Below are 71,934 nucleotides of genomic sequence, written 5' to 3' on the forward strand. Positions count from 1 at the left end.
GTGGTAAATTTGTGTGAGCCCGGTGATGCCACTACATTCCCACCCCAAAATGTGTGAAAAAAGTGATTTTTTGAGCAAAAAATGAGGTTTGCAGGGGATTCTGGGTAAGGAAACGTTGGGGGATCCACGCAAGCCATACCTCCCTGGAAGCCGCCGGGTGTCTAGTTTTCAAAAATGCCTGGGTTTGGTAGGTTTCCCTAGATGGCTGCCGCGCACCGGGCCAAAAACCAAAGTGACCCCCCTTGCAAAACCAGGTGGTTTGGCGATAGGCCATTTTGATGTCGCCTCACTACGTTTGGGGCCCTTGCTTGCCGCGGGTACTTGGGCCTCCCACACAAGTGAAGCACCATTTTTACCGGGAGACCTGGGGGAACGCTGGGTGGTGGTAAATTTGTGTGAGCCCGGTGATGCCACTACTTTCCCACCCCAAAATGTGTAAAAAAAGTGATTTTTTGAGCAAAAAATGAGGTTTGCAGGGGATTCTGGGTAAGGAAACGTTGGGGGATCCACGCAAGCCATACCTCCCTGGAAGCCGCCGGGTGTCTAGTTTTCAAAAATGCCCGGGTTTGGTAGGTTTCCCTAGATGGCCGCCGCGCACCAGGCCAAAAACCAAAGTGACCCCCCTTGAAAAACCAGGTGGTTTGGCGATAGGCCATCTTGATGTCGCCTCACTACGTTTGTTGTCCTTGCCTGCCGCGGGTACTTGGGCCTCCCACACAAGTGAGGCACCATTTTTACCGGGAGACCTGAGGGAACGCTGGGTGGTGGTAAATTTGTGTGAGCCCGGTGATGCCACTACTTTCCCACCCCAAAATGTGTGAAAAAAGTGATTTTTTGGGCAAAAATTTAGGTTTGCAGGGGATTCTGGGTAAGGAAACGTTGGGGGATCCACGCAAGCCATACCTCCCTGGAAGCCGCCGGGTGTCTAGTTTTCAGAAATGCGTGGGTTTGAAAGGTTTCCCATAGATGGCCGCCGAGCCCTGGGCAAAAAAACAAAGTAACCCCCCTTGCAAAACCAGATTAACTATTGTTACTACAGCGTGAGAATTTAGGAATAATACTGCAAAGAAAATGTGGCAGACAGTTTGAGGTTTACAGGACAATGGGGATAAAAAATATTTTTCAAATCACTAGAGAGACATCACCATGAACTCCCAAGGGTTTTCGACAATATCTACAGTTGGTGGATTATTCTTACATGGAAAGTGTACCTTGGCAGAGAAACTAAAGACAAAGATTCCTGCACAACCATCTATTCCTCAAACACACACACATACTGGTTGGATTTGGCACGAGGGCGAGTCATGGTTCAGTGTATTAAATTTTATTAACAAGAGATTTCACAAAAATGAAATGCACTGTCAATAATTAAATTCACAAAAAACCAAACCAATGACTTGCAGCTCTTGAGCTGTAAAGCCACGTCAAGGCACCAACCACTTTACAGGCCATTCACACACCTTTCATACGTGATACAAACAAGACCATTCGCACCACCAGGTACAAAAGCAACACAGTACAAAAATCACCAAAAAGGGACAAGGTACACCCTGCTTCAGAAAGACAAATATTACTGCACAGCCATCTAACCCGCAAGCACACACACATACTGGTTGGATTTGGCACGAGGGTGAGTGATGGTTCAGTAGATAAAATTGTATTACCAAGTGATTTCACAAAACATGAAATGCACTGGTAATAATTGAAAGGGCAAGAAACTGAACCATTGACTCACAGCTCGTGAGCTGTAAAGCCACGACAAGGCACCAACCTCTTTACAGGCCATTCATACACCTTTCATACGTGTGAGACATACAAAACCATTCACACCGCCAGCCGCGGGCCCATCACATAACAAAACTCACACCAGCACACAGCGCCATTCAAGGGCCCATCACTTTCACACGCCCACAATCCAGACACAGCAACTACACAGGCTGAAGGATTGCGTGGAGTGGCACTCAGCTAGCAGTGTGTGTAGTGACCAGCAGAAAGTCACTACTCACACACAGCCAGCCAAGCACCAGTCGACACACACCGCTAGCCAAACGCCAGTCCACGCACACCGCTAGCCAAGCGCCAGTCCAGGCACACCGCCATCCAATCGCCAGTCCAGGCACACCGGCAGCCAATCGCCAATCCACCTACACCGCCAGCCAAGCTCCAGTCCACGGACACCACCAGACAAGCACCAGTCCGCACTCACCACCAGTCCACGCACACCGCCAGCCAAGTACCAGTCCACGCACACCGCCAGCCAAGCACCATTCCACGCACACCGCCAGCCAAGCTCCAGTCCACACACACCACCAGACAAGCTCCAGTCCACGGACACCACCAGCCAAGCTCCAGTCCACGGACACCACCAGCCAAACACCAGTCCGCACACACCACCAGTCCACACACACCGCCAGCCAAGTACCAGTCCACGCACACCACCAGCCAAGCACCATTCCACGCACACCGCCAGCCAAGCACCATTCCACGCACACCACCAGCCACGCACCAGTCCACGCACACCGCCAGTCCATGCACACCGCCAGTCCACACACACCGTCAGCCAAGCACCATTCCACGCACACCACCAACCAAGTGCCAGTCCACACACACCAACAGCCAAGCGCAAGCCTACACACACCGCCATCACATTTTGGATTTTTTTAGAAAAAAATAAAAACACAAACAAATTGCAAATAGATACAAATCTTCTAACAGAAAATCAGCAACTAAATACATTGCACTAACACCAACCTTGAAACAGAATCATATTTTCCAAAGAATACAGACCAGGCAGTTCACTTTACCACTCATGAATCTTCCCAGAAATTTTTACGCGTGTGGTACGCTCGGAAACAAGCAGAGAGACACAGTGCAGGATGAGAGGGACAATCGGGGCAGTACATACGACTCTCCTTCCGCAAACCTCTTCGCCAACAGACTCTACATCTCCTACTGGGAAAATCTTTTGCGGGTGTGGGAGGAATGTGATCTGGAAAGTGGCGTTCTTTCAATCTAGCAACATCCTCCACCAGTCCAACTCTAGGAACACTTGCCTGTTCCACTACAACAAGGCTGCCTATTACAGACTCCTGAAACTTAGCAAAAGTCATCTTTGACTCAGGGCAAGAATCCTGGAACACAACAAAAGCATTAAACATTGCCAAGTGGAAAAGATGGATAGCCAACTTCTTGTACCAAATGTAAGCCTTACGAAGAGCAGTGTAAGGTTCCAACCTCTGATCTACTCTGTCAACACCACCCATGTGCCTATTATAGTCTAAAATGCATACAGGTTTGCGCGCTTCAGCGACCTGACCCCAAACAGTCACAGGTGCAGTGCTTTCATCATGGATGGAAGTCAGCATGTAGACGTCTCTCCTGTCTGTAAACTTCACAGCAAGAAGCTCCTAGCAACGCAACGCACTGCACTGTCCCCGCACAAGCTTCTGACAAACAAGTTCTTTCGGAAAACCTTTACGGTTACAGCGGATTGTGCCACAAGCAAAAGTGTCCACTTTGGCCAATTCCCTGAACAACCGCACACCAGTGTAGAAGTTATCTACATATAAATGGTGGCCTTTGTTAAAAAATCCTCTACCAAGTTCCCAAACAATTTTCTCAGTCACTCCAAAAGTGGACGGACAACCAGGGAGGTTAAACCTAGATTCCTTACCGGTGTACACCCTGAAATTAGAGACATATCCAGTCCTACTGTCACACAGCATATACAGCTTTATTCCATAGCGTGCCCTCTTACTAGGAATGTATTGCCTAAAAACCAAGCGGCCCTTGAACAACACCAAAGACTCATCCACTGCAATTTCTCTTCCAGGGGCATAAATCTCAGAAAATCGATCAACAAAGTGATCAAGGGGGAGGAGGAGCCAAGATGGCGACCGGGACGGCAGCGTAGACTCCCGGCTCCGTGAACCTCCGCATCCCGCACGGATATCCTGCACGAGATCCTCAACCTGTGCTACGCGGTCGAGTTTCTGAAGGAGAGTGGCACCCGACTGTGTGACTCCGAGGTCTCTGTCTGCGGTACCGCCGGAGAAATGTGCATCTGAACTTTGCGGCCTGTGCGGCCCCGGAGCCGGGACCTCGAGTGGACGCCGTGGCCGGGTGGCAGGTCAACAACAGCGGTCTGTTGTGACTGGGTGGAGTCGGTCCGCCGGAGCGGTGCCAAACTCGGCCTACATTTCGTCGTGGTCGTTTCTATTGTCAAGCGTAGCGGACCGGGTGCATGCCCGGGGGTGCAGTTCTCAGATCCTCCGGTGGCTGCCCCTGCCTTTGATAGTGAGCTGCCCGGCCGCCGCCCGTATCCTGCCCGGATCATTGAGGGCCGCCCCCGGATTTTTACGGGAGCTGGTCCGTAGTGGGGACGACTGTTGCCCGTGACCACGCAGCGGATAACTTTTTGCCTGCCCCCGGAACCCGGTCACCAGCGACGTGGACATCGAGACGCTTGTCCCGGGGTCCCGGCCCCGGTGAGGGTCGGGCATACTTGGCGGCCATCTTGCTGCGATGAAGCCTACCATCCTGTCCGCTGGGTCGCAGCGGGCTTGTGAGAGTGCGACTTTTGGGAGTGTGGCGGCGCGATCCCAGAGAGCTGTGCTGGGGTACGGCGACCTCCTCGAGGCCCTTGGTGCTCTTCACTCCTCCTTGATCCATGGTGTCGGGGTCTTGGGGAGTAAGCTCAACGGTGTGGCGTCGGCGTTGGGGCAATGGCGACCCGCCTGTCCGCACGTACACAGGGACTACTCCCACTGCGCACAGGAGGACACTTTGGTGGCCACCCCTGAGGTTAGTGCACAGCTGGACACTCCGGCCAGTATGCTACAGTGTGTTCGTCCAGTTGAGGGCCTGATCTGTCCCGGAGGCATTGGCCCTGAGTGGGATGTGGTAGCCTCGTCCCGTACGTGCCCTCCTGCGACCCAAGGACAACTCCAGCAACTATTGTCTGCTTTGGCTGCTTCTGCCTTCCTGGACCTTGAGTGCAGTGCATATCCTGGGGCAGCACTGGGAAGCCTGTTTCTCCACGCTGCGGATTGTGTTGATGCTCAGAGACTTCCATCCCACCTGTATGCGTCGCTTCTCGGACGTTTTTGGACAATCCTCTACCTTGGAACATCAGATATGGTGCTGGGTCGCGGGGTAGGCATGGGCAGAATTCCAAAGAGTGGTCAGGGATAAGGCTGATCCTTCAGGGGTGGTCATCTAGTGGACGGGCGGGCTCAGGGGTAGCGTGCTCTCCTGGCATAGCTAACAGCATAATAGGTGCATAATGCTCCCCATCTTTCTTTGAGAAGATCGATTTTGTGCTGTTTATTGTTCACCTTGGGGGAAACTTACCGTGCGGGAGGGAGAAGCCGGGGGTATGTTTTGAAGGCCCTCCTCCAGTTTATTAATACTCTCTCTACCCCCCCGTCTGGTGGGGTTCTTTTCCTACTTCTTTTTCCCTATTCTCCTATATTTCGGGTCTGGTTCCAGGGCGACAGGCACACTGCTGGGGGGGGGGCCGTACTCATCTGCAGAGGTGCAGGGTGGGGGGTTGGGGGAGGGGATTCTTTAGTCTTTTCTCTCTTTTTCCATGGCCTCTTTTTCCTTCTCTGTTTCTTTTTGTTTTTCTTTTTTTCTGGGATCAGCGTGATACACTTCCTTTGCTATGACTCGCTGCCGCTCCATGTGTACCACAATTTCCGGGGTGCTCTCCGGGAGTTCTGGCGGGGGACTGCAGGCGCCACTGCTTGCGATATTCTTCCCCATCCTGATATTCTTGTGTTTGCGCCACTGACCTAACAGATTGCTGTAAATCGTTCCTGTCTATTACTCTGCATATCTGTAATTGCTGTCTGAAAATTGTCTGGCACCTGATCCTCCTGCCTTGTTGTATTATAAAATGAAAACCTTTTTCTCTTGGTGCCCTACCTACGCTGTTCACAGTATTAGCATTACGATTCTCCTCCCCGAAGTGCTGCCTGTTTTTACATTTGCCTGTTTTTGCTCTGATTGCTTAGCGGCCGGCCCCGGGGGGTTGTAGGCCCATACCTGCTCTTGATTGAACTGTCAATAAAGGTTTTCAAAAAAAACAAAAAAAAAAAAAAAAAAAACAAAGTGATCAAGGACAGGCCTAATCTTAAAAAGACGGTCACAATCAGGGTGATCTCGTGGCAACGCTAAACCATTATCAACAAAGTGCATCATCCGAAGCAGAAGCAAATACCTGTCACGACTCATGACTGCCGGAAAAATAGATGTTGCCATCAAGGGACTGCTAGACCAATATGAAGCCAATGATGGCTTCCTTAGCAAGCCCATCAAAAAAGTTAAACCCAAGAACTTCTTCATCTCTTCAACATTTGTGGGAGTCCACCGGGTAGCTCTAGAGTGTGGCTTAAGACTGGCACTGTTGTCCCTCAAAAACTGTTCGGCATACAAATTAGTCTGCTCAACAATCTCTGCCAAAAACACATCGTCCATAAACAACTGAAAAAAATTTACAGGCAAAAAGTTCTCAGTATTCACTCTAGACCCTGGAACACCAGTAAACTCTGGAAATTCCGGCTGCACCATGCCAGGGGCAACCCAGAGGTCATCACTATCAACGGGAAGCCTTGCAGCCCCAGCCTGCAGCCCAGATGCCTCTTGCCGCACTACACCAACGGGAAGCCTTGCAGCCCCAGCCTGCAGCCCAGATGCCTCTTGCCGCACTACACCAACGGGAAGCCTTGCAGCCCCAGCCTGCAGCCCAGATGTCTCTTGCCGCACTACACCAACGGGAAGCCTTGCAGCCGCAGGCTGCAGCCCAGATGCCTCTTGCCGCACTATCGGCACATCAGTCTCCTCCTCTAACACAGGCACTTCATCCGCACTAAGAGTATCTTCATCATCCGATGACCCCATACGGAGAGAAAACTCACTGCCAGAATCGTCCCCTGCCCCCTCTCCCTCAGAAGCAGAGTCAGTCTCTGACCCAATATCAGAGGAAGACTCAAACAGCAAACCAACAACCTGCTGAGCAGTCATCCTGCGGCTAGCCATTATACTTACTAAGATAGAAGACTGCACAAACAAGTCAACAACAACCAACAATGTGCAAACCAAGTAAGTAAAGAAATGTGTACCTTTTATCACAAAGATCAATGTACTCAAAAACTATACAATCCAATTACAAGAGACAGCTGCACTCACCAGAAACAAACTCTGCAGTGACACAGCAAAGACCAACGATATCAAACTAGAAAGAAGAAAAAAAAACAAAATTACTCACAAGACAACAAAATACACATCGAGCACCAATGCAAACAGTTTTTGACACTCACAAACCCAACATACTGCTATTATTACACCATTTGCAAAAAAAAACAGGCAGAGAAATCAAACACATTTGCATTGTACAAAAAAACAGTCTCTTACCAAACTACACAAACAGCAGAACCACCAGTACCAAAAGGTCAACGTGAAAAGAAGAAAAGCCTTCACCTAGAACAAAAAAGTAAACAAAAAAAAACATTACAATTGGAAATCACAAAAAATATAACAATAAACATTATAACATGCCATGTCACTACCCAAATGGTCAATCGGGTTGTGTGCCAGGTGGGGCAGAAAACAGCAGGAAAAAAAGGCTACTCAGTCCCAGGGCGGGTGAGCCAAATACATATAACAAATTGCACCCTGGAAGCGAGGGGTCACTTCTATTTCTAATTGAACTAATTCCCTGGTGTCTAGTGGGCTTTTCTGCCCCCAATGGGAGCAGAAACGGCAAAAAAATAAAACCGATCTGCCCCCAGAGGGGGCAGAAAAGTCTTCAAAAAATGTAGGGGCCCAAGGAAGCGACCCTTGCCCAAGGGGCCGCTTCCTACAATAATATTTATATCCCTGGTGTCTAGTGGGCTTTTCTGCCCCCCCCCCTAGGAGCAGAAACGGACAGAAAGAACACCAATCTGCCCCCAGGGGGGGGCAGAAAAGTCTTCAAAATAATTAGGCCGCAAAGGAAGCGACCCTTGCCCAAGGGGTCGCTTCCTACATAAAGAAAAAGACATCCCTGGTGTCTAGTGGGCTTTTCTGCCCCCCCAGGGGGCAGAAACGGGCAGAAAGACGACCGATCTGCCCCCAGGGGGGGCAGAAAAGTCTTCTAATTATTTTGCCACCCAAGGAAGTGACCCTTGCCCAAGGGGTCACTTCCTACATAACATAAAAGACATCCCTGGTGTCTAGTGGGCTTTTCTGCCCCCCCTGAGGGCAGAAACGGGCAGAAAGAAGACCGATCTGCCCCCAGGGGGGGGCAGAAAAGACTTCGAAAAATGTTGCCCCCCAGGAAGCGGCCCTTGCCTAAGGGGTCGCTTCCCAAATTCAAATAAAAAAATCCCTGGTGTCTAGTGGGCTTTTCTGCCCCCCCTGGGGGCAGAAACGCACAGAAAGCGGACCGATCTGCCCCCAGGGGGGGCAGAAAAGACTTCAAAAAATTTTGCCCCCCAGGAAGCGACCCTTGCCTAAGGGGTCGCTTCCCAAATTCAAATAAACAAATCCCTGGTGTCTAGTGGGCTTTTCTGCCCCCCCTGGGGGCAGAAACGCGCAGAAAGCGGACTGATCTGCCCCCAGGGGGGGCAGAAAAGACTTCGAGAAATTTTGCCCCCCAGGAAGCGACCCTTGCCTAAGGGGTCGCTTCCCAAATCCAAATACACAAATCCCTGGTGTCTAGTGGGGCATCCCTACTCCACGATCGCGACGCTGTGCGCGATCGTGGAGCAGGAATGCCCTGTATTGAGACATCGGGGGAGAGGAAATACTCTTTCCTCTCCCCCGATGCCTCAATACAAAAGAAATCACCCCCGCGGCCCCCACCGGACAACGGAACCTACCTCTTGCTGCCTTGGATGCGCTGGAAGAAATGGATTCCAGCGCGTCCAACGCTTCCTGATGACGCCGGCGCGCGCTGTGCGCGCTGACGTCATCAGAAAGCGTGGGGGGGCTCGGGGGGGGTCGGGGGTGGCAGCGGAAGCTCTTCCGCTGCCACCCCCGTAAAGGGGGGCAAGATCGAGGCACAAGGGGGGGAGCGCCAGCGCTTCCCCCAGGGGCTGTCCTCATGACGGAACGGTTCCGTCATGAGCACAGCCCAACCGATGCTCATGACGGAACCGTTCCGTCATGAGCATCGAAGGGGTTAATTAGTAACCTGATCCACAACAAAGGAGGAATGCAGCTGCCAGCCTGCGCACCGCTGCTCGCTCCTGAGAGCAAAACGCCATGGGAATGAACCTTTGGAGAAGAGGTGGGACATGCACCCGCCTTTGGCTATTTGCGTGCTTTCATTATTGAAAGACACACGCAAAGGCCAATCCAATCTGTGGGAGGAGTCCGACAAACACGGAAAAGTTTGGAATGCTCACAAGAAGGCTCCCATAATGCAGCACATGCGCGCTGCGCTAGACTCGACCTAAAAGGGGCTCAAGAGACCTAGCCATATGTGACCTGTTGTCTGACGAACACCGAATGGATAGGATAACCTGCAGCAGTTTTGTTTTGAAAATTGCAGACACTATCCCTCCTAATGTTAGAGATCTTCCCAGATGAGCGCTTTACGTGTCCCTCAAACTCTTGAGTCTCTGTGGTGGGGAGAATTAATGTTTTTAGAGGGCTATCCCCATTGAAGTCAATGACGATTAAAACATTTCTGGGGCTGGGTAAGGCTTTCAATGTGGTACAGCACTTTGTAAAATCGGCTTTCACACTGTTTACATTGAAATGGTTTATTTCATTAACAACCACACCTGTAAGATGGAAGGGAGCTACATCTTCAAATCTCAACGACCAACTTTTTAATACCAAAGTTGATCCCACCACCTTTTAGAATCCCTCGCCCCCAAGTTTCCAGAATACAGTGTAAATGTGGCAAGCATATAACATACATGAATACTAAACTGGAAGCACTACCCCCCACACACGTTTTTCTTAAAAAATATATATATAACTGTGGACGGTTCGGACAGACGACTCAGGACACGGCGTCTAGTTAGAGAGGGTTTTATTTGCGGAAGTATGATTTTGTGCTGTTTATCCAGGTTCTGGTGTCTCTTCCCCAAGGGGTCGGCTTTCCAGTTCGTCTAGGCGGGGCGTGGCCAAAGGACGGGTCCCGGTGGTGAACGTCAGAGGACTCCCGATGTCGACCTCACCGATAGAGGGGAGACAAAACCAACAAAGACTCTGGTCAGTATGGTGGTTAAGTTAAAGGACAAAACGGGGCCCAGGACGTGAAGGGTACACTCCGGTGCTCTCGTGTCAATCTCCTACACTCAGTACGACCGGGGTGCTCAGGAAAGGTAGTGCAAGTGAGGGGGGGGGGGGTAGAAAGGACCAAGTGCTTAAGTATTTACAGGTGCGGCGGCGAGAGGCATTTAGGTTCTTTTTCAGCCTTCTCCCTCCTCCCGACCCAGCCCGTAAAACGTTCACGCACCTGGGTCAGCCACGCTCCTCCGTGGGCGCGGCTCGGCGAAACGTGGGTGCGGAGTCCTCCCTTCTCCGACTTCTCCTTCGACGTAGGCTCTCGTATCTCCGACGTCCCTGTCGCTGTAGCTTCTCTCGTCTCCGACCTCTCCGTTGTTGCAGTCTCTCTCGGCTCCGTTCTCCTTCGCTCTCCTGCTTCCGCTCCGGTGTAGCCACACACTACGGGTCCGTCTGGCTCCGATCTTATTGGAGGTTCGTCGACTACGTCACAGTTGTGGGCGTGCGCACCAGGGAGCTGATCCCAGTTAAAGGGGAAGACCTCTGAGGATGTTTCTTCCACGGCTGTCACTCTCCAGTCGTCTTCCTGTGAATCATAAACAACACTGTCCGTGACCTCCGACACCACCCACCAGTCCGCCCCATGCAATCCGGTGTCCCGGCTCGCCTCGTGACAATAACCCAAATAAATTAAAAAACTCACATGTATTAAAATGGATGCAGGAAGCTGGATCTGAGGGGGTCTTCTCCAGGTTGTATGGCAGGTAGGGTCCCTTCTCATTGGACCTGTCCGCCACCTGTCTGGACCTTTTCAACTGGAGACCGGATTCCATGTCAATGGATACCTTACTTCAAGATTGGACACAGGAAAGGGGCTATGCGTTTCTACTGTTTTCAATGATTACCAGGGTCTCAGCTCAAGTGAGTACCTGTGTATTGATTGATTGATTTATCGTTAACCGTTTGATTATTTAAAATCATTACAGTAAAAAAGCTAAAATTGATGCCCACCCACGCCGCCCCGCTCCCCAACCGTCCCGTCAGCTTTAAAATCTCGTTTCCAATAGTCAATCTTGTGTTGCAAAGTCCATATTGCCTTTGATCCGGGGGATTTAATTCATATTGAAGCAATGTTCAAATCAAAACTCATGGAGTGGCGGGCTAACTCTTCTTTGCCCATGGATGTTGTGCCGGCACCTTATTGGCCCATTAATCAGTCTCTGAAATTCAAGAGATTGTGGAAAGTCATTTATACACTTGCATCTAAGGCCTGTCTGATCTGCTGAACACATTTTTCCGCTCTTGCGAGGTAGTGGGTTTTGTTTCCGAAAGGCACCAATCTGATGCCTCCTTGCACGTTCTGATGCCGAGGTCTCTTAAAATGGGGCATAGCAGCATTTGTCGTCCGCTGGTCAATTTGGGGCAGCAACATAATAGATGGATTCCCTTTGGTAGTTGCATAGACGACAAGAAACGGCTCTGTCTGCTTGCGCCCATGCTGGATTAAAGTTTGCAGTTCTAAGGGCCGTTAGCCTCATAAAGAGGTTTTTCCTGGGAGCCTGGGCCCCTAGTGCTTCCCGTAGGTATTGTTGAGCTTTCCCCATGGTATAAGATTCGTCCAGCGCCATCGTGAGGGTGTTTTGGCAAAGTGCTGTGAGATCCTTTTATTTTATTTAATGCGATTTTATATAGCGTGAACATTACCCGAAGGTGTCAGAGCGCTTTACAAAAGAACCAGTTGCATTACATAAGGATTTTGGATTACATGAGTTACATAAGAGATACAAACAGAAAAAAAAATGTTGCAAATATACAAGTAGAGTGAAAGGAGGGAAAAATTGCAAATGTACAAGTTGTAAAGTCACTCAAGGAAGAGATACAAACAGATAAACTTTGAAATCACATAGGAGTGGTAGTAAGTACAAAGGTCTAATACATATACTAGTGGTTAGAGTTATACATACATATATACAAATAGCAAATTCACTCAGGATTAAATTTTAACAGCGATTAGGCATAGACTATTACATATTTACCGAGCAGGAAATTCTTGCCAGGTGTTCAGGTGGTGTTGCACTTTTCATGCGAAATAGAGTGGACTTGCCGTTTGATATTTGACCAGGTCGTATGCGGGATGTCTGGTAGAGACAGACTGTTGGATCCGATGTTTAAGGTCCCGTTTGCTTTGTCCAACTTGATATGCCAGGGGGAGTCCTCTTCTCTGAATATTGTTACCAAAAGATGTTTGAGAGAGTTATACAGGGTTTAAGGACTCTGATATAATACTTAATTAGGTCGCCCTGGAGGGCCAGTTCAGGTCTACAGAGCCCTAATTCCAAACGTAACCTGATGTTCCTTGCATGCCTGGGTACTTGCAACACAATCTTGTGGGCTTTGACCTGAGCTGCTGCTATAAGTTTTTCTAAGGCTCCCGAAAATGCCAAATGGCCGTAATTAATGCCCAGGATTAATTTTGCCTTAAGGACCCTCAACATGTGGTCCGCTGTTGGGCTGGACAAGTGTTGGCTTAAGCGTCTCATTGTTAAAATTACACTGTTGGTTTTGGCAGTTAAGTGTTTTATATGAGTTGCCAGTGTTGCCCTCTTGTGTAGCCAAACACCAAGATAATTATAGGCTGTGGTGGTCCCTATTTGGTGATCTCCGAAATTCCAGACTGCTTTTTTTGTGGGGATAACTGCCAAATATCATTATCTTTGTTTTACTCTGGTGGACTGTCAAGTGATTTTCCTTATTATACTTCCCCCAACTCTTTTAATGCTTTTTGGAGGCCCACCCTTGTGTGATCCATCATTACAGTATCGTCTGCGTACTGAAGAGTTGCCAATCTCACCATGCCCAGTCTCGGTGGAACTAGATTTGCCTCTTTCAGAGCTCCCCCCAAGTCTGCTGTATAGAGGTTAAATAAAAAGTGAGTACCAATGGGCAGGTATATGCTACAGCACGTTCAGGAAGAATGACGACAAAGGTGCTGGACTAAGTTAAACAAGCAATGTTCTTCCTAGGTATTTTGGTTCACAATAAGAACAAAGAATAATAATATAACTAATAATAACTTATTCCAGCACCTTTGTCATCGCTCTTCCTTAACGTGTTGTGGCATATGCCTGCCCACAGGTACTCATTTGAGGTGGTCCTGGTCACTCTTTTCTTGAGCTCGCAAGTTTGGTCCTCAGTTGTGATGGAACGTTCTTGGGATTCTCCAATCCTTCTTCCCCGGTTTCAATTGCTTCTTCTTGACCCGAATCACATGCCTCGCCGGTTGGTGACGGACAGCTCCCTACGCCTGTTGGCATGGTGGATTGCAGGCAACAATGACACATCCCGGTCTTTTTGAGACAAATTGAGAACCTCTTGTCCAAAGTCTGGGCAGACAACACAGGTTTTATCTATCTAAAGCCAGTCAAGTCAATCTGGGTCTTACCATACCTACCTGGAATAATGTCTAGTTCCAGTAGTTTTTCTCATCCACAAAAACTATTCTCCTCATTCTATTGCCAATAAAGGTGCTCCTGAAAATGTTGGTAGTGTCCCGACTTTCCACCCCACCTCATTGTCACCCACAGGCAAAACAACCTTTACATATTTGTCTTTCACCTCACTGGCTTGCAAAACAATTTATTTCATACCTTCCATCACTTCATCCACTTCTATGCACAATCACATAATGGCTGTTTACCACACTTCCTGTACATTTGTTAGCTAAGCATGTTGCACTATTTAGTATGTATCGGTGCGTGAGCAGAGACGGTTGGATCTTGTAATGGGACGGTTCAGTGTTGGCTAATCCCGTCTTGTTTGGCAAAAAATTACTTTTGATTAACTTACCAAGTGGATTCTTTTCATATCCCAAACTTTAACACCTGTTATTCCTAACCATGATTTTACCACTATTCTCACCCACATTAATCTTCTGTTGTGTGCTTTTTTTAAAAAATACATCTAAAACCCTTTGTCCTGGTAGTTTCACCTATATTGCTGAATGCGCTCCCCATTGCTTTGATCCAACCTATAGTATGTTCTGTCTCAAGTATTGCAGTAGCTTCTTTTAAGTTGGGATTCGTTGCCAAATGTATCTCTTGCACCATTTTGGATTGTTGGTGCATAGTACCAATTGGTTTCTCATTAACAAGTTTTTAAATGTACATGTGTGGGAGATGTCCCTTAGGCTTGCAGCGTAATTACCTGCTATTAAAGTATTTTCTTGTACTCAAGTAGAATTTATGCCATTCAAGCAGCAAACTGCTGCGCAGTCCGTAGCACAGAGGTCTTCAAACATTTTGATGCCGAGACCCCCGTCAAACATTTTTCAGCGTAAGGACTCTCTCCTGACAAAAACTTCTAGAAATTGGTCCTCTTCTTCATTGCCAACTATCAACAACCATAACCGCCCCCAATTCCCACATCAAATCCTTTTTACATTGAGGAAATAAATTAAACAGTGTTTAGAAAACCAAATGTCAATGGGCGTGGTCAAAGGTGTGGCTAAAACAAAAGGCCTCATTTATGAGGCATTGGCGTAGGGCAGCGCTGCATGCCTTCTTGCTGTGTTGCCCTACGCCAGGGGTACTCACAAACTTTCTCTTTGGGGGCCAAATTTACAGTGTGGTTTGTGGCCGAGGGCCACACCTTGGGGGCGGGGTTAGAGCAGCAAAAAAAAACTGACCATGAGGTGGAAAACAGGTCCCTGCAGCGGACGCCTTCGTCCACTGAGCCACCGGACCCGGCATACGCATATCTCTCTCTATCTCCCTCCCTCCCTCCTCCCTCTCCCTCTCTCTGTCTCCCTCCCTCTCTCCCGCTCCCTCCCTCCCCCTCTTCCCCTCTCTCCCCGTCTCCCTCCCTCTCTGTCTCCCTCCCTCTCTACCTCCCTCCCTTCTTCTCCCAATCTCCCTCCCTCTCCCCGTCCCCGTCTCCCTCTCCGTCTCCCTCTTTGCCTCTCTGTCTGTCTCTGCCTCTCTGTCTGTCTCTGCCTCTATCTGTCTGTCCCAGTCTCTGCCTTTCTGTCTATGTTAGTCTCTTTCTCTCCCTACTGCCCTCTGTCACCCTGTCCCCTTACCCGACTCTCACACTCTGCTGTTCTCTTATCATTCTTTGTCACCTCCCCCCTGCAGGTTTTTGCTCTGCCCCAGGTTTAACATGGTTTTACAAATCTGGGGCAGTGTCAAAATCCATGGGTGTTTTGCGTGGGAACACCCACTGCAATGCCTATGGAACGTCTACTTGACATAGTGTAAGACAACGCAACAACTTGCGCTGCGGTGTCTTACTCCATATCTATGAGGCCATGCAAAGCCACGCAGGGTGACTTTGCATAGCCTCATAGATATGATTGAGACGCTTGTGCTGCCAAAGCTTCAGAAAATGTGACGCTCCGGCAGCGCAAGCCTCTCATAAATCATCCCCAAAATATTTTGTTAGTTTTTTAGGTCTTTCACCATCAAGTAGCTACTATAAAATAACGCGTAGCTTACATAAACAAGCATTTACAATGCAATGGTCTCGGCATTGGTAAAGTTAGAGCTATTGGCATTGCTCATAGCATTATTATTATTATTTTTAAACATTTAACCCCTTCGATGCTCATGACGGAGCGGTTCCGTCATGAGCATCGGTTGGGCTTTGCTCATGACGGAACCGCTCCGTCATGAGCACAGCCCCTGGGGGAAGCGCTGGCGCTCCCCCCCTGGGGCATCGATCGTGCCCCCACAGAGCGGGATGGCAGCGGAAGAATTTCCGCTGCCACCCCGAGCCCCCCCACGCTTCCCCATGACGTCAGCGCGCACAGCGCGCGCCGACGTCATCAGGAAGCGCTGGGACGCCTGGAAGCCATTTGCTTCCAGGCGTCCAGGCAAGGAGCAGGTACGTTTTGTGCTCCGCTGGGGCCGCGGGGGGGATTTTCTAAGTATTGAGGCATCGGGGGAGAGGAAAGAGTATTTCCTCTCCCCTGATGTCTCAATACAGGGCATTCCTGCAGCACGATCGCGCACAGCGTCGCGATCGTGCTGCAGGAATGCCACCACTAGGCACCAGGGATGCTTTGATGATGAAAAGGAAGCGACCCCTTGGGCAAGGGTCGCTTCCTGGGTCCCCATAATTCTTGCAAGACTTTTCTGCCCCCTCTGGGGGCAGATCGGTTTATTTTTTCGCCGTTTCTGCTCCCAGAGGGGGCAGAAAAGCCCACTAGACACCAGGGATATTATTATTATTGTAGGAAGCGACCCCTTGGGGAAGGGTCGCTTCCTTGGGCCCCTAAATTTATTTGAAGACTTTTCTGCCCCCTCTGGGGGCAGATCGGTTTAATTTTTTCGCTGTTTCTGCTCCCAGGGGGTGCAGAAAAGCCCACTAGACACCAGGGATCTAATTATTATTGTAGGAAGTGACCCCTTGGGCAAGGGTCGCTTCCTAGGCCCCCTAATTTTTTTGAAGACTTTTCTGCCCCCTCTGGGGGCAGATCGGTTTTATTTTTTCGCCGTTTCTGCTCCCAGGGGGGGCAGAAAAGCCCACTAGACACCAGGGATCTGATTATTATTGTAGGAAGCGACCTCTTGGGCAAGGGTCGCTTCCTGGGCCCCCAATTTTTTTTGAAGACTTTTCTGCCCCCTGTGGGGGCAGATCGGTTTAATTTTTTTGCCGTTTCCGCTCCCAGGGGGGGCAGAAAAGCCCACTAGACACCAGGGATCTGTTTGTTATTGTAGGAAGCGACCCCTTGGGCAAGGGTCGCTTCCTGTGCCCCCAATTTTTTTTGAAGACTTTTCTGCCCCCTCTGGGGGCAGATCGGTTTAATTTTTTTGCCGTTTCTGCTCCCAGGGGGGGCAGAAAAGCCCACTAGACACCAGGGATTTAGTTTAAATAAAAATAGAAGTGACCCCTCGCTTCCAGGGTGCAATTTTTTATAATATGTATTTGGCTCACCCGCCCCGGGACTGAGTAGCCTTTTTTATCCTGCTGTTTTCTGCCCCACCTGGCACACAACCCGATTGACCATTTGGGTAGTGACATAGCATGTTATAATGTTTATTGTTATATTTTTTGTGAATTGCAATTGTAATGTTTTTTTTTTTTTACTTTTTTGTTCTAGGTGAAGGCTTTTGCTCTTTTCAGTTTGCCGTTTTGTTCTGCTGTTTGATTTGTTTGGTAAGAGACTTTTTTTTGTACAATGTAAATGTGTTTGATTTCTCTGCCTGTTTTTTTTTGCAAATGGTGTAATAATAGCAGTATGTTAGGTTTTTGAGTGTCAAAAACTTTTTGCATTGGTGCTCGATGTGTATTTTGTTGTCTTGTGAGTAATTTTTTTTTTTTTCTTCTTTCTAGTTGCATATCGTTGGATTTTGCTGTGTCACTGCAGAGTTGGTTTCTGGTGAGTGCAGCTGTCTCTTGTAATTGAATTGTATAGTTTTTGAGTACATTGATCTTTGTGATAAAGGTACACATTTCTTTACTTACTTGGTTTGCACATTGTTGGTTGTTGTTGACTTGTTTGTGCAGTCTTCTATCTTAGTAAGTATAATGGCTAGCCGCAGGATTACTGCTCAGCAGGTTGTTGGTTTGCTGTTTGAGTCTTCCTCTGACCATGGTTCAGAGACTGACTCTGCATCTAAGGGAGAGGAGGCAGGGGACGATTCTGGCAGTGAGTTGTCTCTCCGTATGGAGTCATCGGATGATGAAGATACTCTAAGTGCGGATGAAGTGCCTGTGTTAGAGGAGGAGACTGATGTGCCGATAGTGCGGCAAGAGGCATCTGGGCTGCAGCCTGGGGCTGCAAGGCTTTCCGTTGGTGTAGTGCGGCAAGAGGCATCTGGGCTGCAGGCTGGGGCTGCAAGGCTTCCATTTGAAAGTGATGACCTCTGGGTTGCCCCTGGCATGGTGCAGCCGGCATTGCCAGAGTTTACTGGTGTTCCAGGGTCTAGAGTGAATACTGAAAACTTTTTGCCGGTCAATTTTTTTCAGTTGTTTATGGACGATGTGTTTTTTGCAGAGATTGTTGAGCAGACTAATTTGTATGCCGAACAGTTTTTGAGGGACAACAGTGGCAGTCTTAAGCCACACTCTAGAGCTACCCGGTGGACTCCCACAAATGTTGAAGAGATGAAGAAGTTCTTGGGTTTAACTTTTTTGATGGGCTTGCTAAGGAAGCCATCAATGTCTTCATATTGGTCTAGCAGTCCCTTGATGGCAACGTCTATTTTTCCGGCAGTCATGAGTCGTGACAGGTATTTGCTTCTGCTTCGGATGATGCATTTTGTTGATAATGGTTTAGCGTTGCCACGAGATCACCCTGACTGTGACCATCTTTTTAAGATTAGGCCTGTCCTTGATCACTTTGTTGATCGTTTTTCTGAGATTTATGCCCCTGAGAAAGAAATTGCAGTGGATGAGTCTTTGGTGTTGTTCAAGGGCCGCTTGGTTTTTAGGCAATACATTCCTAGTAAGAGGGCACGCTATGGAATAAAGCTGTATATGCTGTGTGACAGTAGGACTGGATATGTCTCTAATTTCAGGGTGTACACCGGTAAGGAATCTAGGATTAACCTCCCTGGTTGTCCGTCCACTTTTGGAGTGACTGAGAAAATTGTTTGGGAACTTGGTAGAGGATTTTTTAACAAAGGCCACCATTTATATGTAGATAACTTCTACACTGGTGTGCGGTTGTTCAGGGAATTGGCCAAAGTGGACACTGTTGCTTGTGGCACAATCCGCTCTAACCGTAAAGGTTTCCCGAAAGAACTTGTTTGTCGAAAGCTTGTGCGGGGACAGTGCAGTGCGTTGCGTTGCCAGGAGCTTCTTGCTGTGAAGTTTTCAGACAGGAGAGATGTCTACATGCTGACTACCATCCATGATGAAAGCACTGCACCTGTGACTGTTTGGGGTCAGGTCGCTGAAGCGCGCAAACCTGTGTGCATTTTAGACTATAATAGGCACATGGGTGGTGTTGACAGAGTAGATCAGAGGTTGGTACCTTACACTGCTCTTCGTAAGGCTTACATTTGGTACAAGAAGTTGGCTATCCATCTTTTCCACTTGGCAATGTTTAATGCTTTTGTTGTGTTCCAGGACTCTTGCCCTGAGTCAAAGATGACTTTTGCTAAGTTTCAGGAGTCTGTAATAGGCAGCCTTGTTGTAGTGGAACAGGCAAGTGTTCCCAGAGTTGGAGTGGTGGAGGATGTTGCTAGATTGAAAGATCGCCACTTTCCAGATCACATTCCTCCCACACCCGCAAAAGATTTTCCCAGTAGGAGATGTAGAGTCTGTTGGCGAAGAGGTTCGCGGAAGGAGAGTCGTATGTACTGCCCCGACTGTCCTTCTCATCCTGCACTGTGTGTCCCTGCTTGTTTTAGAGCGTACCACACGCGAAAGAATTTTTGGGAGTATTCATGAGTGGTAAAGTGAACTGCCTGGTCTGTATTCTTTGGATAATTTGATTCTGTTTCAAGGTTGGTGTTAATGCAATGTATTTAGTTGCTGATTTTCAGTTAGAAGATTTGTATCTATTTGCGATTTGTTTGTGTTGTTATTTTTTTCAAAACAAATCCTAAATGTGATGGCGGTGTGTGTAGGCTTGCGCTTGGCTGGTGGTGTGCGTGGAATGGTGCTTGGCTGGCGGTGTGCGTGGACTGGCGGTGTGCATGGACTGGCGGTGTGCGTGGACTGGTGCGCGTGGACTGGAGCTTGGCTGGCGGTGTGCATGGAATAGTGCTTGGCTGGCGGTGTGCGTGGACTGGCGGTGTGCATGGACTGGTGGTGTGTGCGGACTGGTGCTTGGCTGGTGGTGTCCGTGGACTGGAGCTTGGCTGGTGGTGTGCGTGGAATGGTGCTTGGCTGGTGGTGTGCGTGGAATGGTGCTTGGGTGGTGGTGTCCGTGGACTGGAGCTTGGCTGGCGGTGTGCGTGGACTGGCGATTGGCTGGCGGTGTGCTTGGACTGGCGCTTGGCTAGCGGTGTGCGTGGACTGGTGTTTGGCTAGCGGTGTGCGTGGACTGGTGTTTGGCTAGCGGTGTGCGTGGACTGGCGCTCTGCTAGCGGTGTGTGTGGACTGGTGCTTGGCTGGCTGTGTGTGAGTAGTGACTTTCTGCTGGTCACTACACACACTGCTAGCTGAGTGCCACTCCACGCAATCCATCAGCCTGTGTAGTTGCTGTGTCTGGATTGTGGGCGTGTGAAAGTGATGGGCCCTTGAATGGCGCTGTGTGCTGGTGTGAGTTTTGTTATGTGATGGCCCCGCAGCTGGCGGTGTGAATGGTTTTGTATGTCTCACACGTATGAAAGGTGCATGAATGGCCTGTAAAGAGGTTGGTGCCTTGTCGTGGCTTTACAGCTCACGAGCTGTGAGTCAATGGTTCAGTTTCTCGCCCTTTCAATTATTACCAGTGCATTTCATTTCTGTGAAATCATTTGCTAATACAATTGTATCTACTGAACCATCACTCACCCTCGTGCCAAATCCAACCAGTATGTGTGTGTGCTTGCGGATTAGATGGCTGTGCAGTAATATTTGTCTTTCTGAAGCAGGGTGTACCGTGTCCCTTTTTGGTGAATTTTGTAATGTGTTGCTTTTGTGCCTGGTGGTGCGAATGGTCTTGTTTGTATCACGTATGAAAGGTGTGTGAATGGCCTGTAAAGTGGTTGGTGCCTTGACGTAGCTTTACAGCTCACGAGCTGCGAGTCATTGGTTTGTTTTTTTGTGAATTTAATTATTGACAGTGCATTTCATTTTTGTGAAATCTCTTGTTAATAAAATTTAATACACTGAACCATGACTCGCCCTCGTGCCAAATCCAACCAGTATGTGTATGTGTATGAGGAATAGATGGTTGTGCAGGAATCTTTGTCTTTAGTTTCTCTGCCAAGGTACACTTTCCATGCAAGAATAACCCACCAACTGTAGATATTGTCGAAAACCCATGGGAGTTCATGGTGATGTCTCTCTTCTGAATTCAAAAAGTTTGTTTATCCCCAATGTCCTGCAAACCTCAAAATGTCTGCCACATTTTCTTTGCAATATTATTACAAAATTCTCACGCTGTAGGAACATTAGTTAATCTGGTTTTGCAAGGGGGGTTACTTTGGTTTTTGGCCCGGTGCTCAGCGGCCATCTAGGGAAACCTACCAAACCCACACATTTCTGAAAACTAGACACCCGGCGGCTTTCAGGGAGGTATGGCTTGCGTGGATCCCCCATTGTTTCCTTACCCAGAATCCCCTGCAAACCTCAATTTTAGCTGAAAAAATCACTTTTTTCACACATTTTGGGGTGGGAAAGTTGTGGCATCACCGGGCTCACACAAATTTACCACCACCCAGTGTTCCCCCAGGTCTCCCGGTAAAAATGGTGCCTCACTTGTGTGGGAGGCCCAAGTACCCGCGGCAGGCAAGGGCCCAAAACGTAGTGAGGCGACATCAAAATGGCCTATCGCAAAACCACCTAGTTTTGCAAGGGGGGTCACTTTGGTTTTTGACCCGGTGCTCGGCGGCCATCTAGGGAAACCTACCAAACCCACGCATTTCTGAAAACTAGACACCCGGCGGCTTCCAGGAAGGTATGGCTTGCGTGGATCCCCCAACGTTTCCTTACCCAGAATCCCCTGCAAACCTCCATTTCTGCTGAAAAAATCACTTTTTTCACACATTTTGGGGTGGGAAAGTTGTGGCATCACCAGGCTCACACAAATTTACCACCACCCAGCGTTCCCCCAGGTCTCCCGGTAAAAATGGTGCCTCACTTGTGTGGGAGGCCCAAGTACCCGCGGCAGGCAAGGGCCCAAAACGTAGTGAGGCGACATCAAAATGGCCTATCGCAAAACCACCTGGTTTTGCAAGGGGGGTCACTTTGGTTTTTGACCCGGTGCTCGGCAGCCATCTAGGGAAACCTACCAAACCCACGCATTTCTGAAAACTAGACACCCGGCGGCTTCCAGGAAGGTATGGCTTGCGTGGATCCCCCAACGTTTCCTTACCCAGAATCCCCTGCAAACCTCCATTTCTGCTGAAAAAATCACTTTTTTCACACATTTTGGGGTGGGAAAGTTGTGGCATCACCAGGCTCACACAAATTTACCACCACCCAGCGTTCCCCCAGGTCTCCCGGTAAAAATGGTGCCTCACTTGTGTGGGAGGCCCAAGTACCCGCGGCAGGCAAGGGCCCAAAACGTAGTGAGGCGACATCAAAATGGCCTATCGCAAAACCACCTGGTTTTGCAAGGGGGGTCACTTTGGTGTTGGACCCGGTGCTCGGCGGCCATCTAGGGAAACCTACCAAACCCACGCATTTCTGAAAACTAGACACCCGGCGGCTTCCAGGGAGGTATGGCTTGCATGGATCCCCCAACGTTTCCTTACCCAGAATCCCCTGCAAACCTCAATTTTTGCTGAAAAAATCACTTTTTTCACACATTTCGGGGTGGGAAAGTTGTGGCATCACCGGGCTCACACAAATTTACCACCACCCAGCGTTCCCCCAGGTCTCCTGGTAAAAATGGTGCCTCACTTGTGTGGGAGGCCCAAGTACCCGCGGCAGGCAAGGGCCCAAAACGTAGTGAGGCGACATCAAAATGGCCTATCGCAAAACCACCTGGTTTTGCAAGGGGGGTGACTTTGGTTTTTGACCCGGTGCTCGGCGGCCATCTAGGGAAACCTACCAAACCCACGCATTTCTGAAAACTAGACACCCGGCGGCTTCCAGGGAGGTATGGCTTGCGTGGATCCCCAAAAGTTTCCTTACCCAGAATCCCCTGCAAACCTCAATTTTTGCTGAAAACATCACTTTTTTCACACATTTTGGGGTGGGAAAGTTGTGGCATCACCGGGCTCACACAAATTTACCACCACCCAGCGTTCCCCCAGGTCTCCCGGTAAAAATGGTGCCTCACTTGTGTGGGAGGCCCAAGTACCCGCGGTAGGCAAGGGCCCAAAACATAGTGAGGCGACATCAAAATGGCCTATCGCAAAACCACCTGGTTTTGCAAGGGGGGTCTCTTTGGTTTTTGACCCGGTGCTCGGCGGCCATCTAGGGAAACCTACCAAACCCACGCATTTCTGAAAACTAGACACCCGGCGGCTTCCAGGGAGGTATGGCTTGCGTGGATCCCCCAACGTCGCGGGCACTAGGCCGACCCGTACAAGTGAGGTACCATTTTTCTCGTAGGACTTTGGGGAACGCGGGGTGGGTGGAAATTTGTGGATCCACGCAGATTCCAGAGCTTTCCATCCCAGAAATGTGGGGAAAATGTGTTTTTTTGGTCATTTTTTTACGTTTGCAAGGGATTCTGGGTAATAGACTATGGTGGGAGGCAGTCAAGTCACCCCATCCTGGATTCCCCTGGGTGTCTAGTTTTCAAAAAATGTATAGGTTTGCTAGCTTTCCCTAGGTGCCGGCAGAGCTAGGGTTCAAAAACTACAGCTAGTCACTTTGCCAAAAAAGGGTCATTTTTCACTGCAAAATTGAGGTGTGCCCACGTTGCGTTTTGCGCAGTTTCCTGTTGCGGGCACTAGGCCGACCCGCACAAGTGAGGTACCATTTTTCTCGTAGGACTTTGGGGAACGCGGGGTGGGTGGAAATTTGTGAATCCACGCAGATTCCAGAACTCTCCATCACAGAAATGTGGGGAAAATGTGTTTTTTTTGTCAATTTTTTACGTTTGCAAGGGATTCTGGGTAACAGACCATGGTGGGAGGCAGTCAAGTCACCCCATCCTGGATTCCCCTGGGTGTCTAGTTTTCAAAAATGTATAGGTTTGCTAGGTTTCCCTAGGTGCCGGCAGGGCTAGGGTTCAAAAACTAGAGCAATACTCTTCGCAAAAAAAGTGTAAATTTTCAGCGTGAAAATGTGGTGCGTTCACCTTAGGTTTTGAGCCACTTCCTGTCGTGGGCACTATGCCTACCCACACAAGTGAGGTACCATTTTTATCGGGAGACTTAGGGTAGTTCAGATTTGTAAAGCAACTGTTAATACCTATTGATTGTTGATGCATTTCTCCCTTCCAAATGAAAGACATTGTGTAAAAAAAAAGTCATTTTGAAAAATGACCAATAATTGTCATGCAAGTATGAGTATACCCAATTTCGAAAATGTGCAAATATGCACTGTTTCTAAACTCTGTAATTTGTTCCCATTTCAGAAATACATAGGTGTCTTTCATACCGATTTTTCCATGTATACATTTTCCCACAATAATTGCTATATACCAGGAACAAAAAAAAAAAACATTACAAAATGCTGCTCAGTTTTTTACTCTGGGTTCGTTGGGCTCTTGGTGAACCTACAAGTCCTATATATCCCCACAACCAGGAAGGTCCACCGGATGTAACGGTACATTGCTTTCAAAGAGATGTCATAATTAGAAGAAGTTACAGGTGAAAACGTTGACTCAAAAGGCTGCTTTTTTCAACAAATTTTTAATTTTTCCTATATTTAACAGTTAGTTTCTATAAAGAAACCTTGATGGATCTACACAAATGACCCCTTGCTGAATTCAGAATGTTGTCTACTTTTCAAAAATGTATAGCTTTCCAGGATCCATTATTGCTTTTCTACCTATTTCTACCATTATCTGGAAGGAGGTTGAAAGCACAAAAAATAGGGTATGTCCCAGAAAAATGTCAAAACTGTGTAAAAAATGTTGGATTTCTGACAAAAATCTGTCATTCCCTAAAAGCTGGAGGAATGGTGATTTCAGCCCCACAAATCCTTTTTTGATATCATTTGCAGAGAAAAACCCAGACGCTTTCATTTGCAGCCACTTTTCCCCATTTTTCACAAAAAAAACAAAATTTTGCTGTATTTTGACTAATTTCTGGGAACCCTCTAGGAGAATCCACAAACCCTGGGTATCTTTAGAATCCCCATGATGTTGGAAGAAAAGGACGCAAATTTGGCGTGGATACCTAATGTGGTCAAAAAGTTACAGGGGCCTAAGCGCGCACTACCCCAAATAGCCCAAAAAAGGCTTAGCACAGGAGGGGAAAAGGCCTAGCAGGGGGGGGGTTAAAGAAACGGTATTGTTATTTACAATGTCAATAGCTTAATCACTCTCAAATACATAGTTGAATCAGCAGACTGAAGTGGGTGACCCTCCAATGCCCACCTTCTGCAAAACAGAACCAAAGAAGAAAGCAGGTAAAAGACAACACGGGCAGACGCAAAACTCACTTCCACAATAGTGCTGGCTGCACACCGCCACAGGTTTACGCACTGAGGGCAGGAGTGATGGAACCCATGGAAAATCTCCAATGTAGAAGTCTGATGAAGCAATGGATGAGGGCGCACGACTTACTCCTCACTGGTTCTCTGATTTACTCTTTACATTCACCTACTGAAATCAGACAGGGAGGTTCGTTGCGCCGTTCGTTACAAGGAAGGCACATCTTAAATAGACACACCTTTAAAAACTAAACAAAAACTTGACAGCAATACTATTTTTGCCAGATCTGAGCAAGAGTCTTGAAAGCCAAGACTATTTTCAAGGGGCAGGCATGCTTTCGAGGACTTATGTCACATGTGCAAAGGCAAAAAATAAAGAGGTTTGGTAGCCTTATCCGAGACCTAAAAATGACCAATAGGGCCACAAAACAACTTCCTGGGTTCATCGACAAGGCAGAGTTTGCCCAGAAAAGGCAGGGTTGGGCAGTGCTGCCTCCATACTCTGCCCGGTACCCACAACCTCACCTGACGACTCACCTTGCAGCATGATATTAATTCCCCTGGGGTATATATACCCTTCCGAGGACTGTATCCCTTCTTGGAACAGTCATGGCCGGACACCAAATGTCGCCTTTGCATCTACAGCCAAGAAAGCCTGCTTCATGTGTTGTGTACATGTTCACCCCTTAAGTGAAAACAGTTACGCCCCCTTTAAGGGCCCTGCACACCAGGTCTGGTCGTCCTGCTGTAATAACTCTTCTGAACGGAGACAATGTTCAGTTCGTGTGTAAGACAACTAGGTTCTTGCAGCTTCCACAGTACATTATGACCTTTTCCGGTGCCCCTATGGCTGCGTCCTGACGTATGACGCATTTGATCATTGTTTTTAAACTGTGCTACCTCTGAGAATGTGTTCTAAAGCTGTAATAGGGTCATTTTCTTTTTAAATGCACTGCAGCCACTTTTCTAAAATGCTTTTGTTGACATAATACTCACTTTGCATCCTGCAATGACTTCAGACAATTGGTAAAAAAATAATTATTTATTCATCATTTACTTAACTTGCCACAGTACTCAAGAAGCACTCAATATAGGCACTTTGCACCGTTCATTTGCACTTTTGCACGTTGTTCGTTCTTAGTGTGCCACAATGGGTTGTTTCACTTGTCCGATAGTCCAAGTTGATTTTCTGCTCTGCGTGCAAGGGGTTTGAATGGATATAGCGTACTATCATTTTAGTCCTTTTATCTTTCTTCTTGGTCTTTTATTGCATTTTAATGTGTTTTATGTATATGCAATGGTTTTAATTAACTTGACATGATAATAAATACATTGAAAACATTTTAAAAAACTTCTAAACCTACAGACATCACAGTTTGTAGGTTTGGCTCGCGGTAGAGAAATAAAGGCTGGCCCACATATAAAGAGGGGGGCACACAGGCTTCAAATGGTATATGTGTGATGAAAACAGATGGGGAGAGAGAAGAAACCAGAGAGAAAGTGCGAGGAAGACATAGGAACAGAGAAGAAAGAACAGAGCAGGTTAACGAGGGGGCGAGAGTGCGGCGGCGGAAAAGAGAAAGGGAAGGAGTGCAAAAAGAGGGGGAGAGAGCTTAAGAGCGTGAGGAAGAGGAGTGAAGGAAGATGAAGAGGGACCAGAGAAGTGGAAGTGAGGAAGGAAAGAAAGGACATGAACAGGAGGTAGAGGAGAGGGTAGTAAGAAAAGAAAAGGAGTAAAAAAGGGAGAAGGAAAGGAGTAAGAGAAGGAAGAACTGACAGGACAAGGAGCCGGAAGGGGGGAAAGATGGAGGACAGAGTCGTTGAGAATAAAGGAGGAAAAGGGCGGGAGAGCCATTAATAGGTGAAAAGAGCTGACAGAGTTTGTAATATAAAGGAGGCAAGAGGAAGAACAAAAGAGAGAAGAGTTTTGAAGGGAAGAGCCCAGTGGCGGGGTGCTCTCATGTCTGAGGAGCTGTGTGAAGGCTTCTTGGCACCTCTCACTTCCGATTCGCTGAAGCCGCTCCTGTCTTTGAAGCGCGCCTCGGTCCCTGGCAGACCGTCCCCCTAACAAGACGCCTGCTTCCTGGCCCCGTCTGCCTGCCACCCTGTGCGCCGCGCTCCTGCTGCTCCGCGCGCTGCCAGCGTGCCAATGTGTGCTTCCGCCCGGGCTGCCTGGACGCAGAGCTCTGCTGCCCCGGGCTCCTGTGGGTTTTACCCTGGGCTTTAAGGGGGCCGGGTCCTGCTGGTGCAGATACTGGCTTTCTTTTAACAACCAAATGCATTCTGGTAGTTGCAGTCCTGGTCCTAATCCTGGTTACCACGAGTCGTTTCCATTGAACTACCACAGCTGGAAAGAATCATAATATAAGAAAAGAATCATCCGATAACCTTCCTCCTTGTCACACGAACAGAAAATCTGTCGTAACTTTCTGTACCGAGTCGCTGACGAATCGTTGCAAGTCACTGACCTGCAGCAAATTAAGTGTCCGCTTCATTACCTTAACAAAGAGCAGCTCAATCTCCTGAGATATGATGTCGTCAAATGCAACCTTTTCAGATGCAGCAGCCGAAAGGATAACCTATGCTAATAGTATAAGCAAACTCCCATTGAAGTGCATTTCAGTGTGTGAGGCAGCACGTACACTTTACACGCTTTCTTTCCTTCTGCGCAGCGCACGCTTTTCAGAGCAGACCTGCGTAGATATCAGAACAAAGAACCAGCCAATCGCGCCACGCGCTAGATTCTGTCTATACGAGGTGTGACGTTTGGAGTGAGGGCGTGTTCCTGCACCCTGACGGTGAGTGAGGACAAGAGTGGGTGACCCGTGGTGCAAAGGTAGCTCGGAGAAACAGTGCAATCGCCCTGAACACCACCGCCTTTCTCCGAGGCGAAGCAGAAATGCCTCGGAGAAAGGCAGCGGTGTTTCCGGATTCGGGGGCGTGTTTTGCTTTTCTCTCCTCTTGCCATTGGCTGGAGGAGATAATCAGAAAAGTTGGGGAAAAAACGCCCCCGAATCCGAAAAGGACGGGGCCTGTTCGGAGTGACTGACCTCTTCTCCAATGGCTGGCCAGCATTCAAGAGGCCAGCCAATGGAGAACAGGGGAGAAGAGGGGCGGGTTCCAGCCCCTCTTCTCCAAGTCATTATCTCTCGCAAGCGAGACTGCGCAAGCGCAGCCTTTGCTAGCAGAGACCTAAAAATGAATTTACTCAATGGGAAATGCACTGTAGTACATTATGACACATTTTATACTTGCATTACACACAATAATATAGACGGATACAAACTGCAAATAGTTTTAGGATAAAATGGAGCTTCCAAAATGTAGATGTTAGTAATGTAAGACTAAGTAATGCTTTTTTTTTTTGCATACCTGTCCCTTCAAGACCTCTGCAAAAACAACAGTTGATGGACAGAATGCAGAACAATGACATACATTCACCCCAGTACAGAGATCTGGGCCTAAATCCATCGTTTTTTTGCTCACCATGCCATTCCAGTTTGAACCCAGCCATATGCAAATCATTCTTGACCCTGTGCCTCATGGGAACAGTCCAGCCTGAACTGCCAAGCCAGGTCCTCCCTGGACTGGAAACAAGCATCCTAGGACCGGTTTCGGGGTTTCACCCCTCTTCAGCCAGGATAGCTTGATTCCAGTGGCATGGAGAGCACAGGACACATGTATATATACAGACACTCCTAAGTATTTAGGAGTGTAAACATAAAATACACAATTATATATATGCATATATTAAAAATATATAGGTATACAAGACAGACGTTGGTACCTACCTGCTAAAAAAAATTTTGTTTAAAGAATACGCATTTACCATGTGAATGTAAGTATTTTACAGGAAACTAAACACTTCAATTATAGGGTTTATACTTGCATGTGAAATACTTATATATGCGTTTAAATCAGTTACAACGCATGTCTTTACCATTCGCTGTAAATGCCTATGCACTGTACAAACGTGTGGGAAACTTAAATGTAAAACTGAGGGTGCTAAAATTGTTCAAAGTATACCTTACCTAGTTTCTTGATTCGGAAAGGATTAGGAAGCTCCAGATGTGATTCGCCAGAAAGGGTTAGGGTTCAATTGGGAATACTGGAAGCAAATGCTTGCCCACAAGTAAACCCTAATGGTTACATCAGAAGCGAGAGGTCATCCATCTGGGCTGGAAGCAGACACTTACCCATAGATAATGGAAAAGATTCATTGTGTTCATGTTGGCTAAGTAAGGAATAAGCTATTCATTACGTAATGCCTGCATCAGACACCATCCCAATTTGTAGAGGTCTGCAATTTGAGTGTTTACTAATGGGATTTATTCTTGACACCTTGACAATTTAATGGTCTACTATAGCTGAAAGACTTGTGAAAGAAAGTCAGCAAGCAGTGAAATGGCCACATCACGAATTTAACATGTTATTACTTTTCGTGCAAACATGCGGCAGCCTCGTTTAGGTCCAATTTCCCCTTATGTAGCATTCGCTTGTAAAACCAACAAAAAAAAAGGGCTCCGAACCAGAGCAAGGAATATGGACTTTGCCAATGCTAGTTTTGAAAGGGCGTAGCAGGTCAAAAAAACTTTGGAGCGAAGATTAGCCCCAATTACCCGCTGCAAAACAAACCCACGGGGCGAGCGACCTAGGCTATACGTCTGACAGTACTGAGGCAAGTGGCAGTACGGTGCTACACACGAACAAAAAGTACCACGTGCAGACCAGCTTTTAATGGGGAGAAAGGAAAGGGATGTTGTAAACAAAGTAACAGAATGCCAAATGAAGCTCGATACAGAAAACAACGCTAATATCAGATGGATAGAAAATGCAGGCGGTGCAGGGTAGTGTGTTGACGTAAACAGCAGGCTAATAAAAAGCATGGCCGGAAATGGGTGCAGGTTATGACGGGCAGCACGAAAATAAGTAGACTCAATGTAGCCGTCCCCAAGGGAAGACCGGATGGTGGAGATTCGGATGGTAGTATATTGCGGTGCAATATTGCAGAGAAAAATCTGACGGCATGACGGAACGCAGTTATGCGCGGTATCGAGGAGGCGTGCTCGGTGGGCATACAGTAATCAGAACTAGAGAACGGATGAGTAAGCCACAAGAGACCAAGGGTGGTCAGAAACGTTGAAAGGAATGCGGGCCGAAACGCTTAAGATGTCAGGGTGATTGGAGGGGAAAGAGAGAATCAGTAGCGGCATGGCGCATCTGTTGGCGGGAACAATACGGGTGAAATGGGGTATGGTAAGAAAGCAATTTTAAGGGTTGTGGCGTAAAGCAAATACTAGTTTAGGGGGGGACGTCATGTGTAAAGGCGCGCTAGCAAGTACACCAATATAAATGGATAGGCGATATAAACTAAGCCATCCCAACAAGGCTAGACTGGAACAGACAATTGGGGGGGGGGGAGAGAAACAGAACGTGAGGCGAAGAGAAAGAGTAACTAGTAAAGGTGAAATTGGTAAAGGCAAAGAATATAGGGACATCGAAACTGACAGAAAATTAGGTGGGGCATCGAGTACGTGTTCAATAACAAGAGCTACTGCAAAAAGAAGAAAATCGCAGATTAAGAGACCAGAAACGTGCTAAGAAAGACGCAGCGCGTGGACACAAAACGCATTAAATGACACCACCATATTCGCATATCTCTTTTAATTACTCTCACGCTAGTAGTAAGTCAGCTCTTTCATGAATAGTTGGGCGGCCCTTAAAAGGGCCTTTGGGTCTTTCTCGTCTGTCCGGTTTGCTGCTCCTAGGAATCTTCAGAACTCTTGGCTCTGCTGGGAGCTCTTCTTGCCTTTGCTTTTGCTCGGAGAAGGTGCAGCCGCCGCCACTGCGGTCTTCTTGGGCAACAGTACGGCCTGGATGTTGGGCAGCACTCCGCCCTGTGCGATTGTGACGCCGCCCAGCAGCTTGTTGAGCTCTTCGTCGTTCCGCACAGCCAGCTGCAGGTGGCGGGGGATGATGCGGGTCTTCTTGTTGTCGCGCGCCGCGTTACCTGCAAGCTCGAGGATCTCGGCCGTCAGGTACTCGAGGACAGCAGCCAGGTAGACTGGCGCGCCGGCACCCACACGCTCGGCATAGTTGCCCTTGCGAAGCAGGCGATGAACACGGCCAACGGGAAACTGAAGGCCAGCGCGGGAAGAACGGGTCTTGGACTTAGCGCGAGCCTTGCCGCTGGTTTTTCCTCGTCCTGACATGATGGCGATTTGTGGTAAACGCTACAAAGCAGAAGTATACCGACTGATAATGGCGCTATGAGCTGTCCTGCCGGTATATATGCGAATCGTCTCACGGCTGATGACCAATGGAGAAGGGTGTAATGTCGAGAGGCGGAGACTAGCCACCCCTAAGCCACTCTCGTGTCATTGTGCTAAGGAAGCGATATATACTGACCAATCAGTCTGCGCAGCAATGGAGAAGAAGTCAGTTCGTGATTGGATGTTCATCTAAGCCACCGAAAATGCTTCCGGAAATGTTTTCAGGCGCGATATCCCCCAACCAATCGGCAGTTAGCGCGCGAATATTAAAATAAAAAAAAAAAGAAGGTAGACGAGACATGCACTCGCGCCCAAATGAACGCGCAACTTTCTTGGTGGGGGAGGGGAAATGTACCTTCATAAATGATTGCCTTGTTTTGATCAAACATGTAATAAATGCGCACCCACGCATTCGGAGAGCCCTCGCTTTTTACACACCAGTTTACGGCGCGGTAGTGTGTTCCCTGTAACTTCACTTTCAACAGTGTGTTGAAATAAAAGAAACTGACGTCTTCGTGATTAACAACTTTATTGTTCAAACCAACACGGAGACTCCAACAGCGGAGCCGGCAGAACCTGTGGCGTGTTGCGTGGTCAACTGTCAAAACAGACGGCAGCTGATCACGTCAGGGCACGGACGTCACAACTGATACGGCGTATCAGTTGGGACACATGGCAAAGGGACTACGGTGTCCACGCAGGGACAGGGTTAAACACAACACATCCTCTTCCCTATGGAAGAGAGGGAAAGAGGAAAACACATTGGGAGAGCGATGGAGCTCACTCACATACGAAGTCTTTCAGCCTAGCAGGGGGACCCAGGAGTCTGCCTGCTCTGCTTGTGGTTGCCAGTGGTGAATTGTCCAGACTGGGTGTTTTGGTAACTTGCATCTGACAACGTCTCCTTTTGGACTAGGCACCGGAATCTGACTTGGTGGACTCATTACTGCTTGGTCGGTACTAGTCATCCTGTCTTGAGACACCTCACTCTCCGAATCATAGTCAATGGTTTGCCTGCGTCCGTCTGGGTTCACGGGTTCAATGCAGGGATAGTCTGATCCGGTAGATGCTTCTTTTGCATGTTTGACTGCAGATAATTTTGAAAAATGCCACACCTTCCCATCACTCAGGAGTGCTGAGTTACAGTACACTTTCTGGACTTGGTACGGCGGGGTATACTTTCCTTGACCTTTTGTGATGTGTCCACTTTTCTTCACTTTCACATAATCCCCTTCATTGAGTACTACCGCTTTACTACCATGGGTTTTGTCATAGTATACTTTCGCCCTTGCTTGTGACTCGGCAAGTTTATCTTGTACCAATTTAGCTGACCAGTCAACCTTTCTTGCCGCCTTGATCCAACCAACATTGTCTTTGGACAAAGGTGTCCTTCCTCGCATCAGTTCAAATGGACTGTTTCCTGTTGTCTCGCATGGGGTGATCCTGTACGCCCATATTGTCTTCATTGTTTCATTCTTCCATGGCAAATCATTGCTTTTGGCTATTTGTATTATGCCCTTGATGACTCTATTGAATCGCTCAACTGCTCCGTTCCCAGCCGGATGGTAGACAGATGTGGTCTTGTGGCAGATGTTGTGCCTCTTCATGTATTCTTAGAATATTTCAGACATGAATTGTGTTCCGTTGTCACTTAAAACTATCTTGGGTAGGCCTTCGCGGCAGAAGATGCTATCCATGAACTTCACAATGTTCACTGCTTCAGGATTTTGAGTGAACAGTACTTCAGGCCATTTTGAGAAATGATCTATCATGACACAGACATACCATTTCTCATGTTCTTCAGTAATAGGACCCATTATGTCTATGCCTATCCTCTCCCATGGCATGCTTGGGCTTGTCAGGGGATGGAGAGGTAGTCTAAATGTGACTTGCGTTTTGTCCGCTGACATGCAAAGAGCACATTCTCTCACTGTTCGTTCAATCTCCAAGCCGACACCTGGCCACCAGTATAGATTTTTAACTCTCTCTTTGGTTTTGCTGATGCCCAAATGACCCTCATGACATACTTCAAGTAGTTTGCTCCTAAGCCTGGAAGGAGGGATGAACTTCCCACCCCTGAGTAGGAATCCATCTTCAAGGGACAGTTCGTTTTTAATCTCCCAGTACGCTTGGAGCTGGTCATTGAGTTCTCTTTTGTTGCACCAGCCGTCTCTCATGAATGATATTACTTGTCTAATATTGCCATCATTCTCTTGCTCCTTGAACCATTCGTCCCTGGTTATGTTGCTATTCTGCTCTAGGACCGCCGCTATGGCATTTTCTTCCACGTCAGGGGGTGTCTCTTCGCTTTGGTGCTCCACAGGCATTCTACTGAGAAAGTCAGCGACAACATTTTTTACTCCAGGCACGTATTCGATCTCATATATGTAATCAAACAACCGGACAGAAAGCCTAGCTAGGCGTGGTGAGGCTGTGTACAAACCTTTAGTGGTGAAGACTTTCGTCAACGGTTTGTGGTCTGTACATAAAGTGATTTTGCGGCCCCACACAAAATGTCTGAAGTGTTCCAACGCCCACACACACGCCAACGCTTCCCGTTCGATTACAGAAAAGTTCTCTTCAGAGGGTGTGAGGGAGCGTGATGCAAAGGCTATGGTGTACTCTATCCCTTCGGAGTTTTTTTGTGAAAGTACTGCCCCCAAACCCTTGTTACTTGCATCCGTTGTGACGAAGCTCTTAAGGGTCGTGTCAAATCCCTTGAGGGGCAGTGCTGCGCACATTTCATCTTTAATGTTTTTAAAGCTACGGTCACAGTCTTCCGACCATATAAATCTGTTCTTCAACTTGAGCAGTTGCCTTAAATCGTATGTCTTGTGGGAAAAGTTCTTGATAAATCTTGCATAGAATTCCACCATCCCTAGAAATGATCTCAGTTCATCCTTGTTGGTTGGAACTGGTGCATTCTGTATGGCGTCCATGAGTTCTTTCTTAGGGCTGATGCCATCACCTGTTATTCGATGGCCAAGGTAGTTAACAGAGTTGCACCCAAATTTACATTTGCTATACTCAGCAGTCAACCCTTTTTGGTTTAAAACCTCAAGCACCTGTCTCACTCTCTTATCATGTTCCTCTTTTGTTTTACCCATGACTAAAATGTCATCTTGGAAGATCAAAATGTCATCCACACCATCGAACAAATTGTGCATTAATCTTTGGAACATTGCGGCAGCCGAGGCCAGCCCAAATGGTACTCTTGTAAACCGATAGCAACCAAATGGCGTAATAAATGTTGTCAGTTTTTTGCTGTCTTTATGGAGGGGCACCTGGTGGTAGGCTGACTTAAGATCGATCGTTGAAAACCACCGTACACCCTTCGTGGTTGCTAGCATCTCATTTATTTTGGGTAATGGGTACTGTTCAATCACAATGTTCTTATTAAGATCACGTAAATCGACACACAACCTCAATTTGCCATTAGGTCGTTTTGCAACCACTAAAGGTGCGACCCATTCTGAGGCCTCCACCTTCTCAATTATCCCTTCATCCAGCAGTTTCTTGAGTTGCTCTTTAACTTCTCCCTTGATGGCGAAAGGTATATTTCTTACCTTGTGTACAGTTGGGGTGGTGATTGGTTTCAGTCTGATTTTGTGCTGGTATCCCTTAAGTGCGCCAATCTCCTTGCTGAAAACCTGCGGATACTCGTGACATAGGTTTTCACACGATCCTTCCTGCTCTGTCACTACCAGTACGGGGTCATGTCTTCTGGGATCCAGTATGATGCCCAGTTCACCCTGGTCCATCCAACCCAGAACCGATGGCCCTACTTTAGAAACATAGAGTTTGCTTTGTGCCTCCCTACCTTTGTAGGCGAACAATAGAGTCCGGTAACCACACACTTCAATGGGTTCACCTGTGAATGACTTTATCTTAATATCTGGTTTGTTCAGTTTATCTCCTAATTTGCCTTTAAATTTTGCTATCCACACCTTCTCATTCACAATGGTGTAGGGCGACCCTGAATCTGCAACAATGCTTATGTTTACGCCTCCAATGGTCATTTCACACATTGGTTTTTTTGTTTTAGTTGCACTCAAATATGTACTGTCGCCTTTATTCCTTTCCTCAATATTAAGTACGAACATGTTCATATCTACTTCTTCATACCCTTCCTGTTTGTTCTCATCTTCCTCAGCCACTAATTTCACCTGTTTGTTTCTGCGTCTGTTGCATGCTTTAGCAAAATGTCCTTTCAGCCTGCAATTAGTACATGTTACCTCTCGAGCTGGGCATTTTGGATCGTTAGCCAGGTGATATGTGCTACCACATCTATAACAATGCCCCCAGACTTTAGTGTCTTGCTTCTGACTACTTCTGTTCCAATTTTGTTTAGTAGGGGTTTTTTGGTCGCTCACTTTGCTCACATTTTCAGCAGATTTCTTTTCTTTTTCCTCGTTGAGGATCGCTTTCGCACAGCGTCCCGTCAGTTCGGCCTTGCGAGCAATGCCGATTATATTTTGCAAAGGATATTCGCCCTTTGCCCACAGATTGTCCTGGAAGTTCTCATTGGATCCTTGCATAACAATCTGGTCGCGTATTAATTCATCGTGCAGTACACCGAAACGACAATTAATGGCAAGAGTTTTCAACACTGACACGTAATCATCTATTGATTCCTCCTTGCCCTGCTTTCTGTGAAAAAACTTGTAACGATCAACCCCTACACATACTGTGGGTTTATAATATGTGTTTAAATCATCTATAGCATTGAGGAAAACATCACCTTCATTTTCAGCTCTTATTTTTTTATTGATTGAGTTGTATACCTTTATGCCCCCAGCTCCTAGACAATGCATAAGCATTTTGTACTTTTTTCCGGCTTGACTTCATCATCCTCCTCTAATGTCGATATATAATTCATGAAATACTCTCTCCATTCTTCCCACTTTAGAGTAGGTTCGCCACCTCCACGTAAGAATGTTTCCAGTGGAGATAGATTCCAAACGCAGCCAGATGCCATGTTAGGGCTTGCGGATTAAGTTATTAAGTTGTTAAATACTATTTTTGTTATATAGTTGCACCTGGATGGGCACCAATGTAATTATAATAAAATGTGCCAGTTCAGTATCACTCCTGTAAGCTTAGCATAGTATATCAGGTTCAGAAAGTACATATCACTGCTACATGCGGTGGAGAAATTTGTAAATGTTTTCAAAACACAAACATGTGCTTCCAACCAGGATGCGTGCAATGTGCTCGCCGATCGTACTGTAATGGTGAGGCACTGTAATGAACTGTCGCTGAATCCGACACAATTGTTTCACTCAGGGTTAAATCTGCGCAGAAAACGCTAACGTGCAGGCTGAATCTGCTTAATTATTGCTCTCAAAGTCAGCGATGCACATGAACACTGGAGCGCCGGTGGGTTTTTACCTGTTGTCTGCTTGCGCTGCAACTCCGATATCGTATCCTTCACCACAGCTCCCAACATGCGCCGCGAGGATTAGCTTGGGAGACGAACGATTACAATGAAGAAAAAATCATTTTCAAAATGGCTGTCACGTTGCGTGCGTAGACTGGACTGCTGACTTTCGTTTCTGTCGTCCTGGAACGTCGTGACGTAGTGACGCTGACAGTTGACACTGATCATCCGTTACTCAGCTGTCGTTGGAAACTGACAGTCGAAGGCGAACGTTGGTCAATGACGGTTGATGCCGTGGAATCTGACAAATACCCTCAGATGTCGCAGCTGTAAGATGGTCCCAGTATACATGCAATTATTTAGCCATCACTCGAAACGTGATAAACAGCTCACCTCTCACTCGCTGTTGCTCGTTTATCCGTGAAACTTGCCACTAGCTTCAGCGCATTCTGAATTTTCACTTGTGCACTTCAGATGAGGAGATTTGAAGAGTCACTACTTCACTTTGCAGTTGACAGTTCTCACTCAAATAGAAATTCTTATAAGTTCCACGCTTGACATGTGGATGTTTAACGCCGAAAATTGTCCTTCGCAGGTTAGATTCTTCAGTGCACTACTCGAAGAAGATTTACCAGGAGTGTTATTCAGGTGTTCCGTCCGTGGGTTCCCGTGTTGGCACTCGTCGCCAAATTGTTGAAATAAAAGAAACTGACGTCTTCGTGATGAACAACTTTATTGCTCAAACCAACACGGAGGCTCCAACAGCGAAGCCGGCAGAACCTGTGGCGCGTTGCGTGGTCAGCTGTCAACTGTCAAAACAGACGGCAGCTGATCACGTCAGGGCACGGACGTCACAACTGATACGGCGTATCAGTTGGGACACATGGCAAAGGGACTACGGTGTCCACGCAGGGACAGGGTTAAACACAACGACTTTTAAATTTTTCTTTATTTACCCTATAAAGTGTTAGCGCGACCCCTTCCTTTATCAGGTGTCTTTTGATGGATGTATACAGTATAGTGTTCAAGATACACTAGTCACACACCGTTTACGCGCGGATGAGCACATTGGGTGCGGTTTAACGGCCGACTATGAAGCTGGGGAACGAGGTCCTAGTCTCGTGGGAGGCTCAAACGTACTGTGATTCTGGGCAAATCACTTAGTCAACCATGCCTAAAAATGTATGTGTCCGTCTGTAATGGTACTGGTGCTCAAGGAAAGCACTCGGATACCTCATGGTCTAGGTCCTGGTATGTAAAACTGCATAAATAATATGTATAGAAGATGATGATGAAGAAAAAGATGATTGAAGAAGGAGAGGATGTTGTCCGTCGGCTGCGCTGCCGCCTCTGGTGCAGGAAACCAGGGTCCGAGCCTCGAGGTCGCGTCCACATCCTGTGATTCTGGGCAAATCACTCAATCTCCCCGTGCCCGAATGTGTCATGTAAATATGGTGCTATGTAAAGCGCTCCAATACCTTCGAGTCGAGTTCACGCTATATAAATATGCAAAAAAAAAAAGAGAATACGTGATGGGGGTAAACAGATAGTGTTCGGGATACAGGAGTCTCACCGTTTACGCGAGGATGAGCACATTTGTATATATATTTTTTTAATGTTTTATATAGCGCTAGCTTGACCTGTAGGTATCGGAGCGCTTTACATACACACTGTAAAAAACAGAAGGAAATTGCATTACATAGTAGTAAGGAAGCAAACCAGAGATAACAAAAAAACAGCATGAGAAATAAGTAAACAGCGCATCGGAGGGGTAGAGAACCAAAATATTCGAAGGGAGCGTTTGGGGGGGGGGGGGGTGGGGGGGGTGTCTCCTTTTATTACGCCATAAAGCAGGTTCTCTTTTTCCCAGGCCCCTAGAAGATGCTTGTTGGTCTCGGTGAAGCTCTGGAGGGCACTCTTCCCGGTTCCCTCGTAATTTGAACGCGTCATCTTTTACACTTTCGATGCGATGTTGACGTGGGGATCTTCACTTAAAATTTCTTTCGGGGGTAGTGGTTTAGCGGTGACACCCTTCACACTCGCTCCATGTGCGAGGGGGCTTTTCATCACGTATTAAGAAGCATGGGGGTTGTTCCCCTTCTTTCTACCCAGCGAGGCAGTTTAGGTGTGTGGTATCCAGGTATAGATGGGGGCTATGCTGCTGAATTGTATAGCCTTTATTTAGCCCCAGAAACACCTGAATATTGTTAACGAGACCATTTACCTCAGCTGCTGCACTGCACAAATACTTCAGATGTGTGTTTGTGGTGGGGAGGGGCGCTGGATGGTCTTCTCTGCACGCGCTAGCCCTTAACGAAAATCTTACACTTGCAGGTTTTGCGCGCAGCCTTCAGCCCTTCTTATTCATAAACAAAGTCATTAGTCCGGGCACATAAGCAATTTGTAACTTAAGTCATGATCTTCAAACTCAATCCAAACAGCAGCGCTAATAAACACGAGCCGAAGAAATGCAAAAAGCAGTCAGCTGTGCAAATATAAATGACAAGCTTGCCAGGCCATTAGAACTAGAGCGTCTCTGCATCCTATTACAATCTACGCTAGCGACAGTAAATGGCCCTATGACAAGACCATAACTAAATAAACAAGCACGGCCGCTAAAGTGAAAGAGACCACACTTTGTTTAATTAGTAACCTGATCCACTACAAAGGAGGAATGCAGCTGCCAGCCTGCGCACCGCTGCTCGCTCCTGAGAGCAAAACGCCATGGGAATGAACCTTTGGAGAAGAGGTGGGACATGCACCCACCTTTGGCTATTTGCGTGCTTTCATTATTGAAAGACACAAACAAAGGCCAATCCAATGTGTGGGAGGAGTCCAACCCACACGGAGAAGTTTGGAGTGCTCACAAGAAGCCTCCCATAAAGCAGCACATGCGCGCTGCGCTAGACTCGACCTAAAAGGGGCTCATAGAGACCTAGCCATATGTGACCTGTTGTCTGATGAACACCGAATGGATACGATAACCTGCAGCAGTTTTGTTTTGAAAATTGCAGACACTATCCCTCCTAATGTTAGAGATCTTCCCAGGTGAGCGCTTTACGTGTCTCTCAAACTTTTGAGCCTCTTTGGTGGGGAGAATTAATGTTTTTAGAGGGCTATCCCCATTGAAGTCAACGACGATTAAAAACATTTCTGGGGCTGGGAAAGGCTTTCAATGTGGTGCAGCACTTTGTAAAATCGGCTTTCACACTGTTTACATTGAAATGGTTTATTTCATTAACAACCACACCAGTAAGATGGAAGGGAGCTACATCTTCAAATCTCAACGACCAACTTTTTAATTCCAAAGTTGATTCCACCACCTTTTAGAATCCCTCGCCCCCAAGTTTCCAGAATACAGTGTAAATGTGGCAAACATATAACATACATGAATACTAAACTGGCAGCACTACCCCCCCCCCACTCCCAACACACTTTTTCTTTAAAAAAAAATCAGAACCCAAATAAATTAGAAAACTCACATGTATTAAAATGGATGAAGACACGTTCATGACAAAATCTTTGAATTTTGCGAGTACGCTAATATTCCTACTGTGGGAACTGTCCTGTTTTGTGCATATTCAACCCATCATAAATTGAGCTTATACTAACCTACGTTGTGTTTACACTGTCCTCCATCTTGCATCAACATCACAGTCACATGTTAACTGTAGCTGTTCTTCACTTTCCAAATAAAAACTGCAAAACTCACACTAATAAACTGAGAGATGTTCCTAGAGATCTTTTCGCTCTATACCTAATCAAGGACATTTCAACTGTCCCAGACTATTGCAACACAATGTATCAATTGAATTGCTGAACATACTGTGAGAATGTCTGCAAATTCAATGTAGTACTACAATGGGAGAATCTATCTTCAAATGTATTTTTATAGTACATTGTTTCTTATTGCTCAATTCCTATTGGTGTTTTTCCTGAGACTCATGTACCCATGTAGAATGTATGAATGTCTTTGTCTAAGGTCCTATAAAGGGACGTGAAGATTTCTATATGGGAGACTCTTCACCCCCCACCATAGAGGCAGATCTATGCTGGATTTCACTCAGAAATGTTCTGAGTTGTTTGTGCATATGATTTGTATGCTTTGCCACTAAGAGATTCCCTATGGGATACTGTATGTAATCTGCCTGTTCATTTTTAAATAAAGCATTGGAACAACAATCCTTGTCTGTCATTCCTACGAGAATGTTATTACCTGCAACTCAATTAAATTGACTTATTAAAGTTATAACAGTATTGGAGAAAAGAAATCTGATGTTTATGGAAGAGAATCAAAACATCTGGGAATTTGAATTACATTGTTTGCTATTGGTTGAATAATCGTAATCATGAAATGTTTTAAAGGGTTTAAGAGTCTTGTGAGAGGGGATGTAACAATTCCAGTACGAGAAGGTAAATAGGCATCTCTCGAAGGTACACCAGCCCATTATATGAAAAGAAAAATGAAATTGCATCCATGTTTGTGGTATTGTCAATGGTTCAAGATCACTGAAAAGGAAGGTTCTTTGAGTTTCCCAAGACAAAGTACATTTGAATTAAGAATATTTGAAGGATTGAGAGAAAAGCTTTGTGAGGTGGAGCCACCAGATAGACCCACACAATACGAGGCATTCAATATTTGGGAAAAACAGCACAATAAAGAGAGAGAAATGCCAGAATAAAACTTAAAGAGCTATGCCTAATTATGCAGCTGCTCGGTGGGATGAGGAACAACAGAGGTGGAGGAAAGCTATAGTCAAAGGGACTAGACTGTACCCAGCCATTAGTACTGAAAAAGATGAGAAGTTGAAAAGGAATAAGACACAGGAAAAAGATGACGAGGGAGATACAAAGACAGCAGATACTGATAGTGATTCAGGGGATGAAATTTTGGATGCGTTGTTAGACGTGCGTCCATAACACTATATGGCCCCTGTAACAAATACAGAGAGTACCTTTGCATCTAATTCGACAGTGGCTACAACCCCTGTTGACCCGAATGCTATTCAAATTGAAAGACCTTTAAAGATGACACAGTCTGTTTTTACAACCTGTTATATCTAATAATGTGCCTGTCGAATTGAGAATGTTCATAAAGTGATGCTTCCAGGTGTTATTGCTTCTATTGTGACTGTACTAGCATCTGTTGCTATGGTTATAACAGCACAGCCACTAGAGATTCGCACAACGACTACTCCGATTAATATTTTTCCAAATGCAGCAGTTCGAGGAGCCATTGGGAGGGCACCTGTGATGGTTTGTCCGGGCATCGCAGATTTCACAGATTCTTGCCTGAACACCACCGCAGCAGTTAAATCATAAGGAAGATTGTCTTTACGACACTAATAACACAAAGTGAGACTAACCTGTTTGAAGATGGGATTTCCCCCCCCCTGAACCCCCCCCCCCCCATGGTCCAAAGTAACTGCAGAGACTAAAAAGGCAGGAAACATAAAATCAGGTTCCGACTGCACAGCAGACAGGGAAGGAGAGACCGTTGAATGTCCTGAGATTAAAATAGAGCTAGAAGAGATAATTTGAGGTTGTTTGGATCTTGAGCATGTGAATCAGTAATAAGTAAAAGAGCATATATATTTGACCAAATTACTAGACGAGCAGCGACTACTCATGATAAATTAACTGAATTAGCTCAAAAACATGAAGTCAATAGTTCAAAAAGTGTTCCATTTCAGAAAAGTTTGATGGTAAACTTGGATGATGAAGCTATTGAGACAATGTGTTCTTCAGAAATGTGATTACACATTACTGAATTGGTCAAATGCATTCATAAATGGAGTGATTTTGAGAAATTAGAGAGCAAATGGGCAAAGAAGGAAAAAAACCAATGAGAGGCAGTTGAAGAAAATAATACGCCACTGACAGGTTCCCTAGATGAAGGAGAAGCTTCAGCTTTTTCGTTGAGAGAAATACCAGGTGGAGTGTATGTTCATGTACCTTGAGCAGACGTGATCTTGCAGCATTTATGAATAATTTTAGAAAATTGAGAGAAAAGCCTGTACAGGGGTATATACAAGATGACAGATTTGTTAACATTTCAAAAGTGCTGTGGACTGATTAGAATATGTTCTTTGATATTGTAGTGCCAAATGATTTTTTGGGCGAGTGTAAAATTGCTGTACAATGGCCGTATGCAGAACCAACAAGAGATGTCCACACTAATGCACCATCTCCTAAGGTTATGGATAAATATGACGAGGTGATTACATTTCTGAAAGGCAAGGTTCTTCCAAAAGATACTATCTGATGGAAACATCTAGCCGCAGATTCCTTACCCTTGAACTCTCTGGCGTCAGACTGGATCCGGATGATTTTTGATAGCAGTATCCTTAAGCGCCGGTAGATGGTGTCAGTCGACTCCGCGTGACGTCGTCTGCGTCGTGTTATTCATTATCGTGCCGTCCGCGTCAATATAACTGGTGCGCTGATGGCAGTTCTTTTCTTTCCGCGTCAGCCAGCGCAGATCCATCGAAGAGAGCTACCCCCTGTAATTTTTTGACGGAGTTTCTTCAACTTTTTGTCGACTCAATATCTACCAAAAAGACCTCAGGGTTCAAGCCGTACGGCGCCTGTTGCTGTGCCATGGTGGTCATGGACCCCCATCTGGTGTTATTCTAGTCCCTAGAGCGCAATGACACAAAGTTGTGCTCCAACCGCCGGGCCATGGCGCTGACGGTTTTGAGGGAGCAGTCCCTGAAGCTGATCACGGCCCAGCGTATGGCACCATGGAGGTTGCCTCGTCAATCTCGTTCCTGCTTCTGGTCGAGAGGAAGGTCTGAGCACTGCTCCGGAGAGGGTCGAATTCCTCTTCCTCGAAGTCATCCCGGTCATGTAAGAGGCACCACAAGAAGTCGAAGTGTGCTTCGACTTCGCCCTGTCCGTCTCCCGACAAGACGGAAGCACCTCGACATTCGAGGCCCTGCTCTGCGGTGCAGGTGCCTGGGTCAGCTCCACGTTTCCCTCCCTTTCCAGGGCCGGAAGCGGCCCCCGCCCAGCTAAAACAATTATATGACGCACTGTGCACTATATTTGGGCAGCCTGACCCTGCCAGCACACCCTCTGGCACCGCGGGTTCAGATGAAGGAGGCCCTGTGGGGTCCGCACCTTCGGCGACACGTCCCCCTACTGATCCCATCCCAGAGTTGGGACCGGTACTGGTTGTACCTCAGTGACCTTCCTTGGCGCTGCGCCCGACGCCGAGGTTCTCGGTGTCACTGACGGCGCCTCCCCAACCATCATTCCGGCTCCATGCCCTTTAATCGGCCCTATTATGAATGATTAGGAATGGATGATGAGGATTGGGAGGAGGCCGCAGGATCCCTTGGAAGTCCCACAAGCTCAAGATCTGGACTGGTATGAGGAACTGAGTGATGCCAGCGGCCTGGACACCTTCCCAGATTCTGGCATGCTGGCTGCCCCTAAGCTGGCTACGCAGGAGAGGGAGTCATTTGCAATGGTGGTGCTTAGGGCTGCGAAGATCTTGGACCTGCAGCTTCCTACGGTGGCATCTTGACAGAGGTCCTGCAGCCTGGTGTCCCCACCTCAGAACCCATGCTGCCTTTCAACGAGGCCTTGATGGGCGTTCTTCTGGGCACCTGGTCCAAGCCCAGCATAGGGGTTCCTGTGAGAAGAACCAATGCCTGCCACCATCGCTCTGCATCGGGTGACCCAGATTTCCTCACCGCCCACCCCATCCCACTAAGCTTGGTGGTCCAACCTTCAACTTCCCGTAGTGCGTTCCCTTCCGCACCCCCGGATAGGGGATCCAAAAGGCTAGAAAGCTTCAGGAAGAAAATGTTGTATTCCGCCATTTAGCATTGCAGTTGGTGAACACCGCATGCCTTTTGGGCAGTTATTCCCATTCGATATGGGATACGATTGCCCAGGTGCTGCCTAGAGTCTCGGAGGAGAACCAGATTCTGCTCTCCTAAGCTATTTCAGACGGGAGAGATGCAGCGAAGTTCGCCGTCCGCTGTGGCTTGAACACAACAGACTAGCTATGGAGAGCGCTTTCCTCCACAGTGGCCATATGGCGCCACGCCTGGCTGGGGACGTTCGGATTTTCAGGGGATGTCCAAGCTAATCTTATGGATATGCCCTCTGATGGCTCCCGTCTCTTCGGAGACAAAGCACATGCAGCGCTTGAGCGTTTTAAGGACTCACTGGCTACGGCCAAGTCCTTAGGCCTCACCACAACATCCCGGCCTGTGTCTGCTTTTCGCTCCTTTCGTGGCTATGGAAGGGGCTTTCAATGCGCCAAACCCTACTCCAGCAAGAGAGTGCCGCAAGTTCACCAACCTCTGCGAGGCCGTGGACGCGGTTCACCCCGACCCAGAGGTTCGAGTGGCCAGAAGTCGAGCCAAGCCACAATCTCTCCTCCACCGCAAAATCTTCCTATTCCAATTCCCCCGGATCATACACGTCCAGTTGCGGAAGAATATGCTATCATCTCCACCACTGGCAGGACATAAGGACTTTGGATTACATGAGTTACATAAGAGATACAAACAGAAAAAAAAATGTCGCAAATATACAAGTAGAGTGAAAGGAGGGAAAAATTGCAAATGTACAAGTTGTAAAGTCACTCAAAGAAGAGATACAAACAGATAAACTCTGAAATCACATAGGAGTGGTAGTAAGTACAAAGGTCTACTGCATATACTAGTGGTTAGAGTTATATATACATATATACAGATAGAAAATTCACTCAGGATTACATTTTTACAGCGATTAGGCATAGACTATTACATATTTACAGAGCAGGAAATTCTTGCCAGGTGTTTAGGTGGTGTTGCACTTTTCATGAGAAATAGAGCGGACTTGCAGTTTGATATTTGACCAGGTCGTATGCGGGATATCTGGTAGAGACAGACTGTTGGATTCGATGTTTAAGGTCCCGTTTGCTTTGTCCAACTTGATATGCCAGGGGGAGTCCTCTTCTCTGAATATTGTTACCAAATGATGTTTGAGAGAGTTATACAGAGTTTAAGGACTCTGATATAATACTTAATTCGGTCCCCCTGGAGGGCCAGTTCAGGTCTACAGAGCCCTAATTCCAAATGTAACCTGATGTTCCTTGCATGCCTGGGTACTTGCAACACAATCTTGTGGGCTTTGACCTGAGCTGCTGCTATAAGTTTGTCTATGGCTCCCGAAAATGCCAAATGGCCGTAATTAATGCCCGGGATTAATTTTGCCTTAAGGACCCTCAACATGGGGTCCACTATTGGGCTGGACAAGTGTTGGCTTAAGCATCTCATTGTTAAAATGACACTGTTGGTTTTGGCAGTTAAGTGTTTTATATGAGTTGCCAGTGTTGCCCTCTCGTGTAGCCAAACACCAATATAATTATGAGCTGTGGTGGTCCCTATTTGGTGATCTCCGAAATTCCAGACTGCTTGTTTTTTGTGGGGATAACTGCCAAATATCATTATCTTTGTTTTATTCTGGTGGACTGTCAAGTGATTTTCCTTATTATACTTCCCCAACTCTTGTAATGCTTTTTGGAGGCCCACCCTTGTGTGATCCATCATTACAGTATCGTCTGCGTACTGAAGAGTTGCCAATCTCACCGTGCCCAGTCTCGGTGGAACTAGATTTGCCTCTTTCAGAGCTCCCCCCAAGTCTGCTGTATAGAGGTTAAATAAAAAGTGAGTACCTATGGGCAGGTATATGCTACAGCACGTTCAGGAAGAATGACGACAAAGGTGCTGGACTAAGTTAAACAAGCAATGTTCTTCCTAGGTATTTTGGTTCACAATAAGAACAAAGAATAATAATATAACTAATAATAACTTATTCCAGCACCTTTGTCATCGCTCTTCCTTAACGTGCTGTAGCATATGCCTGCCCACAGGTACTCATTTGAGGTGGTCCTGGTCACTCTTTTCTTGAGCTCGCAAGTTTGGTCCTCAGTTCTGATGGAACGTTCTTGGGATTCTCCAATCCTTCTTCCCCGGTTTCAATTGCTTCTTCTTGACCCGAATCACATGCCTCGCCGGTAGGTGACGGACAGCTCCCTACGCCTGTTGGCATGGCGGATTGCAGGCACCAATGACACATCCCGGTCTTTTTGAGACAAATTGAGAACTTCTTCTTCAAAGTATGGGCAGACAACACAGTAAAGAGGTACAGATCGGCTTGGATGAGAACGCTGGACTGGTGCGTACAAGACTTGTATCCCATTGTTGCAGATGTAGTCCAGAGGAATATGCCTCCTTATCCCGCATTCTTTTTTTCTGCAGGGAATCACAACACGGTTGTTACAACGATCGCGTTGTGATTCTGCATACCATTACTCTGCAAGTCGGAACAACGACTTGCGGAGGCGCTGGATGTTGGAATAGTATAATTTACTATTCAACCCCAGCCTGTGCGGACAGTTGGGAAGGTGTGGGATTTTAAAACCAACACCTCCCCCCCTCCCCGCAAGTCGTTGCTCCGACTTGCGGAGTAATGCTATGCGGAATCACAACGCGGTCGTTGTAACGACCGCGTTGTGATTCCCATGAGGATTGTTGTTATAAACGCTGTTTACCGGTCCAGAGTCTACATTTTTTTGTCTGGCCTCTATCTGGAAGCGTTAGCTTACTGTTCAAGTACTCCTGACGAATTTGTTAGAAACTGCCACAAAGGCAGTCAGTGGAATATTTGTGTAATAAAACTTACTGATGCAGTGAAGAAGTCCAAACTGAAGGGCCTGTGCTGCACTCAAAACTGCCATTGTGTCTGATATATGAGGCACTTGCCTGTATACCTACGTTATTATTCAGTTATGGAGATCCACACGCATCCTAGTACTTTTATCCCAGACTTGAGCAGCTACAACATTATTCCAGTCTGTTTCCACCTTTCCAGCGCTTCATTTCATGGTTGTAACATTAAGACTGGACAGCTATGGACCACCACGTTTGCCCCCGTTTCAGTGCTCTTATGTTAAAACCTTTCCAGCACTTCAAGTCTCTCCTCAAACACCCTCTGGAAACTTCTTAGTGTATCTTCGTCAAGCCCCTAATGGCGAACCAGTATTACTTGCTCTGCAACATTGGGATTAAGCAATGTGCCGTAATCTCTGTGATGTCTCCATTCCAACAAATTGATGCATGTTTTGGCCACATACTTTACCTACTGTATCTACGTTTGGACATAGGTTTTATCTATCTAAAGCCAGTCAAGTCAATCTAGGTGTTACCATACCTACCTAGAATATTGTCTAGTTCCAGTAGTTTTTCTCATCCACAAAAACCATTCTCCTCATTCTATTGCCAATAAAGGTGCTCCTGAAACTGTTGGTAGTGTCCTGACTTTCCACCCCACCTCATTGTCACCCACAGGCAAAACAACCTTTACATATTTGTCTTTCACCTCACTGGCTTGCAAAACAATTTATTTCATACCTTCCATCACTTCTATGCACAATCACATAATGGCTGTTTACCACACTTCCTGTACATTTGTTAGCTAAGCATGTTGCACTATTTAGTATGTATTGGTGCGGGAGCAGAGACGGTTGGATCTTGTAATGGGACGGTTCAGTGTTGGCTACTCCTGTCTTGTTTGGCAAAAAAATACTTTTGATTAACTTACCAAATGGATTCTTTTCATATCCCAAACTTTCACACCGTTTATTCCTAACCATGATTTTACCACTATTCTCACCCACATTAATCTTCTGTTGTGTGCTTTTTAAAAAAAAAAAAATACATCTAAAACCCTTTATCCTGGCAGTTTCACCTATATTGCTGAATGCGCTCCCCATTGCTTTGATCCAGCCTATAGTATGTTCTGTCCCAAGTATTGCAGTAGCTTCTTTTAAGTTGGGATTCGTTGCCAAATGTATCTCTTGCACCATTTTGGATTGTTGGTGCATGGTACCAATTGGTTTCTCATTAACAAGTTTTTAAATGTACATGTGTGGGAGATGTCCCTTAGGCTTGCAGCGTAATTACCTGCTATTAAAGGATTTTCTTGTACTCAAGTAGAATTTATGCCATTCAAGCACCAAACTGCTGCGCAGTCCGTAGCACAGAGGTCTTCAAACATTTTGATGCCGAGACCCCCGTCATACATTTTTAAGCGCAAGGACCCTCTCCTGACAAAAACTTCTAGAAATTGGTCCTCCTCTTCATTGCCAACTATCAACAACCATAACCGCCCCCAATTCCCACATCAAATCCTTTTTACATTGAGGAAATAAATCAAACAGTGTTTAGAAAACCAAATGTCAATGGGCGTGGTCAAAGGTGTGGCTAAAACAAAGGGCCTCATTTATGAGGCATTGGCGTAGGGCAGCGCTGCATGCCTTCTTGCTGCGTTGCCCTACGCCAGGGGTACTCACAAACTATTCTCTTGGGGGCCAAATTTACAGTGTGGTTTGTGGCCGGGGGCCGCACCTTGGGGGCGGGGCTAGAGCAACAAAAAAAAACTGACCATGAGGTGGAACACAGGTCCCTGCAGCGGACGCCTTCGTCCACTGAGCCACCGGGCCCGGCATATGCATATCTCTCTCTATCTCCCTCCCTCCTCCGTCTCCCTCCCACCCTCTCTCTCCCCCCCTCTTCCCCTCTCTCCCTCCCTCTCCCTTCTCCCAGTCTCCCTCCCTCTCCCTTCTCCCAGTCTCCCTCTCTGTCTGTCTGTCTCTGCCTATCTGTCTCTGTCTGTCCCTGTCAGTCTCTATCTGTTTCTCCCTACTGCCCTCTGTCACCTTACCCGACTCTCACACCCTGCTGTTCTCTTGTCATTCATTGTCCCCGCCCCCCCCCCGCTTGTGTGGCACCTGAGGCAGCTTCCCTTCCACGGCGCACACACAGCCCTACCCGAGTACTTCACAGGTCTTTAAGAGACCATTTGCATGATAACGAGGCTTTGTTGTATTTCACCTCTTAGCGCCCCAGCAGCTCCACTCGGACTATCGCTTGAATCCCCGGGCCCCCACAGAGCAGAGTCTGTGTTTGCTGACAGTTATAAAAAAAAAACCACCAGTACGATGTCTGCAAGGTCCGCGGGCCGGCGGCGGCCCGTACTATGTACCCCTGCCCTACGCCAATGTGAAAGGGCAGGAATGCACCTTACTTTGAAATATGGTGCATTCCGGTCCTTTCCCCCTGCGTTGGTGCACAAATTGCTGCCTAACGCCAACATAGGCAGGAATGTTTTTGAGCCGGAAGGGGCACCTTCCTGCAAAAAAATAATCCTGAGAGGGGTGTGTGTCTTTCTAGGTGTGCTGCAGAATGCAGCACACATAGAAAGGGGAAAACCAGGAGAAATAAAAACATTTCTCCTTGTTACACCTGCTGTGGGAGGCATAAGGTTTTTGCTCTGCCCCAGGTTTAACATGGTTTTACAAATCTGGGGCAGTGTCAAAATCCATGGGTGTTGCGTGGTAACACCCACTGCAATGCCTATGGAACGTCTACTTGACATAGTGTAAGACAACGCAACGACTTGCGCTGCGGTGTCTTACTCCATATCTATGAGGCCATGCAAAGCCACGCAGGGTGACTTTGCATCGCCTCATAGATATGATTGAGACGCTTGTGCTGCCAAAGCTTCAGAAAAAGTGACGCTCCGGCAGCGCAAGCCTCTCATAAATCATCCCCAAAATATTTTGTTAGTTTTTTAGGTCTTTCACCATCAAGTAGCTACTATAAAATAACGCGTAGCTTACATGAAAAATGAATTTACTCAATGGGAAATGCACTGTAGTACATTATGACACCTATTATTTAATGCACTGCAGAGGTCTGTATGTCACCAGATAGACAGAATTAAATTTGGTTGGCGCAGTGTGGAATAGTGACTTGTGCATTTTTAGTGCCATGAGGTCTCAGCCTGTGACAGAAAGCACTGTGAATGTGTAAGTCGTTATTTTATACTTGCATTACACACAATAATATAGACTGATACAAACTGCAAATAGTTTTAGGATAAAATGGAGCTTCCAAAATGTAGATGTTAGTAATGTAAGACTAAGTAATGCGTTTTTTTTGCATACCTGTCCCTTCAAGACCTCTGCAAAAACAACAGTTGATGGACAGAATGCAGAACAATGACATACATTCACCCCAGTACAGAGATCTGGGCCTAAATCCATCGTTTTTTTGCTCACCATGCCATTCCAGTTTGAACCCAGCCATATGCAAATCATTCTTGACCCTGTGCCTCAAGGGAACAGTCCAGTCTGAACTGCCAAGCCAGGTCCTCCCTGGACTGGAAACAAGCATCCTAGGACCAGTTTCAGGGTTTCACCCCTCTTCAGCCAGGATAGCTTGATTCCAGTGGCATGGAGAGCACGGGACACATGTATATATACAGACACGCCTAAGTATTTAGGAGTGTAAACATAAAATACACAATTATATATATATAAATTTAACAAGTTAATACTTTTCGTGCAAACATGCGGCAACCTAGTTTAGGTCCAATTTCCCCTTATGTAGCATTCGCTTGTAAAACAAACAAAAAAAAGGCTCCGAACCAGAGCAAGGAATATGGACTTTGCCAATGCTAGTTTTGAAAGAGCGTAGCAGATCAAAAAAAACTTTGGAGCGAAGATTTGCCCCAATTACCCGCTGCAAAACAAACCCACGGAGCGAGCGACCTAGGCTATACGTCTGACAGTACTGAGGCAAGTGGCAGTACGGTGCTACACACACGAACAAAAAGTACCACGTGCAGACCAGCTTTTAATGGGGGGAAAGGAAAGGGATATTGTAAACAAAGGAACAGAATGCCAAATGAAGCTCGATACAGAAAACAACGCTAATATCAGATGGATAGAAAATGCAGGGGCTGCAGAGTAATGTGTTGACGTAAACAGCAGGCTAATAAAATGCATGGCCGGAAACGGGTGCAGGTCATGACGGGCAGCACGAAAATAAGTAGGCTCAATGTAGCCGTCCCCAAGGGAAGACCTGATGGTAGAGATCCGGAAGGTAGTATATTGCGGTGCAATATTGCAGAGAAAAATCTGACGACATGGCGGAACGCAGTTATGCGCGGTATCGAGGGGGCGTGCTCGGTGGGCATACAGTAATCAGAACTAGAGAACGGATGAGTAAGCCACAAGAGACCAAGGGTGGTCAGAAACGTTGAAAGGAATGCGGGCCGAAACGCATAAGATGTCAGGGTGATTGGAGGGGAAGGAGAGAATCAGTAGCGGTATGGCGCATGTTGGCGGGAACAATACGGGTGAAATTGAGTATGGCAAGAAAGCAATTTTAAGGGTTGTGGCGTAAAGCAAATACTAGTTTAGGGGGGGACGTAATGTGTAAAGGCGCGCTAGCAAGTACACCAATATAAATGGATAAGCGATATAAACTAAGCTATCCCCAAAAGGCTAGACTGGAACAGACAATGGGGGGGGGGGGGGGGGAGAAAACAGAACGTGAGGCGAAGAGAAAGAGTAACTGGTAAAGGTGAAACGGGAGCAAACGGTACGGTTAGAAAGACAGGTTTGTAAAGGCAAAGAATATAGGGACATGGAAACTGACAGAAAATTAGGTGGGGCATCGAGTACGCGTTCAATAACAAAAGAGCTACTGCAAAAAGTACAGAAAAGAAAATCGCAGATTAAGAGACCAGAAACGTGTTATGAAAGACGCAGCGCGTAGACACAAAACGCATTAAATGACACCATATTCTCATAACTCTTTTAATTACTCTCACGCTAATAGTAAGTAAGCTCTTTCATGAAAAGTTGGGCGGCCCTTAAAAGGGCCTTTGGTTCCTTCTAGTCTGTCCGTTTTGCTGCTCCTAGGAATCTTTAGAACTCTTGGCTCTGCTGGGAGCTCTTCTTGCCTTTGCTCGGAGAGGGTGCAGCCGCCGCCGCCGCTGCGGTCTTCTTGGGCAGCAATACGGCCTGGATGTTGGGCAGCACACCGCCCTGTGCGATTGTGACGCCGCCCAGCAGCTTGTTGAGCTCTTCGTCGTTCCGCACAGCCAGCTGCAGGTGGCGGGGGATGATGCGGGTCTTCTTGTTGTCGCGCGCCGCGTTACCTGCAAGCTCGAGGATCTCGGCCGTCAGGTACTCGAGGACAGCGGCCAGGTAGACTGGCGCGCCGGCACCCACACGCTCGGCATAGTTGCCCTTGCGAAGCAGGCGATGAACACGGCCAACGGGAAACTGAAGGCCAGCGCGAGAAGAACGGGTCTTGGACTTAGCGCGAGCCTTGCCGCTGGTCTTTCCTCGTCCTGACATGATAGCGATTTGTGGTAAGCGCTATAAAGCAAAAGTATACCGACTGATAATGGAGCTTTGAGCTGTCCTGCCGGTATATATGCGAATCGTCTCACGGCTGATGACCAATGGAGAAGGGTGTAATGTCGAGAGGCGGAGACTAGCCACCCCTAAGCCACTCGCGTGTCATTGTGCTAAGGATGCGATACATACTGACCAATCAGTCCGCGCAGCAATGGAGAAGAAGTCAGTTCGTGATTGGATGTTCATCTAAGCCACCGAAAATGCTTCCGGAAATGTTTTCAGGCGCGATATCCCCCAACCAATCGGCAGTTAGCGCGCGAATATTTAAAAAAAAAAAAAAAAAAAAAAAGGAGCCAGACGAGAAATGCAGTCGCGCCCAAATGAACGCGCAACTTTCTTGGTGGGGGAGGGGAAATGTACCTTCATACATGATTGCCTTGTTTTTTATCAAATATGTAATACATGCGCACCCACGCATTCGGAAAACCCTCGCTTTTTACACACCAGTTTACGGCGCGGTAGTGTGTTCCCTGTAACTTCAGCAGTGACTTTTACATTTTTCTTTATCTACCCTATAAAGTGTTAGCGTGACCCCATCCTTTGTCAGGTGTCTTTTGATGGACGTATACAGTATAGTGTTCGAGATACACGAGTCACACACCGTTTACGCGCGGATGAGCACATTGGGTGCGGTTTAACGGCCGACTTTGAAGCTGGGGAACTAGGTTCTAGTCTCGTGGGAGGCTCAAACGTACTGTGATTCTGGGCAAATCACTTAGTCAACCATGCCTAAAAATGAATGTGTCCGTCTGTAATGCTACTGGTGCTCAAGGAAAGCACTCGGATACCTCCTGGTCTAGGTCGTGCTATGTAAAATTGCATAAATAATATGTATAGAAGATGATGAAGAAGAAGATGATGATGATTAAAGAAGAAGGAGAGGATGTGGTCCGTCGGCTGCGCTGCCACCTCTGGTGCAGGAGACCAGGGTTCGAGCCTCGAGGTCGCGTCCACATCCTGTGATTCTGGGCAAATCATGTAATCTCCCAGTGTCTGAATGTGTAATGTAAATACGGTGCTATGTAAAGTGCTCCAATACCTTCGGGTCGAATTCGCGCTATATAAATATAAAACAAAAAAAGAGAGTACGTGATGGGGGTAAACAGTAGTGTTCGTGATACAGGAGTCTCACCGTTTACGCCAGGATGATCACATTTGTATTTATTTTTTAAAAAGTTTTATATAGCGCTAGCTTGACCCGTAGGTATCAGAGTGCTTTACATACACACTGGAAAAAACAGAAGGAATTTGCATTACATAGTAGGCAGGCAGTAAAGAAGCAAACCAGGGATTTAAATAAAAAATACAGCATGAGAAATAAGTAAACAGTGCATCGGAGGGGGAGAGAACAAACAAATTCGAAGGAAGCGTTTGGCAGGGGAGGGGGTCTCCTTTTATTACGCCATGAAGCAGGTTCTCTTTTTCCCAGGCCCCTAGAAGATGCTTGTTGGTCTCGGTGAAGTTCTGGAGTTAGTGTGCGTGTAGAAGATGCCTTTACCCCCTCAAAGTGCCAATGGGCCCTTTTCCCGGTTCCCTCGTAATTTGAACGCGTCATCTTTTACACTTTTTATGTTGACGTGGGGATCTTCACTTAAAATTTCTTTCGGGGGTAGTGGTTTAGCGGTGATACCCTTCACACTCGCTCCATGTGCGAGGGGGCTTTTCATCACGTATTAAGAAGCATGGGGGTTGTTCCCCTTCTTTCTACCCAGCGAGGCAGTTTAGGTGTGTGGTAGCCAGGTATCTTACAACACGTGTTCCCCTTTCTGTCATCTTGAAGCGAGCACGGGTACCTTCTGTCCAGTTTAAAGCAGTGATTGGGCGTGAGACTCCCAACAAAGAGACTAAAAGCTTCCGTCTTACAACCTCATTCGAAACAATGTTGGGAAACTCTTCTCTAACGTTTTACCCGAAGCAATTTGTTAGGGCCCATCTAAGCAATGTTTTGTGTAAGGAGCCCCCCTTCCTCAGCAGTGTGTGCGTCTGAGACTCGGCTCCCTCGAGCACCGGGCCAAAAACCCAGGTGACCCCCTTGCAAAACCAGGTCGTTTTGAGGTAGGCAATTTTCATGTCGCCTCACTACGTTGAGGGCCCTTGCCTGTCGCGGGTACTTGGGCCTCCCACACGAGTGAGGCACAGTTTTTATCGGGAGACCCGGGGGAACGCTGGGTGGTAGGAAATTTGTGTCAGCCCGCTGATGCCACAACTTTCCCACACAAAAATGTGTGAAAAAGGTGATTTTTTCAACTAAATTTGAGGTTTGCAGGGCATTCTGGGTAAGGAAACGTTGGGGGATCCACGCAAGCCATACCTCCCTGGAATCCCCCGGGTGTCTAGTTTTCAGAAATGTGTGGGTTTGGTAGGTTTCCCTAGGTGACAGCAGAGCTATGGTTCAAAAACGACAGTTAGGCACTTTGCCAAAAAAGGGCAATTTTTTGCTGTGAAATTGAGGTGTGTCCACGTTACATTTTGTGCCGTTTCCTGTCGCGGGCAGTAGGCCGACCCACACAAGTGAGGTACCATTTTTCTCGGAACACTTTGGGGAATGCGGGGTGGGTGGAAATTTGTGGATCCACGCAGATTCCAGAACTTTCCACCAGAGAAATGTGGGGAAAAAGTCTTTTTTTTGGCAATTTTTTAGGTTTGCAAGGGATTCTGGGTAACAGAACCTGGTGAGAGGCAGTCAAGTCACCCCATCCTGGATTCCCCTGGGTGTCTCGTTTTCAAAAATGTATAGGGTTGCTAGGTTTCCCTAGGTGCCGGCAGAGCTAGGGTTAAAAAACTACAGCTAGGCACTTTGCTAAAAAAGGGTAATTTTGCATTGTGAAAATGTGGTGTGTTCACGTTAGGTTTTGAGCCATTTCCTGTCGTGGGCACTATGCCTACCCCTACAAGTGAGGTACCATTTTTATCGGGAGACTTAGGGTAATTCAGATTTGTAAAGGAACTGTTATTACCTATTGACTTTCGATGCATTTCTGCCTTCCAAATGATAGACATTGTGTAAAAAAGAAGTCATTCTAAAAAATGACTGATAATTCTCATGCTAGTATGAGTATTCCCAATTTCGGAAATGTGCAAATATCTACTGTTTCTAAACTCTATATTTTGTTCCCATTTCAGAAATACATAGGTGTCTTTCATACCGAGTTGTCCATGTACACATTTTTACAAAATAATTACTATATACCGGGTACATAATAAAAAACCATTGCAAGTTGCTGCTCAGTTTTTGGCTCTGGGTTCGTCGGGTTTTTGGTGAACCTACAAGTCCTATATATCCCCACAACCAGAAATGTCCAGCGGATGTAACGGTATATTGCTTTCAAAGAGCTGTCAAAATTAGAAGAAGTTACAGGTGAAAACGTTGACACAAAAGGCACTTTTTTTTCAACAAATTTTCAATTTATCCTATATTTAACTGTTAGTTTCTATAAAGAAACCTTGATGGATCTACACAAATGACCCCTTGCTGAATTCAGAATTTCGTCTACTTCTCCAAAATGTATAGCTTTCCAGGATCCATTATTGCTTTTGTACCCATTTCTACCATTAACTGGAAGGAGGTCGAAAGCACAAAAAATAGCAAAAATAGACTATGTCCCAGAAAAATGCCAAAACTGTGTAAAACATGTTGGGTTTCTGACAAAAGTCTGGTATCCCCAAAAAGCTGGGAAAATGGTGATTTCAACCCCACAAACCCTTTTTTGATAACATTTGCAGGAAAAAACCCAGATGCTTTCATTTGCAGCCCGTTTTTCCCATTTTTCCGAAAAAAACCAAAATTTTGGCTCATTTCTGTGACCCTCTAGGAGAATCCACAAACCCTGAGTACCTTTAGAATCCCCATGATGTTGGAAGAAAAGGACGCAAATTTGGCGTGGATACCTTATGTGGTCAAAAAGTTACAGGGGCCTCAGCGCGCACTACCCCAAATAGCCAAAAAAGGGCGTGGCACAGGAGGGGGAAAAGGCCTGGCAGCGAAGGTGTTAAATCTTTTTATTGAATCAACAGTCAGTCCATCAAAGTGACACGTGGGGAACTCCAATGCATGGGCTACGCAGAGCCTAAGAGAGAGCTTAGGCACGGATCACTAACTGAAGATTTAGAACAAAAATATGCGCTGACCAGTGTACAAGTGCTGAGTGGACCCGACATGTTAACACCAGGCCCATAGGGGACAGGAAGCAGTGGACAGGGGACTCGAAGAACAAAAAACCCCAAAATAAACTGACACAACAAACTCAAGAAAAAGGATTGAAGTTCAAAGTTTCGTCCGTCATCCTGGGACGATCGGTAAATGAGCTTCATGGGGACCATAGTTTGGCCAAAGTTGTCTCCCTGCCCCCCCCGCTGGCCACCCCAGCGTAAAGGAAGGAGAGGACAGGCAGCCCAAACTGTGTTCACGGAATTTGCATCTTCGCCAGCGCCTCTGGAAGGGCGTCCAGTACTGCCTGCTGCCCCTTCGTGATCTCTGCCCGGTCAGGTTGTTTAGTGTGGCGTCGGCGTCCTTGCTGCTGCCATCGTGGTCAAGTTTCTCTGGTTCCAGGAGTGGGGCTATGACCTCCATCGTTTCCCTCAGGAATGTCAACTCCAAGCCACTGGCTTACTTCCGAAAGGGAGCGGAGTTGATAAAGTTTGCAGTCCAATCGGAAGATAAGCCGGAACGGGTGACCCCAGGAATATGGGTTGTCGCGCTGACGCAAGTGTGTGGTAATAGGTCGGAAGACTTTGCATTTCTGCAGGGTGAGCGTGGCAAGGTCCTGATATAGAATTGGGTTTTGGGCTCGGAAGGGGATCGGGTGCATGGATCTGGCTTTTCAAAGAATGTCCTTATTCATACGAAAGTCTTGGACAGCTACTAATATGTCTGCTGGCGGGGCTTTGTCGGAGCGGGGAGGGGCCCATCCTGTGCGCCCTGTCTATTTTGAGGTCTGTGTTGGGTGGATTGCCCAGGACGTGATTAAAATGTTCTCTCACGTAAGTGAAGATGTCCCCAGCTTCCTCTATGGTTCGCACTCCTCCGATCCTAATGTTGTTTCGGCAGGAGCGGTTCTCCAAATCTTTGAGGTGCGTTTGCAGATCTACCTGTTGGTCACGGATACGGATTACCTCCTGTTGTAGGGCAGTCAATTTAGTGTCTCTCTTCAAGGAAGGCCCGCGTCACCGGTTCCTCTTTAGCGTCGTCCTCCTGCAATGTGGTGGATTCGCCCAGTGGTGGTTGATCCATCTCGGTTCCACCCTGGGGACGTGCGAATAGTGTTTTATCCTTTTTGCCCTGAGGAGAAGTAATTGTCCGTTCTGGTAGAGCGGGGTGGGCGCAGTGTGGTCAGGACTGTCCAGGACCCTGAGATTGGACCCCTCGACAATGCTATAGGCTCCAGGAAACTCTGTGTGTGGTCTCTCAGTGAATTCGACCAGCAGTCAGGTCACTTTAGCTGCCCGCCAACACTGTGGTTATCGATCACCCTGGGAGGCCGAAAGTGGCAACCGCTATGTGTCGCAGATCTGGGTTGATTGGGCCCCACTCACAGCGGCCGCGCTCGGGATCTTCTGACTTCAGCCATCGTCCCTCTGGACTCAGGCCGCTTCTCCAATAATTTCAGACAGTTCCCTCCGCGCAGCCACCAAGCTCGGCATTAACCCTCTCCACCCCTAGATCATCAAGCTGCCTACTTTATTGCCAACGTGCAACACAAATCACCTGCCCCCGCACAGGTAAGAGCATGCACCATGCGTGTCCTCTCCGGCCCGCACCACATCATACTTATTCTCATTTCCTCCCCCGCAGGTTCCCCTTAGCCTCCAGGCCCCGGGCAATCTCGAGTCCCGCCACGGTTACCGTGCCGCCCCGGCAAACAATTCTGGAGTCCTTGCCACCATTCCTTGGACGCACACCACCGTAATCAATTGGATTACTTCATCTACTGGAACGGAGGTAACTTGTTGCGCCATCCCGTTTTTCCGCGTAGTCCCTGGGTCCTTGCCCAGCCCAACCGAATGTATAATTCTCCCTTCTTGCCCTTTAGGCCACCGCACTCCATCCCTCCCTGACCTCGTGCAGCTCGAGGCTCCCTGCCAAACATACCCAGTGGTAAGTTCCTTATTGTTCTCACTTTGTTCCCCTTTCTTCCTTTCCCAAATTAATGCTCTCAGCCTGCCTACCCAATCATGACACACAGATCATCTGCTAGTTCCCATGGCGTCCCACACGTTCTAGCAAGTTCCTTATTGCTCTCACCCTGTCCCCCGCTTCCTTTCACAAGGTAATACGCATAAACCTTACTACCCGACCATGACACACAGATCATCTGCTAGTTCCCATGGCACCCTTCACGCACGATTCCGTCTATAGCCCCCCATCACGATCCCCACCTCCACTCATCATTATTTATATCAGCATTTTTACTGCGTTGTCTGTACTTTGCGTATAAGGGAGGCTTCCCCATGTATTATTGCACTCTCAATTCTTTTCCGCCCCATTTTTAGGTCTCGGCTAGCGATGGCTGCGCTTGCGCAGTCTCGCTCGCGAGAGATAATGACTTGGGAGAAGAGGGGCTTGAACCCGCCCCTCTTCTCCCCTGTTCTCCATTGGCTGGCCTAGTAAATGCTGGCCAGCCATTGGAGAAGAGGTCCCGTCACTCCAATCATGCCCCGTCCTTTTCGGATCGGGGGGCGTGTTTTTTGCGAAAAATCTCAGGGAGGAGACAACAGCAAAACACGCCCCCGAATCCGAAAAGGACGCTCCCTTTCTCCGAGGCATTTCTGTTTTGCCTCGGAGAAAGGCTGTGGTGTTCCTGGCCCTCGCCTCGCCCGCTTCCAAACCCTCGTTCGCTTCCGCACTTCCTCCGGGTTGCTTTTCTGAATCAGCATGAAAAGCAGACACCCTAACCCCTGCTTTACAATGTGCAGCGGGAGTGATTCACCAACTCTGGCTGCTTCGTTCAGACAGCCCTCCCTCCCCCAGGGCCCCTCCTCCCTCTCTCCCCAGTGGTCAGCAGCGTAGGCATCTCTACAGCTGGCCTCAACGCTGCATCAGCCCTATAGTCACCCGGAGCTAAATTTAGAATTAAACAAATAAACGTCGAGGATCACATGTTGCCGCTGGTCGCCAGAGGTTTCTGGGATTCAAACACAACACCCTGCAATACAGTATGAAGCCACTTAAGCAGCATTTTGTCGCCATATACAGCCTGACATGGAGTAAATTGACGCATTGCATTAAACCTCACAACATATTCCACTTATCACTTCTCGTCTGGCTCTACCTTGTCTGCCCCCCCCCACTCCCTACATTCCTTTGTTATGTGCATGTGAATAGCGCTTACTACAGCTTGGAAGTTCCGTGGCGCTTTCGGAATCTAGGCGCCCGGACCCCTACTGTCCCTGGCTAGTGGGTGACAGGAAGAGGTCTGCTGATATATGTTTGTTTACGTCTCAGGCTGTTTAGAGATGAGTCACTGTGGGTGGTGGTCGGTGAGGTGAGCATGGGCCGGAGTCTGGACAGTGGTTGGACGCGTGCACTGAAAGGCTAATGCTCTTGTTAGGAGGCAGACATTAGCTCCAAGGACAGTTATTTTGTAGTGGCTTGAAAATAAACACACACAGTGCCAGCGGGTCTACTAGGCGCTGAAACAGGAGTGCAGAGTCTCGGACCTGATGGAATTCCCCTCTCCACATCTCCTGCTCGCTGTCTGTAAGGGTCACCCTACAACTGGAAATGCCTGTGCAACCCTCTGCTTAACAATGGAAACAGAACACAATTACCAACAAATGCAGCACAGACTGACCTTTGTGCTCAAGAAGCTCGTTTCCAGCACCCCTTCCCCTCGGATGCTTTAAAACTGCTTAAATCAAGCCGTATGGCTCAGTGAGTTATTCAATACTCTACTACACAATAAACCGCGCCTGAGCACTTCACAGGTCTTTAAAAAGACCATTTGCATGTTAATGAGGCCTCGCTGTTGGTTCACCCCTTGTAAGAACCCCCGCAGCTCCACTCTGCCTAGATTCAGCCCCCCCCACCCCCGAAATCAGCGCCACTCTGCCTACTGTTTAAAGATTCAGCCCCCCCCCCCCCCGAAATTTTTGCTTAGCCCCCCCCCCCCCCCCCCAACATTAACTAGCAAGTGATTTCGCTGGTCGCTTTTTCACAAGCTCTGAACTTTGGCAGTGATGTTTCCCCTTGATAGATACGTTTCAGTTTCTGTATTTGGATTCCATGCCCATTCCTTCTTTGTCCTCTCTGCTGAAACTGCTCTCTGAAGTGTCAAATTTTATTAATACTAAACAAAAAACGCACTACCGTGCCAGGGCCAGACTTGGCGTTGATAATGATTGTTTGAAAAGGGAACTTTGAAAGGATACGAACTTGACCAATTCTGGTTTCAAAATATAAGAGAACACTGTAGAGGCATGCGTCTACCGACTGTTATATATAATTTGGGATATATTTCTTAATCTGTCGAGTTCAGCCACTGCATGATTATATTGTTGTCTCTTTTTGAAACTCAGGAGCAGTAACATTGTCGTGGTGTCACTAGGGCTTCAAGTGGATGCTTTTTCAATATTATATACAAGCCACAGTTACTGCTAATTTATCTTATGCAACTAACAACGATTGACAAAGCCAATAGTCGTTACTTGTTGTAGGTATCATGTTACTTGCTGTATCATTATGCCTGGATGCAATGACAAAAGAGACAGCAAAATACAAGTCGTATAGACCCCGCGCAACACCGCCCCCCCACCCCCACCCTTTTTATTTTTATCCCACTTAAAGCCGTGGGTAGGATACTCAACAACAGGGCCGAACTGGAACCCCAAAGTAGGCCTGGCAATTATGTCGGACCAGCTGGAGGGTCATGGGGGAGGTTAACTGTGAAGCACTTTTGCTTCAGGAAACGCCAGATGCCCTGGCAAGCCAGCCCGGCCCTGCTCAACAACCCCGTTCTCTCCCGCATTTACCTGTGATCAGGCGCGCATCACCAATTGGGAGTTTTGGTGCTTTGGCGTCGGGCTGTATATTTCCGTTTGTGTCCGCAAAAAATCACTGTAGAAGATTAAAACTGATAGAAAGAAGAGTTGATATAGCAAGAAAACCAAAGTCCATGGTGGAGCAACAGACAAACGGGAAAACATCGCCCTTTCACTCTTTTCCCTGGAGGGGGCGCGTGTTCCGGTGTTAATTTCGAACATTTTCAAAATGAGTGTAGAACACGTATAACAAATGGCTGAGACAACCGCTGAGGGGTTAGACAAGGCAGAGCAAAAGGCACACCACTGCCTTTCTCCGAGGCAGAGCAGAAATGCCTCGGAGAAACGCAGCGTCCAGGACGGGGTCTGATCGGAGTGACGGCACCTCTTCTCCAATGGCTGGCCAGCATTCAAGAGGCCAGCCAATGGAGAACGGGGGAGAAGAGGGGCGGATAGCAATGGATTTCCAAGCTATTGGCATTGCTCATGATAATGCCGTTTCTTTAAATGTTTTAAAAACAAAAACATAAACAAAAATAATGTCATGAGCAATGCCAATAGCTCTAACTTTACCAATGCCGAGACCATTGCATTGTAAATGCTTGTTCCTTTATTCTATGTATTGTCGTACAGGTCGTATGTCTTTTAGGCACCCATCTATCTCCGTCCTGATGATGATCCCATTATCCTTTTAAAAGGGATCGAAACGTCGTCGACTTGCTTGACACTGTGTACACAAACTTATTTTTATGTAACGTGTAACGGTTGTGTTCTTTATCTCGCTTGTTTAACCCTTCACAATTTCAAACAAGCCTTGTGCCCTGCCTGATTGTTTGTTTTCTCCGTTATTTTTGTTCACTTCTATGTTTTGGATGCAGGACTGTGTCCCACTTTATTTTTGTTTCTCTTGATCCTCAAAATTGTCATTTATAAAATTTTACTGTCCGGCTGGACAGTAGCAATATAGTATTTATTTCATTCTATATTCATTGTTCGCTCTTCCCTAACCTTCATCAATGTTCTCAAAAATTGTCAGCAGAGCCGGGACACGAGTCAATGCCCAGGGTGCTCTCCAGGGATTCCTACCTGGGTGTGGCGGCACCAGCTGTGTACAGGCTCTTCGCAGCGCCTGGGCGCGTGTTGAGGGGTGCCCAGACCTCTTCTCAGTATCTGTGCCAGCATGCGCAGGCCTGCGGGCCCCTTCCTCTCCAGTTCGCAGGCTACCCCACTGTTCAGCGCCTGGGGCTGCCGGGCCGCGGCACTCTTCAGGTGTGGGGTTTAGCACTCACCGGTTTCCTGGGGAGTCCGGGGCGAGGCCTGCACTGTTCCTCCGCTTTTCCCCGAGGTGCGGGTGTGGTCTAACCTCAATTACCGCTCCCTCGCTGTCTTGCGGACATGCCGATCCGAGGGTGCAGCAGTTTTCTGGGCCGCACTCCCGCCACTCACTACAGCGCCAGACACGTTCTCCGCACCTCCAGCCAAGATGGGGTATCAGCAATCTGGTCCGCGACGGCAGCCCGGCTTCGCTGCTCCAGGGCCGTGCCCCTTTGATCTAGGCCCGTAGCAGGTTTCCACCAGCGGGCCGCCAGATCAGCAGCGCGGCCCGCTATACCTGCTTTCAGCTCCCTCTAGGGGTCCAGGCCCGCTCCGGAGGTCGCCGCCGTCCTCCGCACTGGGCTGTTGCCAGAGGATCCGCGGCTAGGCCCAGCAGCACCCGACCTGTCGCTGGAGCTCACGGGGCTGGCAGTTGCAATCTCCACATCTCCTGGGCTCCTTGGGAATTGTGATGGGTTGGGATGCCCCTCCGAGTATTCCTGCGGCTGTAGGCGGCCAAAGGCCGGTGCTGTACACGGTGGTTGGCGCGAGAGGCAGTGAGACACGTCTGTTACAATGTGCGCGCGGGCCTAGCGGTGGTGGCGCGCTAATGACATAGACCACACAGGTAATGAGTCTCGGCGCGAATGCCTTATCAGGCGAGCCCCCTTAATTTATACAATCACGTACGCCACCGTCGTGGCGTACGCATAACGTCCCTGGCTTGCGCGCTCTAGCGTCCGACGCTAGAGCGCTAACTGCAACATCCCTCTCCAACTTGGATGATGAAACCAGGATTTGGATACCACAGTCACTCACTTACTTGGCATGCGAAGTCTTTGAGGCGGCTGCTCGGCGGGGGATTCCCCCTCAGTCCATACCTGGCCGTTGCTCGGGTGTTGGGGTCTGACGGGCAGTCAGGTTCAACACCGCCCGCCGCGGGGTCAGGGTGTTCTGGCCCTGCTGTCGACTCGTGCCTGGCCGGGGGTGACTGGGGTTCCATTTCGGGGGTTTCGGTGTCTTCTCCCTTGCTTCCTGCGGTACCCTGTCGATGTTCCGTGGCCTCAGGAATCCGTTTGAACCACGAGATGTTGCGTGTGGCCGACTCACCCCCTCTTCTTGCTGTTACCATTGTTCCGCGTCGGCGCTCCACCGTCCAGCTCCCGGGCTCATACCGTGACTTGAACTTCCCTCCTGGTCTTCGGTTCCTGATGAGGACATGGTCTCCCGGCCTTAGGGCGCGCCCCCTTCGTTGCAGCGCTTGTTCCTTCTCAAATGGTGGAGGGGCCCACCCTGGGGCTGTGGGCAGGCCATCGCGGCGAGTCCCTTTCAGCATGAGGGCCCAGGGGGCCTGTTTGGTGGAGCAGTGGGGTGTGCTCCGATATTCCCCTAGGAACCGTTGGATCTCTCTCTCAGGGTCCTGCTGCTCAGCGACTGCTATCCGGAGGACTTTGTTTAATGTTCGCATAAAGCGTTCGACCTCGCCGTTGGCTTGGGGCCATTGAGGGGTGATCCGCCTGTGCCGTATGCCTTGGAGCTCGAGGAACTCTCGAAACTCGTGGCCTTGGAACGGTGGCCCGTTGTCGCTCTTCAGTTCCGTGGGGCGGCCAAACATGTTGAACATCTTCTCTAGGGCGGGCCCTATGAACGTGAACGCCGTGGAGGGTAGCGCCTCTACCAGGGGATATTTGGAGAAGCTGTCAAGGACTACCAGTGTCACTCTCCCATCCGGGAGGCTCCCGAAGTCTACGCTGATCCTGTCCCATGGGTGCTGCCCTGGTTCTTCAGTTGCGATGGGGGCGGGATGTTCTGGTCCGCTGGTTATCTGACATGCGGGGCAGCTCTTTACGATGTCTTCCACTAATGTGTCCATCCCTGGGAACCATACTTTTTCCCTCATCCGGGCTTTCATTTTCTCCATTCCCTGATGCCCTTTGTGGGCAAGGATGGTGGCTTGGTGGCGTAGTGCGGTTGGTATGACAATTCTGGCTCCTCTCAGGATAATTCCTTCCCTGGTCATACTGAGTTCGTTCTGTATCCGCCAGATTCGTTGCAGGTCTTGTCTCTCGTCGTCCGTCCACGTGTTGAAATTGGTCCATGAGCCCTTTAGGAGGGCTTCTCGGGTCTTGTTCTGCTGCCAGTAAGATCTCCTGGAGTGTCAGCACTTGGGGGCAGGTCAGGGCAGCTACTAGGTCGAGGTGTGCTTCGGCGTCGTCTTCCTCATCTCTCCCCGTCGGAGTGGACTCACACCTGTCGGGGTGTCTGGACAGGAAGTCGGCCGGATTCTTGGCGCCAGGTCGATAAGTTATATCCATGTGATATTGTTGCAACCCGATGGCCCATCGCTCAATTCGTGGCGGGGGGTGCGGTGCTGTCCCTTTGAAGAGGGGCACTAGCGGCTGGTGGTCCGTCACGACGGTGAATGGGTGCCCACAGACATATAGGTGGAAATGTCGACAGCCCCACTTTATGGCCAGCGCCTCCCGCTCAATTTGGGAGTATCTTTGTTCGGTTGCTGTGAGCGCCTTGCTCGCGTACGCCAGTGTCGCCCATCGCCCCGGTTATTGTTCTTGGGTGAGAACCGCTCCTAGCCCCACCGGGTTGGCGTCAACTAGCAGCTCGGTCTTTCTTGCTGGGTCGAAGTAGACCAGGGTGGCCTGGTCGAGGAGCGCGGTCTTGATGGCCTGGAATGCGTTGATTTCACGAGGTCCCCACTGCCACGGGATGTCGTTCTTCGTGAGGTGTCTGAGCGGCTCGGCAATCGTCGCAAGGTTCGGGATGAAACGCCCGCAGTACGTGGCCATTCCCAGAAAACTGCGCACTTCTGAGGCGGATACTGGCGCGGGGGCGTCCTTGATGGACTGGGACTTGCTTGGGTCTACCTGGATGCCGTGGTTGGTGAAGGTGTAGCCAAAGAATTCGATTCGCTGCTGGAACAGCTGGCACTTGTCCCTGTGGAGGGTGACCCCATGCTCCTTGAGTCGAGCCAGCGTGGCCCGGACTCGGCGATAGTGTTCGTCTACCGTTGTTGAGTGGATTAGTATGTCGTCACTCACGTTCATGACTCCGGGCAGGCCTTGTAGGATGTCTCGGATGGTGTTTTGGAAGATCTCTGCCGCGGACGATATTCCAAAATTGAGTCGCCGATATCTTCGCAACCCAAGGTGTGTGCTGAACGTGGTGATGTATCTACTTTCCTTTGCTAGCGTTAGCTGGTGATAGCCGGCGTTTAGGTCCAACTTGGAAAACCAGGGAGCTCCGTTGAGGTCGGCAATGATGTCATCCATGGTGGGCGTGATGTGTTTCTCTCTCTTGATGGCCTTGTTGGGCAGCCTCATGTCAATGCACACCCGGATTTTGCCTGGTTGACGGGGCTTTTCCGCGATCACCATTGGGGACACCCAGGGAGTGGGTCCGATGACAGTCTCTATAACACCTTGTTCTTCGAATTTCTTGAGCTCCTCTTCCATCAGTGGGCGCAAGTGGAAAGGAATTCGCCTGTGCTTTAGTGCTGTGGGTGCGACTGAGTGATCAATGTGGAGCTTGACTGGCGGGCGCCTGATGTTCCCCAGTCCGGTGAACAGTTCTGGGAATTGGTCCAGCAAGTTGGCTGTTTGGGTGTCTTGCACCTTTCGGAGAAATGCTAGCAGTCCCAGGTCTTCGGCGGCGTGCCCACTCAGGAGCGTGTCCACTTCCTGGTTGATGATGTGTATGTCCATCGTTATTTCGGCGTCTTCTGTTCCCACTGGTACTGTCATTTTCCCTAAGAGGGGTAGGGGCACATCACTCCCTAGTAGATTCGGGCCTTCGATGCCTTGAGTTCTGGCTTTGGCCTGAGACGGTTATACTGGTGCACTCCCATGACGGTGACAGATGCGCCGGTATCGATCACGGCATTTACTCTTGATCCTGCGACCATGACGTCGCAACGAGGTTGTGGTCGTCTCGTGCTTTTGAGGGCTCTGGTGAACGAGATGAGATACGTCTCATCTTCATCATCGGATTCGGAGTTGTCTTCTTGCAGGGCTTGCGTCTGTCTGTGTCCAGCGTCCAGCGTCGGTGTGGGAGGACAGTGACAGCTGGGACAGCTGTCTTACCATTTTTCTTGAGGGCCTCCTTCCCTTTTGGTCTCTGCGCGCGGAGCGCTTCCTGCAGACGGATGCAAAATGGTTCGGGGTGCCGCAGTTTGTACACGTCTTCCCTTTTGCTGGGCAGGTCTTGCCCGGGTGCTCATCATACCCGCAGTATCCACACAGGGCCTGAGGCGATTTCCTGGCTGCCGGCCGGTGTCCCTTTTCCTTTGCTCGCACTGAGTCCGCCCGTTCTGACTTGATGGCCACTCCTGACCCTGTACCTCCTGTCAGTGCTTGGTCCATCTCTTCTGCACGTGCGTCAGTCATGGGATCGTGCGAGCACCAGGATGTCAGCCATTGGAATGTTAGGTTGGCGTAGGATGAGGCTCCGCAGTTTCTTGCTCCGGATTCCATTGATTAGCTGCGCTCTGATCTCCTCCTTTGCCCTGTCCCCAACAAGATGTGTGTCCGCCAGTACCCTCAGTCGTGTGAGTATGAATGAGTATGTGTGAATAATTTTATTCCACAGATTGTCCATGGGCACCAATGTATTGTAGGACAAATAGGTCCTGGGTTTTGTTTGTATGAAAATGGTGGTATAATGTTTAAATCTCACGTATTCATTGAATAAGTATTTTTCTAACAAGGTCAAAAATTAAAATATGGATTAATACCTCATTTTTATGTGTTTTGTAATCCTTACACAGTCCAGTAAGAGTGGTTCTTCTCTGTCTTAAGAAACGACTTAGATGCGTTTATAAAATAACTATAGGTACAGCAGATATTTTTTGTATTTACTTAAAGTGTTCAAAGTCAGGATTCATTTGTGGGTCAAAATGCGTGTTGAGGGCCGTGACAGCCGCGTCGTAGTCATCCGCTCTCCCAGTATTAGGGAGGTGCTTGAAGAGCAGGTACACCTCTTCCCCCGCGTAGTGAAGCAGGAGAGACCGCTTCACCGCACCATCAGTCTCCCTGGAGCCAATGAAATAATTGTTGAGCCGGCCGATCCATGTCTGCCAGCGTGGAGCGGCTGTGGCTGGGTCAGCAGTCTCGCTGAAAGGCGGTAGGACGCAGGTCGGCGGGTGGAACGGGGTGGCAGGTGCTGGCTGTGCGTCGTCACCCATGGCGCTAAGAGGGCGCTGTGGCGCTGGGCGGCTGGGACGGTGAGCTGCGTGAGGCCTTGGCAGGAGACGGCACAGAGGGCCACGTGGAGGCACACGCGGGTGGAGTCAGAGGCCTTGGCAGGAGAGGGCACAAAAGGCCTGCACTGTGGAGGCTGACGTGAGGCAGGGGCGAGGGTTGGTAAGCGGGAATGTTCATCCGCTGGTAGCAGCGGGTGGTGTTTGTGCACACTCGCTCACCGTGTACCGGCGGATCGCAGCACGCCGATCGCCTCCACTGCGTCAGTGTCTGTTTCTGGCGTGCTCTGTCCCCAGCTCCCAGGAACAGCGGAGCGGACCAGAGGAGGTCCGGAGGCGGGCAGGCGTGCGGTCGCGGGACTGCCGCGAGTGGGCTGACAGGAAGCGGCACTGAAGGTCGCGCACGCGGCGGGTCTGGCCGCCCTCGTCGCCAGTGTTAAAATGTGCGCGCGGGCCTAGCGGTGGTGGCGCGCTAATGACATAGACCACACAGGTAATGAGTCTCGGCGCGAATACCTAATCAGGCGCGCCCCCTTTATTTATACAATCACGTACGCCACCGTCGTGGAGTACGCATAACGTCCCTAGCTTGCGCGCTCTAGCGTCGGGCGCTAGAGCGCTAACTGCAACAACGTCCTACCTCGCCGCCATCTTGGCCACGCCCCAAGAATATTATTTTAAAACAATGTCAAATCTTGAACCTGTCAACTCTGTTACCTGTAAATGAGGATTCCAATGGAGATGAGGTTGGGCATGATTGTCTAGATGTAATGGACTTATGTGCCAAGGTCAGATATAACAGATTAACCGGTCTGGTGGCTCAATGGACTAATGTATCCATTACAGGGGCCTGTGTTCGACCTCATGGTCACAGGTTCAAATCCCAGCGGGTCCACTCAGCCTTTCATCCATCTGAGGTCAATAAAATGAGTACCATTGAGTTGGGTAACAATAAACATGTTATTGAGTGCCAAGAGACCTGCGGGTGAACATGCGCTTGACAAATACACATGTTATGTTCTGTTATAAAAGATTAACCTTTTTATTGAGCCTGATTATGTAATTTGTGTTGATGGCTCATGTCTGAGAAATAATTGTAGGTACCTTTAAAGCAGCTCAATTTTGTCTGAACAATTCAAGAAGTTGTAGAATATTCATGGCTTCAAGGTGTTTTCTCAGCACAAGTTGCAGAATTGATGGCTTTGTGTAGTCCATGATTTTAGACAGTTATGGTCACATGTAGGTTTCATGACCTCATCTGACACACCCTTTCAAAATGGGGAACATGTAAGAAAATTACTTGAGGCATTGAAAATGCCTACAGAAGTAGTAGTTGTTAAATGTGCAGCTTACAGAAGTTGCAATGGATATGTCACAGTTGGAAACAGATTTGCGGACGAAGTTGCACGGTATTGTGCACTTGTGGCCTGCACAATTAATGGGGCTTATACAAATAAGTTTGAAGAGGAGACCGTTTTCTCGCTGTCAGTAGCTGATACATGGAAAGAGCTAAAAAGATTGTAAAAAGATGTTTCAGAAGCATCACTGGATTAGAGCAGGATGTGAGAAAAGATGTAAATTACATTTGGATGTCAGCAGGTGGAAGACCAGTCTTGCCAGACAGTTGTATTACATGACATGACACTTCCATGGTCCAACACATCTAGGAGGAGATGCAATGGTGAGATTATTCAGACATAATTGGTTTAATCCTAGCTTTAGGATGCTTGCAGAAGAATTGTTCCATCTCTGTGTGACATGTCAACAGATGAACGTGGGAAAGAGAACACCAGTAACATTAAGTCATGTAGGGAGATCAGGTAGTCCCTTCAACAGAACGCGAATTGACTTCATCAAGATGCCTGTTATTCATGGGTTGAGATACATCCTGACCATTGTGTGAATTTCTCTCAATGGGGGAAAGCCTACCCAACATGGAGAAATGATGGGACTGTAGCTAAATTGTTGCTGCGAGAGTTGATACCTAGGTACAGATTACCAGTTTTTCTGGTGTCATATCGTGGGACTCATTTCAAAAATGAGATCCTAAGAATGATTTGTGCAGCACTACAGATCAAGCAGAGATTACACTGTAATTATTGACCAAAAGTCTCTGGAATTGTTGAACGCTAAATGGAACAATAATATCCCGGATGGCAAAGGTTCGTGCTTCCACATCACTTAAATGGCCAGATGCTTTACCTTTGGTGAGTCGTCAAAGTATTCCTGACTGGAAGACAGGGTTATCTCCCCCTAAGATTTTAATGATGCGTGCGATGAGGCTGCCTGCTGTACCTGCAAATGCACTTTTGAACAACACAGATGACGTGATACTTGATTACTGCAAAGGATTAGCTGATTTGGTTTGTTCTGTCTCTCACCAGATTGAAGCTGCCCATTTCCCATCATTGGTAAACTTCAGCGTCTCTCTCGCTTTCTTTGATGCCATTCATCGAGGCATGCAGGCGTCATGCCTATTTCTTGTGTTTGGCCCTTCCATAGCACATGGATCAAGTACATGTCTCCTTCCACTGCTCCTGTTTTACTGAGCTATTTTTTTCTTTGTCTTCAAGCATAGGAATACCTGTGTTTTCATGCCATCTCCCCTGTATACATACACAAATACCACTATAATGCATGCACAAGTACATAAACAAATGCCTTTCTTGAAAAGTTGTTAACACACAAACAGCACTTGTTTATTTTATTTGTGCATGATCCAATAGTACTAGAGGGCTTGCTCTGTCTTGCCACAGTGCAAACACAAGCTGATGGTATTGAGCGCTTTAAGTGCTCACCAGTTACATTATACAATGACACATTAATTTCTGACACTGATTCTGCTTCCGCAAAGGTTTTTTTCCCCTCGTTGTTGGTAGCCCATCCCCTCCTTCCCAGCTTGACCCGTCTCCAACTAACTCCATAATTGCTGCTTTTTCTGTTGTTTTTTTTTGCACGATCCAATCGTATTGGAGCTCTTGTTCCATCCTCCATCTTGCCAACACCAGTCAATGATATTGGAGTCCTTTCAGTACCCATCAGTTACACTACACAATGACACATTTATTGTCGTAGGCAGGGGTAAGCGTAAGTGAATTGCCAAGAATCACAAATTGTTCAGCCG

At 47.9% G+C, this 71,934-nt stretch overlaps 2 protein-coding genes across 2 annotated transcripts; both read right to left on the bottom strand.

The window, feature by feature from the left end:
- Nucleotides 1-31,026: 31,026 nt before the first annotated feature.
- Nucleotides 31,027-31,692, bottom strand: LOC146861533 (histone H2A-like). The gene has a single exon (XM_085646449.1). The coding sequence runs from the start codon at nt 31,587-31,589 to the stop codon at nt 31,152-31,154; it is 438 nt and encodes a 145-aa protein (XP_085502575.1). The 5' UTR covers nt 31,590-31,692; the 3' UTR covers nt 31,027-31,151.
- Nucleotides 31,693-52,685: 20,993 nt separating this feature from the next.
- Nucleotides 52,686-53,352, bottom strand: LOC146861534 (histone H2A-like). Its single transcript, XM_085646450.1, has one exon. It carries the CDS (start codon nt 53,243-53,245, stop codon nt 52,811-52,813), a length of 435 nt encoding a protein of 144 aa, XP_085502576.1. The 5' UTR covers nt 53,246-53,352; the 3' UTR covers nt 52,686-52,810.
- Nucleotides 53,353-71,934: the final 18,582 nt, after the last annotated feature.

Source organism: Triturus cristatus, chromosome 3_1, assembly GCF_964204655.1.
Source record: "Triturus cristatus chromosome 3_1, aTriCri1.1, whole genome shotgun sequence".
NCBI lineage: Eukaryota > Metazoa > Chordata > Amphibia > Caudata > Salamandridae > Triturus > Triturus cristatus.

What these genes read in the sequence shown, in the direction of transcription:
- LOC146861534 (XM_085646450.1), bottom strand. Translation starts at nt 53,245, where the DNA reads ATGTCAGGACGAGGAAAGACCAGCGGCAAGGCTCGCGCTAAGTCCAAG.
- LOC146861533 (XM_085646449.1), bottom strand. Translation starts at nt 31,589, where the DNA reads ATGTCAGGACGAGGAAAAACCAGCGGCAAGGCTCGCGCTAAGTCCAAG.